Here is a 72,089-nt window from a genome sequence, read left to right on the forward strand (position 1 = left end):
AAATAAAATGCCAAAGAACGTTCAAATTACTGAACAATTGCACTCATTTCACATGCTAGCAAGATTATGCTCAAAACCCTCCAAGACAGGCTTCAGCAGTACATGAACTGAGAACTTCCAGATGTACAGCTGAATTTAGAAAAGGCAGAGGAAAAAGAGAACAAACTGCCAACATATACTGGATCATAGAAAAAGCAAGGGAATTCCAAAAAAAATCTACTTCTGCTTCATTGACTACAATGAAGCCTTTGACTGTGTGGATCACAACAAACTATGGAATATTCTTAAAGAGATGGAAATACCAGACCACCTTACTGGCCTCTTGAGAAACCTGTATGCAGGACAAGAAGCAACAGTTAGAACTGAACATAAAACAATGAACTGATTCAAAATCAGGAAAGAAGTACATCAAGGCTGTATATTGTCACCTGCTTATTTAACATATGCAGAGTGCATGATATGAAATGCCAGACTAGGACTAGAAGAAGCACAAGCTGGAATCAAGATTTCCAGGAGAAATATCAGCAACCTCAGATAGGCAAATGATACAACTTTGATGGCAGAAAGTGAAATGGAACTAAAGAACCTGTTGATGAAGGTGAAAGAGGAGAGTGAAAAACCTGCCTTAAAACTCAGCATTCAAAAAACAAAGATCATGGCATCTGGTCCCATCATTTCATGGCAAGTAGATGGGGAAAAGTGGAAACAGTGACAGATTTCATTTTCTTGGGCTCCAAAACCACTGCAGATGGTGACTGCAGCCAGTAAATTAAAAGATGCTTGCTCCTTGGAAGAAAAACTATGACAAAACTAGGCAGTGTGTTAAAAGCAGAGACATTACTTTGCCAACAGAGGTCTGTATAGTCAAATCTATGGCTTTTCCAGTAGTTATGTATGGATGTGAGATTTGGACCATAAAGAAGGCTGAGCACCAAAAATTGATGCTTTTGAACTGTGGTGCTGGAGAAGACTCTGAACGTCCCTTGGATAGCAAGATGGAACCAGTCAATCCTAAAGGAAATCAACCTTGAATATTCATTAGAAGGACTTATAATGAAGCACCAATACTTTGGGCACCTGATGTGAAGAGCTGACTCATTGGAAGAGACCCTGATGCTGGGAAAGATTGAGGGTAAGAGGAGAAGGGGGCAACAGAGGATGAGATTGTTGGATGGGATTATTGACCTAATGGACATGAGTTTAAATCAACATGAAGTTAGTGCAGGAAAGCCTGGCATGCTGCAGTCCATGAGGTTGCAAAGAGTGAATAAAAACAAAGAGCTTAATTATCCCATGTAAACATTAGCAGGGCTTACTCTAAAGGAAATTGCAGGGTCATCTGAGTTTAAAGTGAAGAGCTGACATGGTCAGTTTTAGAAAATTAAATGTGACCAGAGGGAATGGTGGATCATGGTGGAGCTCAGCCTCAGTACTGTTGTCTAGAAAACCAGTCTTCCAATGCAGTCAAGAGATGATAGTGGCAGGGGGAAAGGGGAAGCATTGAAATTATTACAAAATAATGAGGAAGTAGGAGGTGATATTCCCTAAGAGAAGGTGAAAAGGAAAACTTCAAAGAGGTAAATAAACCTTTCCCTTTGGAAAGAGTGAAGTTTTAGGGGACATCCAAGTAGAAATATCTGTTAGATATATGAATGCAGAGGCCTCATGCTGATGAGAAATGGCTGGAATAGAAATAAAGTCTTAGTAAATATCTGAACACATATGCTGATTAAAGCAAAGGGGATAATCATATGGTTTTTATTTTTCAATTTGTTAATGTGGTATATTATATTGATTGATTTGCAGATATTAAAGAATCCTTGCATTCCTGGGATAAAGCCCACTTGGTCATGGTGTATGATCTTTTTAATATGTTGTTGGATTCTGTTTGCTAGAATTTTGTTAAGAATTTTTGCATCTATGTTCATCAGTGATATTGGCCTGTAGTTTTCTTTTTTTGTGGCATCCTTATCTGGTTTTGGTATTAGGGTGATGGTGGCCTCATAGAATGGGTTTGGAAGTTTGCCTTCTTCTGCAATTTTCTGGAAGAGTTTGAGTAAGATAGGTGTTAGCTCTTCTCTAAATTTTTGGTAGAATTCAGCTGTGAAGCCATCTGGTCCTGGGCTTTTGTTTGCTGGAAGATTTCTGATTACAGTTTCGATTTCTGTGCTTGTGATGGGTCTGTTAAGATCTTCTATTTCTTCCTGGTTCAGTTTTGGAAAGTTATACTTTTCTAAGAATTTGTCCATTTCTTCCAAGTTGTCCATTTCATTGGCACAGAGCTGCTGGTAGTAGTCTCTTATGATCCTTTGTATTTCAGAGTTGTCTGTTGTGATCTCTCCATTTTCATTTCTAATTTTGTTGATTTGGTTCTTCTCCCTTTGTTCCTTGATGAGTCTGGCTAACGGCTTGTCAGTTTTATTTACCTTTTCAAAAAACCAACTTTTAGCTTTGTTGATTTTTGCTATGGTCTCTTTAGTTTCTTTTGCATTTATTTCTGCCCCAATTTTTAAGATTTCTTGCCTTATACTAACCCTGGGGTTCTTCATTTCTTCCTTCTCTAGTTGCTTTAGCTGTAGAGTTAGGTTATTTATTTGACTTTTTTCTTGTTTCTTGAGGTAAGCCTGTATTGCTATGAACCTTCCCCTTAGCACTGCTTTTACAGTGTCCCATAGGTTTGGGTTGTTGTGTTTTCATTTTCATTCATTTCTATGCATAGTTTGATTTCTTTTTTGATTTCTTCTATGATTTGTTGGTTATTCAGAAGCGTGTTATTTAACCTCCATATGTTGGTATTTTTAATAGTTTTTTTCCTGTAATTCAGATCTAATCTTACTGCATTGTGGTCAGAAAAGATAACTGGAATGATTTCAATTTTTTTTTAATTTACCAAGGCTAGATTTATGGCCCCGGATGAGATCTATTCTGGAGAAGGTTCCATGTGCATTTGAGAAAAAGGTGAAATTGATTGTTTTGGGGTGAAATGTCCTATAGATATCAATTAGGTCTAGCTGGACCATTGTGTCATTTAAAGTTTGTGTTTCCTTGTTAATTTTCTGTTTAGTTGATCTGTCCATAGGTGTGAGTGGCGTATTAAAGTCTCCCACTATTATTGTGTTATTGTTGATTTCCCCCTTCATTCTCGTTAGCATTTGCCTTACATATTGCGGTGCTCCTATGTCGGGTGCATATATATTTATAATTGTTATATCTTCTTCTTGGATTGATCCTTTGATCATTATGTAGTGTCCTTCTTTGTCTCTTTTCACAGCCTTTATTTTGAAGTCTATTTTATCTGATATAAGTATTGTGACTCCTGCTTTCTTTTGGTCTCCATTTGCCTGGAATATTTTTTTCCTGATTATCTCAATAGATGCAGAAAAAGCCTTTGACAAAATTCAACATCCATTTATGATAAAAACTCTCCAGAAAGCAGGCATGGAAGGAACATACCTCAACATAATAAAAGCTATATATGACAAACCCAGAGCAAACATTATCCTCAATGGTGAAAAATTGAAAGCATTTCCCTTAAAGTCAGGAACAAGACAAGGGTGTCCACTCTCACCACTACTATTCAACATAGTTTTGGAAGTGTTGGCCACAGCAATCAGAGCAGAAAAAGAAATAAGAGGAATCCAGATAGGAAAAGAAGAAGTAAAACTCTCACTGTTTGCCGACGACATGATCCTCTACATAGAAAACCCTAAAGACTACCAGAAAATTACTACAGCTAATCAATGAATACAGTAATGTTGCAGGATATAAAATTAACACACAGAAATCCCTTGCATTCCTATATACTAACAATGAGAAAACAGAAAGAGAAATTAGGAAACAATATCATTCACCATTGCAACAACAAAAAAAAATAAAATACTTAGGAGTATATCTACCTAAAGAAACGAAAGACCTATATATAGAAAACTATAAAGCACTGATGAAAGAAATCAAAGAGGGCACAAATAGATGGAGAAATATACCGTGTTCATGGATTGGAAGACTCAATATTGTGAAAATAACTATACTACCCAAAGCAATCTATAGATTCAATGCAATCCCTATCAAGCTACCAACGGTATTTTTCACAGAACTAGAACAAATAATTTCACAATTTGTATGGAAATACAAAAAAACCTCGAATAGCCAAAGTATTCTTGAGAAAGAAGAATGGAATGGGAGGAATCAACCTGCCTGACTTCAGGCTCTACTACAAAGCCACAGTCATCAAGACAGTATGGTACTGGCACAAAAACAGAAATATAGGTCAATGGAACAGAATTGAATGCCCAGAGATAAATCCATGAACCTATGGACACCTTATCTTTGACAAAGGAGGCAAGGATATACAATGGAAAAAAGACAACCTCTTTAACAAGTGGTGCTGGGAAAACTGGTCAATCACTTGTAAAAGAATGAAACTAGAACACTTTCTAACACCATACACAAAAATAAACTCAAAATGGATTAAAGATCTAAATGTAAGACCAGAAACTATAAAACTCCTAGAGGAGAACATAGGCAAAACACTCTCCGACATAAATCACAGCAAGATCCTCTATGACTCACCTCCCAGAATATTGGAAATAAAAGCAAAAATGCACAAATCGGACCTACTGAAACTTAAAAGCTTTTGCACAACAAAGGAAACTTTAAGTAAGGTGAAAAGACAGCCCTCAGAATGGGAGAAAATAATAGCAAACGAAGCAACAGACAAAGGATTAATCTCAAAAATATACAAGCAGCTCCTGCAGCTCAATTCCAGAAAAATAAATGACCTAATCAAAAAATAGGCCAAAGAACTAAACAGACATTTCTCCAAAGAAGACATACAGATGGCTAACAAACACATGAAAAGATGTTCAACATCACTCATCATCGGAGAAATGCAAATCAAAACCACAATGAGGTACCATTACACGCCAGTCAGGATGGCTGCTATCCAAAAGTCTACAAGCAATAAACGCTGGAGAGGGTGTGGAGAAAAGGGAACCCTCTTACACTGTTGGTGGGAATGCAAACTAGTACAGCCACTATGGAGAACAGTGTGGAGATTCCTTAAAAAACTGGAAATAGAACTGCCATATGACCCAGCAATCCCACTTCTGGGCATACACACCGAGGAAACCGGATCTGAGAGACACGTGCACCCCAATGTTCATCGCAGCACTGTTTATAATAGCCAGGACATGGAAGCAACCTAGATGCCCATCAGCAGATGAATGGATAAGGAAGCTGTGGTACATATACACCATGGAATATTACTCAGCCATTAAAAAGAATTCATTTGAATCAGTTCTAATGAGATGGATGAAACTGGACCCCGTTATACAGAGTGAAGTAAGCCAGAAAGATAAAGACCAATACAGTATACTAATGCATATATATGGAATTTTAAAAGATGGTAACGATAACCCAATATGCAAAACAGAAAAAGAGACACAGATGTACAGAATAGACTTTGGGACTCTGTGGGAGAAGGCGAGGGTGGGATGTTCTGAGAGAATAGCACTGAAACAAGTATACTATCAAGGGTGAAACAGACCACCAGCCCAGGTTGGATGCATGAGACAAGTGCTCAGGGCTGGTGCACTGGGAAGACCCAGAGGGATGGGATGGGGAAGGAGGCAGGAGGGGGTTCAGGATGGGGAACACATGTAAATCCATGGCTGATTCATGTCAATGTATGGCAAAAAGCACTACAATACTGTAAAGTAATTAGCCCTCAACTAAATTTAAAAAAAAAAGCAAAGGGGATCAAATTCCCTAAGGGGTATAGTGAAAAGAGAAGAGATGAGAGAGATGAACCAAGAAGTCAGCTAAGTATTTGAAACCTTATGAGTGATGAGGAGTGACAGAAGGTACGTGAAGGCACAACAAAGTATGCAGATGAGATGGGAAAACATTATATCAGTGTGTTGTCACAAAGACTCTAGCAGATTTGTGTATTTTTATTTCCAGCATCCATTCCCCCTTCTTATGGAAGGCTATCTTAACTTTGATTTGGGTCAACTCTTTATTCCATCTCAACCATGTTCTTCAGAGGAAAGACTTCATCCCTAGGATCCAGGAGGTGAATACATGAAATAGACAAAACTGGTTAGCCTATATAATTCTTTCCTATCTACAATGATTGTTTCATGGAAAGGGCAGGGCACACACCTCTAATCAAGTCAGTCAGTGTCAACAGATACCATGATTGCATTCTGAGTTACTTGGGGAAAATACTCTTCTATTTATGTGTATTGTGATTCTATGAAATTGAATCTATAACTTTTCTCCATAGAGTCTGAAAAGGGAGCCAACCAAAAGACAGGCAAGGAAGATGGATCCTACTAACATCACAGGAGCTCTTAGTCAGAAGCAGGTTATAGTTTGAAGTTCATCTTCCTACCAAAAGTCTCTATATCCCAAATAGTCCCATGTTTTCTCCTCTCTTGTACTTAAAATTACCTAGAAACTTCTGCCATGTTAACTTTCTTATTTTTGTTTTTTTAAAGCAATTTCTTCTGATTATAAAAGAAATTTAAAGTCATGAGAAAAGTGCATATGGAGAAATGTAGAAATTACAATGAAGATCATAAAAATTAGCCCTAATCACACTACTCAAGGGTACCAGCTGTTTAAATTTCAACAAAGAGATTGTATATAATTAAAGAAAAACTCTAAAAAAAAAAAAAAGAAAGAAAGAAAGAAATAGACTCTAAGGAAATGTGTTAAAATATCAATTCAGGCTATTTTGAATAGGCAAGAATGAAGAATTTCTTCTTCTCCCTGTGAGAATTAATATGACATCTCTGTTTACTATCTTTATGTGAAGGACCTTCGTAGATTTTTTTCCCCTTCTTCCCAGCCGACAATAGTTCACCTCTCCCTACCATGAACAGGAAGATCCAGAATTGAGACAGTCAGCATTTATAATTCTCCTTTTCTCCCTGAATAGGTAAAAATTCTGTGATTGATTACAAGCACTTCAAGAGGTTGGTGTCATAAAAATAAAACAAGTAAACTATATATATATAACTCAGATGACCATTACATCTACTACTGTGGGTAGGAATCCCTTAGAAGAACTAGAGAAGCCATCATAGTCAAAAAAAGAGTCCAAAATGTAGGATTTGAATGCAATCTCAAAAACGACAGAATGATCTCTGTTCACTTCCAAGGCAAACCATTCAATATCATGGTAATCCAAGTCTATGCTCCAACCAGTAACACCGAAGAAGCTGAAGTTGAACAGTTCTATGAATACCTACAAGACCTTTTAGAATTAACACCCGGATAAGATATCCTTTTCATTATAGGGGACTGGAATGCAAAAGTAGGAAGTCAAGAAACACCTGGAGTAACAGGCAAATTTGGCCTTGGAGTACAGAATGAAGCGTGGCAAACACTAATAAAGTTTTGCCAAGAGAACACACTGGTCATAGCAAGCACCCTCTTCCAACAACACAAGAGAAGACTCTGCACATGGACATCAACAGACGATCAATACCGAAATCAGATACTCTTTGCAGCCAAAGATGGAGAAGTCAGCAAAAACAAGACCAGGAGCTGACTGTGGCTCAGATCATGAACTCCTTATTGCTAATTTCAGACTTAAGTTGAAGAAAGTAGGGAAAACCACTAGACCATTCAGGTATGATCTAATCAAATCCCTTATGATTATACAGTGGAAGTGAAAAATAGATTTAAGGGACTAGACTGATAGACAGAGTGCCTGATGCACTATGGACAGAACTTCATGACATGGCACATAAGATAGGGAGAAAGGCCATCCCCAATAAAAAGAAATGAAAAAAAGCCAAATGGCTGTCTGAGGAGGCCTTACAAAGAGCTATGAGAAGAAGAGAAGTGAAAAGCAAAGGAGGAAAAGAAAGATATACCCATTTGAGTGCAGAGTTCCAAAGAATAGCAAGGAGAGATAAGAAAGCTTTCCTCAGTGATCAGTGCAAAGAAATAGAGGAAAATAATAGAATGGGAAAGTCTAGAGATCTCTTCAAGAAATTAGAGATACCAAGGGAAACTTTCATGCAAAGATGGGCACAAAAAAGGAGAGAAATAGTATGGACCTAACAGAAGCAGAAGATATTAAGAAGAAGTGGCAGGAATACACAGAAGAACTGTACAAAAGAAGATCTTCACAAGCCGGATAATCATGATGGTGTGATCACTCACCTAGGGCCAGACATCCTGGAATGTCAACTGGGCCTTAGGAAGCATCACTAAAAACAAAGTTAGCGGAGGTGATGGAATTCCAGTTGAGCTATTTCAAGTCCTAAAAGATGATGCTGTCAAAGTGCTACACTCAAAATGCAAGCAAATTTGGAAAACTGAGCAGTGGCCACAGGACTGGTAAAGGTCAGTTTTCACTCCAATCCCAAAGAAAGGCAATGCCAAAGAATGCTCTAACTATTGCATGATTGTGTTCATCTCACATGCTAGCAAAGCAATGCTCAAAATTCTCCAAGCCAGGCTTCAACAGAACATGAGCCATGAACGCCCAGATGTTCAAGCTGGATTTAGAAAAGGCAGAGGAACCAGAGATCAAATTGCCAACATCTGTTGCATCATCAAAAAAGCAAGAGAGTTCCAGAAAAACATCTATTTCTTCTTTACTGACTATGCCAAAGCCTTTGACTGTGTGGATCACAATAAACTGTGGAAAATTTTGAAAGAGATGGGAATACCAGACTACCTGACCTGCCTCCTGAGAAACATCTGTATGCAGGTCAAGAAGCAACAGTTAGAACTGGACATGTAACAACAGATTGGTTCCAAATCAGGAAAGGAGTATGTCAAGGCTGTATATTGTCACCCTGTTTATTTAACTTATATGCAGAGTACATCATGAGAAACCCTGTGCTGGCTGAAGCACAAGTTGGAATCAAGACTGCTGGGAGAAATATCAATAACCTCAGATATGCAGGTGACACTACCCTTATGGCAGAAAGTGAAGAAGAACTAAAGAGCCTCTTGATGGAAGTGAAAGAGGAGAGTGAAAAAGACAGCTTAAAGCTCAACATTCAGAAAGCTAAGATCATGGCATCCAGTCCCATGACTTTATGGCAAATAGATAGGGAAACAGTGGAAACAGTGACAGACTTTATTTTGGGAGGCTCCAAAATCACTGCAGATGGTGACTGCAGCCAGGAAATTAAAAGACACTTGCTCCTTGGAAGAAAAGCTATGACCAACCTAGACTGCTTATTAAAAAGCAGAGACATTACTTTGCCAACAAACGTCCATCTAGTCAAAGCTATGTTTTTTCCAGTAGTCATATATGGATGTGAGAGTTGGACTATAAAGAAAGCTGAGCACGGAAGAATTGATGCTTTTGAACTATGGTGTTGGAGAAGACTCTTCAGAGTCCCTTGGACAGCAAGGAGATCTAACCAGTCCATCCTAAAAGAAATCAGGCCTGAATATTTACTGGAAGGATTGATGTTGAAGCTGAAACTCCATATTTTGGCCAATGATGCAAAGACCTTACTTATTTGAAAAGTCCTTGATGCTGGGAAACATTGAAGGAGGGAGGAGAAATGGATGACAGAGGATGAGATGGTTGGATGGCATCACTGACTCTATGGACATGAGTTTGAGTAAATTCTGGGAGTTGGTGATGGACAGGGAGGCCTGGCATGTTGCTGTCCCTGGGGTCACAAAGGGTCAGACACGACTGAGTGACTGAACTGAACTGATGAAGGTTGTATATAATTCCAGAGCACATGTTTTAAAATGTTGTTTTAAACTAGTAAGTGTGATTATATTTATTGAAATTTGAATGTTAACATATAGAATTAACCATACAATCTTGACAAAATTATCCCGCGGCAGGAGTTTGCAGCTCTGGGTTTAACCAGCAATCTAACAGCAACCAACATGGGCAAGTAATTTTGTCCACTTTTGTAAAGTAACCAATTTTCTCTCTTGTCAAAATCAACTTAAAATGAGCTCAGTCTGTTTCAAGCACTCAATATATCCTGGGGGTGGGGGGTAAGTGTAGTTAGCAAATAACATTCTATAAAAATGATTTTAAAATTCATTTAAAAATTACATTTAGAAAACCCCAGTTTATTTACAAGTAAGAAATTGCACACTAAGAACTGGCATCTTAATTTACACATAACTCTCATGTAGTTCTCTGGAACTTAATAACAAAATAACATTTGAGCAATAAATAATATATCAAATGCTTTCTCTTCTGATAGGTCACGCTTTAATATAGATTCAATGTGTGCTACCTCTGAAAGCCCAAGTGAGATTTCAGATGACTCCCAGATATTTTAATTCCATGATATAAATTAATGGCTTCAGCAAATATTCTAATGTTACATTTCTCCTTACAAGAATTCTTTCAACAGTCGATGAGTCCCAACCATGGCTGATATTAAAATCACACTCTGGAGAAACATAATTTAAACCTGTCAAGTGGCTCAGATACTTACCAAGGTAGAACAAGGATTAATTTCATTTAAGGCAATAAAATTTATGGCATCAACCAAAACTTCACAGAAATTATATGAGATTTGCTCTCTTACTCGAGTCAGAGATGCCCTTATCATAAGGGTCTGTATAAACTTCCTTCTCTGTCTGCTCCAGTCCTTACCTACAACCTATGGATGGCCTTTTCACTCACTAGGTATTTTAATATTTCCTCTCTTTAATGTGATATGTGTGCTAGCTTCAACAGATAAAAGAAAGCATTTGAGAGTTTTGCTTTGCTTTTTTATGAAAAGATGACCTACAACCATTAACTATTAATTCAGCATGTATATTGTGATTTCAAAACTTCCCAATTTAAAAAAAATCACAGTATGTCTTATACTGCTGTGGATCAGTTCATTTACAAAATATATGCCTCCACTGCTTTAGATATTGTTGGCTGAAGTATACATGCAATGTTTTGGGGGGGTGGGGGAGGAGGTAAGAATGAGGGATCCTGGGAAAATGGCTGAGATTTCTTATTTTTAGGACCTCCTACCTCTTTAAGTCCTCAAGGTGTTTTGGTCACATCAGGACTCAAATCATGGTGGGGGTGGGGGGAGTGAAAGGGAAGGGGGATGCCCATGAGTTCCTTTAATCTTATGATAGCTATCCCATAATTCTCTCTGGAATTGGACTCCTGTTCGAACTTAGGGAGCAGTTAAAAGGCAGCCATGCCCAACTCTCAGCCTGAGTTAAATGCTTTACACTTTTCTATTAAAGGAATGTTTGTCTCTTAAGCCAAGATTCCAGCCTGTTTGTCCCTAGGCTGGAAAGGCTCTTCATTTACCCAGCTGTTTAGATTAAGCAGAGATAGGAAGCTGGAGGCCTGATCTCTCATTCACCCTCTACAGGAGCCCCTAAAGCACCTCTGTGAAACTTTGGGGCTACATGAAGCACAGAGTGAAAACCACTAGCGTAGGATTGTCTTTCAGAGTCCTTCCAGGTCCCAAATCTTTGGATTTGACATAACCTGAGATAGGCAGTTTCTTTGGGTAACATTTGTCCTTCTTTATTTAGGATTTCAATATGGCTCCTCATATTCAACAGTGAGTGGTTACATTGGGGACCAAGTGTCCAATACATCTACCATGATTTGGGGATACAGCTGTGGAGCAGACAGTGACACTGGCTCTCTCATCTGTCAAGAATGCTGAGGTTTGGGTTATCTCCCAAGGGAAGGGAGAAAAAACTACTATGCTAATGTTGGGGGAGTTTGTAATTTCCTCGGTTCTCTCTGGCCACAGCAATTATTTGAAGTGACGGATGGGCCAGTATTATATCTTGGTATTACAGCTCAGTTTTGTTTGGCAAGCTAAAGAATAGTACACCCTAAAGGCAGGAGAGGTCTCAATCTGTCTTGGCTTCCTCCTTTATATGTTAGTCTCCTCCCTCCCCTGCCCCCAAGCCTGCCCTATGTAAATTGGCCTAGCCAGGAGGACTGTTTGTTTCACTTGAGGTTCTCACTCTGGTCCTCAGATTTTCTTTTGTTCCATTTTTGTGGGCTTTTTCCTTTCTTTGTCTTTTAGCCACCGCCATTTTAGACTCCTTTTTCCTATTCTAACTACCTAACATTTCCCCCTCAAGAGATGGGAGGCACAATTCTTTGGGAATAGGGGCGTCAAGGTCTCCCAGGCTACTCCCTGCTGAACTGGGATGGTGAGGGGCATTGGGCCTCCCCCTTTTGCTAGTCTCAAGCCTCAGTCCTTATAGTGGTGTCTATCTAAGGGTGAATGATATTTTCCATGGTCCAGTGTGATTTTAAATATCTTTGTTGAACTGTCACTGCATGTTGTAGCTTGTTGACCTGGGCAGAGAAAAAATGCGTTAGGTAATTGATAATACATGGAGCAATCGTAAACAGCATCAATATGGTGATAACAGGGATTAGTAGGGGTATAAGCCAACTCCAAATCTCCCCTTGCCAGGAGAAGGAACCCCAAAGAGAGACTGTAGCCACTCCAAGAACTCTCCAGCTCATTCTTTGAAATCTGGTAGGATCTGAATGTTCTTCTTGAGGACTGTGAGATTTTTTTTTTTTTTTTTTTAACTTAGCTGGAGGTATTTACCCAGAAACAACACGTCTCATTCAAGATGGCTGAAGTCCCCACTTGCTCAGGGGTTTCGAGATTTATCTCCTGCCTATTTTGGAGTACAACTCCTGCTAAGCTGTGTCAGCTCTTTAGAGCTATCCTGAGAAATCTTATCCCTAGAAACTTGATTTTGGGAGTGTTCATTAGAGTGCACTCATTTGCAGTTCTGAATAGGTATCTGAGATCTCCCAGGGCTCAGAGGTGTATTGAGTGTCCTCTTCTGTTTTCTTCCATGGCTTGACTTGTGAGCAGTGAATCCAGGAGTCATGTCCTGGTACCTTGACTGCTGTGGGGATAGAAAGTATTACAGGTTAGGGGCCCTTCCATGTGGGCTGGAGTTGAGCCTTTGGGAACCCATCTTTCCAGACTTTAATTAGGACTTGAGTCCCTGGAGCATTTAGTGGTGGCTGTTTAGAATCTTTTGGGTCCTGGTTGACACTCCACAAGTGTATATCCTGATGGAATTGTCCAGTGGCCATGCTATAAGACTGGAGGGTCTAAGCTTCTGAATCTAGGAAGAGGTCATTGAGATAAACAAAAGGTCTCCCATATAGCATCTCATAAGGACTAAGACCAGCCTGTTCTCTAGAGGCAATATGGGTGTGGAGGAGAGCTATTGGTAAAGCCTCCTTCCATCCCAGATAGGTCTCCTGGCTTATCTTTTTTATCACTGATTTTAAGAATTGGTTGGCCCTTTCTACTTTTCCTGAAGACTGAGGCCTCCAGGCCTTACAATGGAGATAGTAAGTATCTCCTTACAATGGAGATAGTAAGTAATGCCCAAAGCTTTAGAGATCCCTTGGGTGGCCATAGAAGTAAATGATATCCCATTGTCATTTTGTAATGACCAGAGCAGACCAAATCTCAGAATGATTTCATGGAGCAATTTTTTTTTTTTTTACCACCTCCTCAGCCTTCTCAGTCTGGGTGGGAAAGCCTCCAATCCATCTGTGAATGTATTTATCATGATTAATAAGTATTGATACCCTTGAGAAACTGGTATCTGGGTGAAGTCCATCTGGCCAGTCCTCTCCTGGGTAGGTCTCACGTCATTGGATGGGCTGGGCCAGCTGAGGTCTTTGAGTTCCTTGGGGGTTATTTAATTGGTTGGAAGTCTGTTCCTCAGAAGGACCTTTCTAGTAATTTTTGGAGGGCCTTCTCCCCTAAATGAATGGTGGCATGTAAGAAGTTAACCAACTTCCATTTGAGGTTCCCAGGCAGAAAAAGGAGTCCCTCCTTTTGGAATCAAGTCATATGATCCTCTTGAAAGCCCTCACTTTTAGCTTTAAGAGTCTCACCTTCAGTATATGAAGGAGTTTCTGGCAAATTAGTCTGTGGAACTAAGGTGGCAACCCCTATTAGATCATGGTTCTGTAATGCTGCTCTCTTAGCTGCCTGATTGGCTGCTTGGTTCCCTTGTGACATGTCTGTGCTCCCTTTTTTGTGTCCTTTGCAATGGAAGACTGAAACCACAGTGGGCAGATGGACTGCCTCCAAGAGCCTAAGGATTTGATCACCATATTTGATTGGGGACCCTCGAGTGATCAAGTGGCCTCTTTTCAAATAGCAACATGTGCATGTAGCACCAGAAAGGCACGCTTGCAGTCAGTATAAGTGGCTACTGTTTTTCCTTTTCCCAGCTCTAAAGCTTGAGTCAGGGCTATAGCTCAGCCAAATGGGCTGAAGTACCTGGTGGCAAAAATTTAGCCTCTATGGTCTTGAAATTTAAGACTACTGCAAATCCGGCTCTTCTTTTTCCATCCAAGACAAAGTTGCTTCCATCAGTGTATCAGATTGCCTCAGGATTGGTCAGAGGCTCTTCTGACAATCCCTCTCGGGGATTGTTTCTAGGCAAGAGTGAAAGGGGAGAGAGCCCTCATGAGTAGGCAAGATGGTAGCTGGGTTAGGAGCCTCACAAGGGAACATAATCAGGCCTGAATTTTCCATCAGCGCTACTTGATATCTGAGGATCCTTTGATCAGACATCCATAAATGGCCTCTCCCATTCCGGAGTTGTTCCACATGGTGGGTGGTAAAAATAGCTAGTTTGCCCCCAAAAGAGAGTTTTAAAGCATCTTCTATCAGGACTGCAATAGCTACAAGATTTTGAACGCAGGGAAAGACCTCTTCCCAATAAGGGAGTAGAACACTCAGGGGCCACCAGAAACTGGTGGGAAAATATCTGTCCATCCCAGCAACAAAGTGCTCAGGTGAATCTTTTTGTAATGTTTTTCCTATAGCACCCAAAATGGTATAGGTCTGGGAGGAGAAGGCTCCAGAATAGGAGGTCAGGACAGAGTATGTAGCCCCTGTGTCAACCAGTAAGTTCTTGGACCTACCTGCCACATACAGTTGCACCCTTGGCTCCAGCCCCGTGATGGTTATCCATGACAGGTGGGCTGGCTGGAGCAGGTTGCTTCAGTCCTCTTGAACCATCATGAGAGAAGACTTGGCACTTGACCTTGAAGTTCTTGGGTCCTGAGGGCAGAGTGTTGCCCAATGTCCCAACTGATGGCATTTGTAGCAAGCCATTGTAGGAGACTTGTCACGGTTCAGACACTCTGTGGCCCAATGTCCTGCCTGACTACAGATTAGGCATTTGCCTTGTGCCTTGTCCTTTAAGGATTCGGGGTTTGCCATAGGGCTTCCCTAGAGGGTGGCCAGTATCTGGGCATGTCCTGTCTCTTTCCTTTTCTCCCTTTGCTGGGCCTTGGCTTCCCTCTCCTGTTCTCTGTTATAAAATGTATCAGTGGCTGTCTGGACAATCTCATCTAAAGAGGCAGCGGGGTCCTGCTGCTGTAGCTGTTGTAACTTTATCCTGATGTCTGATGCACACTGGGACAGGAATTTGCCCTTTAAAATCACCTGTCCCTTGAAAGAATCTAAAGTCCAGATTAGTAAACTTTTGGAGGGCCTCTTTTAGCCTTTCCAGAAAGGCAATGGGGTTTTCATTGGGCTCTTGGGTTACTGAGACTGGGCACAGTCCCACAATTAATAGGCTTCCTTCTAGTTCCATGGGTGGACTTCCTTAGGGGTGAGTCTTTCTGAAGCTTATCCTACCCAGTACTGTTGCAACCTGAGAGCCAGGTGTCCCTGGGTCAGGGTGCAGATCCCCTGGCAGATTGAAGCATGACAACCTCCTGGAGATCTAATTCCTGGGCAGGTTGAGACACGTCAGCCTCCCAAGAATTGGGTCCCTGGTTAGGTCGAGGCATGTTGACCTCCTGGGACCCCTGAACTGGCAGATTCCTGAGCAGGTTGAGGTATGACAACCTTCCAAGGACCAGATACCTAGGCAGGTCAAGGCAGGCTGACCTCCTGGGGCTCCAGGCTGGTGGATCCCTGAGCAAGCTGAGACATGACAACTGCCTTGGGACCAGATACCTAGGCAGGTTGATGCAGTGTGACCTCCTGAAATCTCCAAGCTGGAGTTGGGCATCCCAAGTTCTCCAACATGACTAGTGCTGGGAAGGATTAAGGGGTTGTAATCTTAACTCATTGCAAGTTTATCCACCACAGATGGACAAATAGAATAGATACCATGATGTAAAGCATTCCAAGTCTGTGCCCTGAGACTGGGAACTGTCATAAGCCTCATGAAACAGTCATAAGCCTTATCCTCTCATTGCTCTGAGGAAATGTAAATCACTGATTCCTCCCAGAGTCCTCCATAAGAACAGTTTAGGGTGTCTCCAATGGTAAACATTTCATTGTCACAGATCCACTCTAGGTTATAACAGAAGTAATGACAAAGGAGTGGGTTATCTGGTCCTGTTAGGGGCATTAAGAGTATTTTAATAATAAGTGGGGTGGAGTGATGTTGCCTACAAGAGGGCAGGGTCCTGGTTGTAGGAGTAAGTAAGTAGCTTAAGAACAAACTAATAAGAGGCAACAGATCAGATGTTTCATAAAAATAGAGTGGAGATTTGATCCAGGTGTATGTTTGTAACTTTAAGGGACGGGTGGTATGGGTTTGGGCCCAAACGGCCCATAGGGCTAATTCCCAAAGTGTCAAACACTGTACGTGGAAGTCCAGTTGACCTTGAAGGGATGCCACCAACAGATGGACTTCTAGCAGGCATTGTGTGCCTGCCACATCCACCCCCAACCCTGCCCCGCCCCATTGGTTCACTAAGAGATTCTGTTGCACATGTTGTGGAAAACATGGAAGATGAAAGCCTGAATATCTAGAGGGATTGGATATTATACAGTATTTCCCTCCCAAGGGCCAGCTATTCTCTGGTTGTCCTGTCAGAAGATTGTAAAGGCAACATTGCCGGCCTGGACAGGGCTCAAGAAAAGAGCATGAGACAGGATCTGAGGAGGCAGGGCACAGCTTTTGAAAGAATGACATAGCCCAAGGGCATAATATAAACCAATTAAAATCAAATGGGTCCAAGATGGCAGACAAGTCAAATTCAACTAAACCTTGATCCTCAATCTGCAAGCTAAAGACACAGTCAGAGACGCCATGACAGTTCCAAGACACTTTCAAAAGACCAAGGAGGGGGTGGTTCCCCCATTGTTGGAATGATCCTCCCACTCATTAGCATACAAAATCACCCAGCTTGCAAAAACTAACCACACCACTTTCCATGGCCTCTGCACTCACCATCTGTGATGGCCCACACTCTTTGAGTGTGCTTCTTTCTGAACCCTAAGAAATGTCAGGCTGGATGAAGCATAAGCTGGAATCAAAATTGCTGGGAGAAATATCAGTAACCTCAGATATGCAGATGGCACCACCCTTAAGGCAGGAAGTGAAGAGGAACTAAAGAGCCTCTTGATTAAAGTGAAGGAGGAGAGTGAAAAAGCTGGCTTAAAACTCAACATTCAAAAATCTAAGGTCATGGCATCCAGTCCCATCACTTCATGGCAAATAGATGGGGAAACAGTGGAATCAGTGACAAACTTTATTTTCTTGGGCTCCAAAATCACTGCAGATGGTGACTGCAGCCATGAAATTAAAAGATGCTTGCTCCTTGGAAGAAAAGATATGACCAATCTAGATAGTACATTAAAAAGTAGTGACAGTACTTTGCTGACAAAGGTCCATCTAGTCAAAACTATGGTTTTTCCAGTAGTCTTGTATGGATGTGAGAGTTGGACTATAAAAAAAGCGGAGGACCAATGAATTGATGCTTTTGAACTGTGGTGTTGGAGAAGACTCCTGAGAGTTCCCTGGACTTCAAGGAGATCCAACCAGTCCATCCTAAAGGAAATCAGTCCTGAATTCTCATTGGAAGGACTGATGCTGAAGCTGAAACTCCAATACTTGGGCCACCTAATGGGAAGAACTGACTTACTGGAAAAGACCCTGATGCTGGGAAAGATTGAGGGCAGGAGGAGAAGTGGACAACAGAGGATGAGATGGTTGGATGGCATCACCAACTTGCTGGACATGAGTTTGAGCAAGCTCCAGGAGTTGGTGACGGACAGGGAAGCCTGACGTGCTGCAGTCCATGGGGTCAAAAAGAGTCAGACAGGACTGAGTGACTGAACTGAACTGAGCTGTGAGGGTGGGCTGACCTCAAAGAAGAGGCCTCAATCCATCTTGGCTTCCTCCTTTTATACATTTGTCTCCTACCCGCCTAGCCTGCCCTATGTAAATTGGGCTAGCCAAGAGAGCTGTTTGTTTGTTTTTTCACCTGAGATTCTCACTCTGGCTCTCAGATTTTTGGGTTTGTTTTTTTTTTTTTTTTTTTTTTCATTTTTGTGGACTTTTTCCTTTCTTTTTCTTTTAGCCACAGCCATTTTGGACTCCTTTTTCCTATTCTAACCACCTAACACTAATACATGAATATAGGTAAATAGCAAGAAAGGAAGTTTAAAGGATTTGCTCTGTTGAATAAGCTAGAAATTTTGCATATTCTTTTACATTAAGATCAAGATGACCCCCCCCCCCATAGATACATTAATGGTGTCTTGTCCTGAATTTATGAATTCTTGTAATTAGACCCAACATATTTGGAGCCAATACTGCCCTCTGGCTGCCAATTTGAATTAAATCCTTATAGAACTAGATCTACAGTTCTTGAAGAAGCAGCTTCAGTTTCGGAACTGAAAATTTTTGACAGTATTTTCTGAGAGTTCCTTATCAGAGTCAGGAAGTCAATTCTCTCTTCATACTCTCATGACAGTAGAGCACTTTTAAAGGACTTCATCGTAATTCTCTATCTCAAGCACTTGATATTCCCAAAGAGAGGGAATTTTTGTCAAAGAATCACATTCCATAAAAATAAAAATAAACAAACTTCATAGAAAATAACAATGAGACAAATTCTCTAACCAGCATCTCTGGCTTTCACATGTTTTTGCATAATGAAAGGGCTAATATAACATAACAAATCTTAAACTGTTTTCACAGGGAGTGGAAAAAAGATGTGTAAAAGTATGCTCTGTCTTGCTTCCTTCTGTTCACAATGTATCTAAATAAAACAAATGGTGTTCTTGCTCTTTCTGTCTGTTTCCCAATCTGTTTGGATAGTAGCCACCATTCCGCAGCCAACCATAATATCTGACACTTCCTGACATCATGAAAGCCACCATCTGTCTATCACCAAAACCCTGTACTTTTTAAAGACTACTTGGCTTGATCCTTAATGAAGCTTCACGTTGAATGCACAGATCAGTTTAGAAGGGGTACAGGGAATAATTGACACAAGGAAAATACACAAAATCACGTTTTCATTAGATTCTGTCTGAAAAACACAAAATGAAATATTAAGGTCCCTTTGCAGGCAGAAAAGTTTGATTTAGTTTCAATTGTGTTTCATTTCCGATTTGCCTGTGAAAGTTTAGACAGGGCTGGACACCAAGAATAAACCTCAACTAAAACCTAAGCTTTAAATCCAATATTTTCAGTCTTGTAAAATTAAACAGTTAGACATGACTTTGCAGTGTGTATATTTGAGCTATGGAAAAAAGAAGAAGAAAATCCATCAATTACTTTTCCAAGGCTTGAGAATATCATGCCATTTAAAACTGAATCAACTTCTTATTTAACACCTGAGCGATTATCCAGGAAACAAAAGAAGGCTCTGTATGTCTTCACTTGTAAATGTCACAGGTGAACACAAACAACGGAGTGCTGCCAACATCAAGTCACTCTTTGTTTTATTAAACTATTGTACCTCTATGTGTGCAACAAGGGACTACATTAATAAGGGAGACTAAGGAAGAATATTTTCCTTGGTGAAAAAGTAAAGCTTTCCAGGAAGAAGACAGAATAACAAGTTTCATATACAAATTTCATTAGTGTACTCCATTGAGGAGTTGATTTTTGACCAATTCTTTTTTTTCTCTCATCATACCAGGATTGTTCCTATGTTTCCTTTAACAGTCTCATAAATTCAAGGTGTGTGAAGTCATAGAATTTCCTCTAGCAATCAAAAAGTATATATATATATATATATATATATATATATATACATAATATACACACAGCCTATACTTAAAGATATGTACAAGTGTGTATGGCCTATGTATATAAATATACAGAGAGAGAAAGACAAAATGAGAAAGATATTACATTTTTTATAGTCTCGAGCAGCACAGCATAAGTTTGAATCTTAACTGGGGGAAAAGCTACTTATGAAGGTGCATATTAAAAGTCTTTGTGGGAGTTGAAGTTGCATTCCTCCAGAAAATATCTTGGTAAAATAAGATGTATTAAGTGTTAATTCTAAGCCAGGTAAAAGGTCAAGCAATTCATTCTTGTTATTTTGTTTGACTCTGTAGTAGGTACTGATGTCATCCCTTTTCATTGAAGGGGAAACTGAGGTCTAGAGAAGGTAACTAACACACCCAAGAGCCCATAGCTGATAAGTGTTAGATCCTAGATTCAAATCAAGATCTTTTTATTCAAAGTCTAGTGTTCGATCCCACCATGAACCTCTGATATCTCTTGGCTAGACTGTATACCCTGATACATTCTAGCTATAACATTAACAAAACTTGGGGCAGTAGTGGGGGGAGGGTAGAAAAATCAGACATGAGAATATTTTCATCAGTATTTCATGAGTGACAGCCTTCAAAATCAGCACCAGGAAAGTCTACACTTATTCCTGCAAGGATGCTAATGCCCTGGAAGGGCAAATGACTCTATACTGGTGTATCCACCTTAAAAAATTAAAAAAAAAAAAAAGGATCTTACTGCATTCTGCCCATGTTGCATATACAGAAAGAGCCGTGAGTTCTTTAAAAAGCAGTCTTGGCTCTATTCTTTGCCTGTCTATCTCCACATCAGTGTTTTCAAATGGAAAGTAAAGAATGAATGATCCACTTGAAGTAATCATGAGGGAGGCAGAATGATTCACTTAAGTAGCTTGTCTATCATAACACTAGACTCTTACTCTACTCGAACAGAGACTGAAAACCAACAGATGCTCAGAGAGCTACATTCAACACGTTATCCCAGTCTTTCCTAAACTGTCATGGAAATAGCTCCGTATTTTTTTTTCTTCCCGAGCAAACAGCATAAAGCATGTATCCCCGTGTCCCTGAGTCTTCTACTTCTTGCTCATTCACTACAACCTATTGAAAAGAATTGAAAAGTAAAAATGTAAAGCCTGGAGCTGAAATATGCACAAAACCAGCAGTCAGTCCTTTGACTGTGTATGTTCTGAATAGTACAGTCCTGTTGGGATTCCTATGTTATTTAGTCACTAAGTTGTATCCAACTCTTTTATGACCCCATGGACGGTAGCCCACCAGGTTCCTCTGTCCGTGGGATTTTCCAGGCAAGAATATCTCAGTGGGTTGCCATTTCCTTCTCCTGGGGATCTTCCCAACCCAGGGGTGGAACTCATGTCTCCTATATTGAAGGCGGATTCTTTACCATTGAGCCACCTGGGAAGCTGGGATTCTCTATAGACACTTAATTTTACTCTTCAGTTTAATAATATTTACTATCTTCTCATTTACAACATACAAATACATATTTATTTCACCTGATGCTCCAGGGAAATCACGTTCATGTTCCTCAATCTAGAGATGGGGTATTGTAGTTTTTAGAACAGAAACAATACATGAGGGGAAAAAAACATGAAATATTATTTAAACTAAAACAGGAATAAATTATTCAGACAAGGTGTTTGGATTTGGAAAGAACTTCTCCATGTTGATTAAAACCTCTTAATTTGTTTTGTGAAAGGGCAGGGTGTAAATAGACCCATGCCTACCATTATTGTGTTTGCCTTTATTCTTAACTCTAATTATAAATCTGATTGTGATAAAATGACTTTTTCTTCCCAATGAGTCTCTAAGCATAACTATCTCTTCCATGGGACTACACTAAAAATCCCTTGTTAGCTTATCCCAATAATTCAATAACCCTCTAACACTGCAAAACAAATACATTATCAAATGTAGGTATGATGGCCATGATTTTTATGGAATAGGATCTGATAATTATAAAATATTATTTGAAACTTGTATTATACTTTAATACTTCAGAATTTAATATAGGAATTAGCGTACACACTGGCTTCTCCGGAGGCTCAATGGAAAGAATCTGCCTGCCAATGCAGGAGACTCAGGTTCAATCCCTGGGTTGGGAAGATCCTAGAGAAGGAAATGGCAACCCACTCCAGTATTCTTACCAGGGAAATCCCATGGAAAGAGAAGACTTCTGGGCTACAGTCCATGAGTTAAAGAGTTGGACGTGGCTTAGCAGCCAAAAGACAACAACAACAGTACACAAAGCTAAAAAATAATAAAGACTTTAACTCAAACATCATCAAAAATGGAAATTCACAAATATGTACATGAACATAAATAAAGTATCTGGAATTGATTTTTTTTAAACCATCCATTTAGTACACTGAATATCAATGATTTTCAATACATGTATATGCAACAGGTATTTATGTTTTCAATACATAGCCATTATTCTTAAAAACATAAAAGATTTTTTCTAGTGCTATAACTTAATGCTAAATCTTGTAAAATGTATACCAAAACTTTGTCTATAATATTTTATATTACTTGATTTAATCTTCTTAAACAGTGAAACACAAAGAGAAACTTCCTCTCAAAAGTTTATATCTCCCAGGGTTTTTTTTTTTTTTCCTCTAAAACTGGTTCATTTTACAAAACAAAACAACTGCAATGTGGACATCTGCCTGAACGTCCCTCATTTGCAAGGAGCTACATTTACAAAAACAAAACACCAGGAAATGTGATAGGAAAAAGAGCTGCCACCCAGAGTCCTGTAGCTAAGCAATAACAGGATGTCTTCTCTCTGGTAACCAAATTATCCCATGGTCCCCTGAGGGCTGCAGAGCTCTCTAGGATTTCCACCACCTGACTTTAAGTTAAGCCGTTTCTGGACTTTTTCACTTCAGGCAATCAATATTATCTTGTCAAGTTTATGGGGTATGGATTTCCATCTCAAAATTGGTCACAACAGTCCTCTCAGAGGTTCACTCTTTAACACACCATCTTATCGAATACTTGGTAGAACTGATAGAAATAACATGAATCACGGATACAGGTATCCATGAAAGAGATCAGCGCACTGAATAAGGATTGTTTATGTAGAAGATGAATTAATTGCTCTAAGTCTCAATGACATTTTTTCCACATGCAAATTCCCTGATATGAAACATAAGTATATTTATACCTAAAATTATATGAACATATATTACTGACAGAATTGCCTGTAGTGGCCTACCCATGAACTATTCTCTAGAAGAAAACACCCTAAGCTAAACTCTTCTTTTTTTTTTTTTTTTTTTTAATTCTGGAAAATACCTTTAGAAATGTATACATATGCCAGACACCTAGGACTTCTGGAACCTGGCAAACCACAGGTTTTTTTTTTTGTTGTTGTTAGGATCAATGCCATCTTAACAGATGGGTGATAGTGTAGGCATGCCAGGGAATCAAAATGTACATCACGTTCCACTACAAGGGGGCAGAGTCTCATCCAGAAATGCCCGTCTGTGCCACTGGCTAAAGGAATATTCCATTTCAGCCCCACCTCAGAGCCAGATCACTTAAAATAATAACTTCTAAAGCCATAAAACAATTTGTGTGTGTGTCTATTTTGTTTTCTTTTCTGTTTTTGGCTTTGCAGTGTAAGAATTCACATTCCACTGGGAAAAGTAGGACAGGAGCCATTGTAATGAAAATTTCAAACAGCAAAAATGCTATTATGGCCCATTTCACTTTTCAACTGAAAGGCTCACCTAAATACAAAAATCATTTTGTAGAAGCCAGAATGTATTTTTTTTTTGTTAAATAGAACCCCACAGATCTTTCTGACTTAATTATTCTGAAGTACTTTTTTCCCCTCCTTGGAACCTACAAAGACCCATCTTAAATAGGGAATGAAAAGTTTCACTAGAACTGCCCTGGTGAGCAGTCTTAGCCACAGCCATAATTGAACACGCTGTACAGACTCATCCCTATTTCAAGGATGTTCACCAACTGTAGTATTAAGGAGGCTCTTCACAGATTGTCTGGCTTTATCTAGAGTATAAGAGAGATGTTCCCTGAAAGAATGGAAATTTTGGGCCTTTGTATTTTACTGTCTTTATCGCTCTTGGGGCTTTCCTGATGACTCAGTAGTAAAGAATCCACCTCCCAGTGCAGGACAGGCAGGTTCAATCCCTGGGTCAGGAAGATCCCCAGGAGAAGGAAATGGCAGATTACTCCAGTATTATTGCCTGGAGAATTCCATGGACAGAAGAGCCTGGCGGGCTATAAGCCACGGGGTCACGAAGAGTCAGAGCAACTAAACAACAATAACAACAAATCTCTCTTGAGTTTATGACTTTGTAATACCTATCAAAGATAGGTGGGGTTCTATTAACAAATTCTAACCCTAGAATTTGGGAACATTGTAATCTATATCAGTCATCATAAGTCACATAATCTTAAATGTGACATTTTGCATTTGTGATTTTTTAAATTCAACTTCTACAGATTTTTTAATTGTTATTGTTGTTAATGAGTAAAAATGTTCCTCACTAAAAATAAAACAACAGAGTTCAGGTAAAACACTCATCAAATTGCAGTAAGTATTATAGTGCCCTAACCAATGAAATAGTTATTAGCAAACATACTTGGTGCATGTTGTATTATTACATTTATAAGCTCAATGAAATCTGATATTAAGATACACAGAGAGTCTCTGTTTTTTAAATTAAAAGCAAATAAATGATTATTGGTGAAACTCCCAAAACTATTAATAATACCCACTCATATAACAAATTAGTAATTCAAACTAATTACATAACTATGAAAAGTGTCATATTAAGTTATATGAACTATATAAAGGCATAACTCTACTTTTAAATGCAAACATCCCAACTAAATTTTTTTACAACATGAACAATAAAAATCACCTGGGGGTTAACAGTTATAAAACAGGAGATGATTTTTTTCATTTCCCAAATTGGTAAATTACTGTGGAGAGAAAAAAAAGCGCAGCTCAATCAAACACAAAGTTATCTTCCATTGGCCAAGAGAATTATCTAAATGTTACTTGCTTTCATTTGCTCTTCTCATCTGCAAATGTGCCAAGTTGACTAGCCTTTCTATTAAAATAAAGACTACCTTAGCCAAGGAAGAAATTGGACAGATTCTCAGCTTTGTCTGCAAACATGAAGAGGAAAAATACACTAATGGAAGCAGCATGATTCTTCATTATGGACCCCTCCAGGTCTTGAAAACCATCCAAGGAGCCATCTCATCAAAAGTTGAACATCTTCCAAGGATCCCTTCACACACACCCTTTTTAAGTAGTGAGTTCCTATCAAAGATTTCCTCCATTCAAAGAGTTGAGAGGGGATTTTGGAATGATTTCCATTTTTTTGAACCTTGTCCAAGTTCTATCCAAGCAGTGATAAAGGATTCAGTAGACCCTATTTGATTTTTAAGGATGGAGTACCTCCAAGGGAGAAGGAACCTATCACCATGATTTCCAAGGACACATCCTGCCTATCATTTGGTGGTAGAAATTTTCCAGCTGATTCTGTCTTTGCTTCTAAATATATATCTTCCTTCAGTCCCAAGGAATGAAAGTATTCCAAGGTCTCTTTCAATCAAGAATCTTCCCATACACATATATTACAGACATATCTCCTTTTTACTACTGAAATATTTTCAATTAAGAGCCTTAAAGTTGGGAAAAAGTTTTAACCGAAAAGTAATTCCAATCATATAGTTTTCCTTTTGAAATACCATTTATGTTTCTAATACTCTCAAGAATTTTAAAACACAGGGTAAAAATCATATAGCATTTCACTGTATACAGCAGAAGATTTGCAACAGTCCATGCAAATCTTTGTATTTGATGTTTGCTTCTAACAGTTTTTACATATTTCTTCCTATTCTAAATGAAATTAATCAAATAATATACAGGGTTCCCCAATATCCAAAAACAGAGCAGTCCTATGAAACCTTTCCTAAGCCAAAATGGTGTAAAGTAAAGCAGCAATTATCTTAGGACACATCTTGTTAATGGGTGCACGCTCAGAGATCCAGTAAAAGCTATGGTGGCTTGATGCCGAGGAGCTGAGTGTATTTCCCACGGAAGGAGCTTGGCGGCGCCACTCTACCTGCTCAAGAAACACATCGTGCTTCAAAACAAATGCTGACCACTATTTTCTTTCTTTGCCTATTTTTGTAAAAGTGAAAATCTTCTTTGGATTTCTTCCAGTTAATGCAAACAGGTACTAATGTAGCTATTTTGTAAATGAGAAGTGGAATAAGGCAAACTTCAAAAAGTAGGGGATACCTGTGCCCCCGAAGTAAGAAGTTGAACATGGAATGGAATCTCTGGATGAACAAAGTGGAAATTTACAAGTGTGGAGACAGAAGTCAGACTCCAGATGGACCCCAAAGTGTGACTGTTAATAATGCCAGAATGTGAAGGCTCAAGAAGAGAGCAAAGCTATGGATATTCTCTCAAGGTCACTTCCAGAACCACAGTGCGCTTTTTGATTTGCTTGCGCTTTGTTGGTAGCTGTATGTACTTCGGGTTCTTGAACTACAGTGGCACTTCGAATTCGCACCAGCAACTCCTGGCTCCACCTCTTTTCATGTGAATATATCCAGGTAACAAATTTTGAAGAGGGATTTTTAAAGTATTCAGCTGTGTACAGGTAAAATGGCAAAATAACAGGTCAGTTCTATAAGAGCGGACATTTGAAAGCTGAAAGTGTTTGCAATTGAAACAAATTCAGTATCCAACAATAAAGAATACATTATAGCCTCAAGATAAAATGCTCGCTAAAACTAGGTTTTTTTTATTGAGATATAAAGGAATGTATATCATACTAATTTCAGATATACAGTAATGACTATATGTATGTATGCTTGTGTGTGTGTGTATATATATATGGCAAAGTGACCACCACAATAAGTCTAGTTAACACTCATTACTACACAGTAATATATTGTTTTTCTTGAAATGAGAACTTTAAGGATACACTCTCTTAGCAAGTTTCAAATATGCAATATGGTATTGTTAATTATAGTCACCATGCTGCACATTACATCTTTAGGACTTATTTTATAATTGGAATTTTCTACTGTCTGTCTTCATCTATTTTGACCACTTCCCAAAATCAAATTTTTCAAAATGGTTTGATAAAAACTTTTTAATTAAAATTTGGGGAAGTCATGGTCAAATATACTGGGTTTTTTTTTTCTTCTTCTTCTTTTTTAACTCACCTTAATTCACATCCCTGATGAGTAAATTCAGTTCTTTAGAGCTGATCTTTTACCATCAATGATTATTTGGAGTAAAGCTATAGAAATTTGCAAAGCTATAGAAATTTAGAAAACTGTGACAAAAAGAGTCAGAATCTCCTGGTCCTAGGATGATAATTTTTATATGTCTACTTTTATTCATTTATTTTTATTGTTGTAATCAGACTGAACAAATAGTATTCTTGACATTTTATCTACTTAATATCAAAAGCATTTTTTACAATGAAACTTTTTAATGAGTGTACTATATGCCATTAAGTGAATATGTCATTGGAAATTTAATAATCATTTTCTCAAATTTTTAACATTTAGCTTGTTTCCAATTATTCACTTTTAATTTTATTTTTAAGTTATTTTTAAAATAATTTATAAATATGTTTAGGAGTAATTTATAAATTTGGGAATAATTTTAGATTTTTAGGAAAGTTACAAAGATGGTGCAGAGAGCTCTCACATACTCATCATATCTTTCCATTTCTTTTAATGTTATCACTACATCATCATTGTTTATTCATCAAAACTAAGAATACAGTATTTTGTTGTTTAGTCAGTAAGTCACGTTCAACTCTTTGAGATCCCACTGACTGTAGCTTGTCAGGCTCCTCTTTCCATGGGATTTCCCAGGCAAGAATATTAGAGTGTTTTGCCATTTCCTTCTCCAGGGATCTTCCTGACACAGGGATTGAACCCAGGTCTCCTGCATTGGCAATATTGCGACACTACTATCAACACCCTAGGCTTTTCTCCAAAGGTTTTAATGCTGTTACACGCTCATACTGAAGAATAAACAAGTAGACTATATTTACATAAAGCTGTGAGAAGGCCAAAAATGGTCTATCAGGTTCATCTATTCATTTTTATGTTGTTCAACATCAAATTAGTTACCACCATTAATTTTTAAAGACAGTGGATTTCTGCTTTAAAATCTAATAGTAAGAGAAAACAAACAATATTAATTAAACATTAAAAGTACAAACAGATATGTTACTGTTCAAATTAGAATATCTAAAATGTTATTAGGGAGAACATATTTTAGCAATGTGTACATACACTTTGGTTTGTGTTTGTGCAGATAGTCAATCTTTTTTGAACTCCAAGTACGCACTGAGCCCTCTCCCAAGTGCTACAAAAGAAAAGTAATATATCCATAAAACAGTTGCCTCTCCCTTCAGAAGCTTAAAAATCCCAAAGTCAAGTAAACAACTGTAAATTCATGCTTCATATGGAAGGATCATGGCAATGGAAAGCACAGAAATGACCACAGAAGTTTTCTGGACACATAAATCTAAGAGACATTGAAAAGAAAAATAAAGACTAACAAAGATGTAGGCAAAGTATCTTGTAGGGGGGAAAAAAAAACAGATTTTTACAGAGCTTCTGGCACTTTCTTTGGTGTTACAACAACAATTAATAGTGATCACCAGTGCTATTGAGGCTTTATTATGTGCCAAGAACTTCTGGGCAAGTCATTCATTCTCCAAACAAATGGAAGCATGTAGCTCTACAAAAGCAGGCAATTCAGATTCTCTAAGTTCAGAAACTGTAGGTCTCAATATAAACCTCTGGATCAGAATGAATCATTGTTTTTGCTGGGCATCAGAAACATGTATTTCCAAAACAATATAATAACTATCATACTAAGCACTTAACTGGGCTGTTGTTCTAGGCATACTTTTACATACTGTACATGGATTTACTCACATAACCTTGACAACTTGTGAAGCAAGATCTAGTGTTTGCTCCATTTGAAGTTGAAGAAACTGAATCCCAGAAAGTAACACAACCGGTGGTGGTGGTGGTGGTGATTTAGTTGCTAAGTTATGTCCAACTTGGGACCCCATGGACTATAGCCCCTCAGGCTCCTCCGTCCCTGGGATTTTCCAGGCAAGACTACTGGAATGGGTTGCCATTTCCCTCTCCAGGGGAACTTCTTGACCCAGGGATTGAACCTGGTCTCTTGCACTGCTGGCAGATTCTTTACTGACTGAGACCAGGGATGCAACACAACCCGTGAAAGGTTATTAAAATAGCAAGTAAAGAAGTGTGTATTCAAAAGTCTGTTCTATACATTGGACTCTATGGGAGAAGGCTAGGGTGGGATGATCTAAGAGAACAGCATTGAAACATGTATATTATCAAGGGTGAAACAAATCACCAGTCTAGGTTGGATGCATGAGACAAGTGCTCGGGGCTGGTGCATTGGGAAGACCCAGAGGGATGGGATGGGGAGGGAGGTGGGAGGGGGGTTCCGGATGGGGAACACATGTAAATCCATGGCTGATTCATGTCAACGTATGGCAAAAAACACTACAATATTGTAAAGTAATTAGCCTCAACTAATAAAAATAAATGGAAAATAAAAAAGAAATGTGTATTCATATCCAGGCTGCCTAATAATGAAGTAATGAAGCCTGGAGCCCATGACTGCACTCTGCCCATAGGAGAGGAGAAACTGGGGGTCAGGGGATTCTAGTGGGGAAGCCATACAGAGAAAGGAAAGACTAAGAAGTTCACTGGCTGAAATGAGGTAGATGCCTTAGTAGTAAGCTTATTAGTAAGGAGAAAAAATTAGATTTGAAAAACAGCAATATGCCAAATTACTATTTCATTTTCACACTAACATCATAGCCAATAGAAAAACAGAATGCTACCTGATAATACACAGCATTAGGTTCAAAGTTACATAGATTCTCTCAATCCACATAAATCTTTGTGGATTTAGCGTGTTTTTATTAGCATAGAGAAAATATACACTATTTTCACTAGTACCCAAACAATATAATAGCAACTACAGATGTTAATTTAACTAACCCTATGCCTTCTAATTTCAAGTGTTAGTGTTTCCTTTTGCTTCCAATGTGTCTTCTAGGATACTCTACAAGTGCTCGAGATATACATATATTTCAAACTGTGTCCATTTGGTCATAATCAAGTTAGTTGCCCCCCACCACACCCAAAACACACACACACTGTGGGACATGTTTCACCATTTCATTTTTCTGTGCCTAATACAGTGTAAGACATTGTGCTATGGATCCACAAAGCAGGTAGTTAAAAGCATGATTTTATCACTGGCCCAGGATCAGCATAATTTTCCCCCATCCAGAGCAGTTTGTAGGTTACCAAACACTTTCATGATCTAGAAACAAGAGAAACATTAATACAAGACTCTGTTATAAAGGCACTCAGTTCCTGCTCCTCTTCCTCCTCCTCTTCCTCATCTTTGCCCTCATTATGCTAACTTCCTATGATTTTGCCTGCGTGCTAAGTCACTTCAGTCACATCCAACTCTTTGCAACCCATGGAACATAGCCCACCAGGCTCCTCTGTCCATGGGATTCTCCAGGCAAGAATACTGGAGTGGGTTGCCAGGCCCTCCTCCAGGGAATCCCAGGGGTCAAACCTACATCTCTTAGGTCTCTGGCATTGCTGACGGGTTCTTTACCACTAGTGCCATGGGGGAAGCTCTTATGATTTTAAATTACACTTAATGTATCTTCTGGGCTTCCGAGGTGGTTTCCCTGGTGGTCCAGATGATAAAAATTTAGGAGACCCAGGTTCAATCCCTGGGTCAGGAAAGATCCCCTGGATAAAGTAATGGCAACCCACTCCAGTATTCTTGCCTGGAGAATCCCACGGACAGAGGAGCCTGGCCGGCTGCAGTCCATGGGGTTGCAAAGAGTCAGAAACAACTTAGCAACTAAACAACAAAAACTACAATGTATTTCCTATTAAGTATGATTAAGAAGTTGGATACAAGATATTTTTATAATATTTAATGTTCAAATTTGACCCCGTTTTTATTCTCCTGGCTCCACACCGTTCAGAAAATAGAACACATCATTTTTTATGCTATGTAATCATCATCATCATTACTAAAGTTCATAGAGAAGGCAATATATGTTTTATAAACACTAATGCAATCCTTACAACAACCCTTTTAGGTAACTACTATTATTCTATTCTACAGACTGGTCCACAAACTGAGGCACTGAAGCAAAATAAATTGCCCAAGGTTACATTATCTATTATGAATTTACTCTGGTACCAAGATTCATCACTGACATTGTGACTCTGGAGCTAAACACATTAATGATCATTTTACTCCATGTTCCCTAACTAATATATTATTAAAGAAATTTACAGAAATATAATATACAACAAAAAAGTTATACCCACATTCAAAGAGTGTGTGCTATGCTTAGTCACTCAGTCATGTCCGACTCTTTGCAACCTGCCAGGCTCCTCTGTCCATGGGGATTCTTCAGGCAAGAATACTGGGGTGAGTTGCCATGACCTCCTCCAGGGGAATCTTCCCAACCCAGGAATCGAACTGGGGTCTCCTGCATTGCAGGTGGATTCTTTACCAACTGAGCGATCAGGGAAGCCCCCCATTCAAAGTGAGAGAGAACAAATTTTAAAAATAGGGATGTTGAAATTAGTTTTGATTCAGAACCAATATTAAATTTTTTCAATTACCCCACTCTTTGTGCTTATCCAGAATCACCGTAATGTCACTACCACGGGTACCACTGAAAGATGCACATAATGTTCTCAGTGTTTAAGTATTTCCTTCCATAATTATCATCACCCCTGTTCATATTTCACCTTTAGTGTTCTTTATTGGGGCACATTTATTGCTTGAGTACTTCTAATGCTAGTTAGAAAAAGTATATATTCCCTGTAACCTAAAATGCCTTCCAATGTGCATATTGTTTCATAAGCATCAAAGGTCCATGTATGCTGGTGGGAAAAACACCAAAAACACCTGGGATTTAATGGCAGTTCATTATGTTCAGGTAACCAAAGTCCTATATGTGGTCATTTTGTTGTTAATATATACTGTAAGGCTAAAATAAAATATGCTTACTATTTACAACATGGTTAAATGAATATGATTGATTGTATTTTCTGACAGAATCAATCAAGCCATTAGAGTTTTTTTTTTAAAGCAAAGATAGCAAATATTTCTGTTTGTAATCAGATAATAAAATTCACCACTATTTCTGAAATAAAGTACAAAGATAATATGTTTTTGTCACCAATATTTGGATCGACTACTTACTCCATGACCAAACTAAAATTTCTGAATAATTCCAATCCATGTAAGAGGTGTTGGTTGTTGCCCTTTTCTTTGCAGTGTTTTGTTTCTAAACTTCCTAGTAATCTAGAGACAAAGCAATACATAGGTGACATTAAAAGATTTAATGATGAAAGATAATTGCCAGTTAGGCAAACTCTGAGAGATGGTGAATGACAGGGAGGCCCGGCATGCTACAGTCCATGGGGTCGCAAAGAGTCAGACACAACTGAGCAACTAACCAAAAACAATTGCCAGAGTTGAACTACCTAGAATATAGGAGTTGGGGTGATTTCCATACGGGAAATAGGGATTCCCATACTGAAGTTAGGATTTCTACGGAAAAGATTCTCTAAAATAAACATCTCTAAGAGCATTATTGCTGATGACAGTTTTAACAACATGGCTTTGATAAACCTTTGAAATTATATTTGTTTTTTTTTTTTTAACTTTGAAAATATACAGTTCTAACAAATTGCACAGCTTAACTAATTTGTTAAATCCTCAGGATTTTTAAAAATATTTAGTTTTCTCATATACACAATGGCAGTAAAACTGAAGGGCAAGTATAAGTATTAAATGAAATCAAACATGTTAAACACCTAGCACATACCCTAGAAATTGGTGGATGGGGCATTGCGGTGAAAAACTCATGCCTTGGCTTTCACTGTTGAGACTAAATTCTTGCTTCAGTCTTAACGAACTGTGACTTGAGGACTATATAGAATTTACAATGCTTAGTTGACAACAATATCATGACTTCTCCACATGCTACTCACGATCAACAACTTTATTCCACTTTTACTATTCTCTTTTCCCTGTCATCCCCCCAGTTCTTCCCCCGATCTGCCTTTCCCAAAGAGTAACAGAAATATACAGGCTAATGCCTGGGACACTGTCTTATTTCCCTTGAAACAGATCAGCCCTGGCAGTTGTGCCTTGTCAACAGGAGTTACGCAATTTTAATCTCCTCCAATGAGCTCTCCTCTAAATAGCCAGATGTTTTATCTGGCATCACCACTGGACAGATCAACTGAAAACAATAAATGTGATCCAAATTCATGGCCTAAGGAACATCATGTGACTTTCAATTAGGAAAATAGTGCTAACTTATAAAGAAATGGCTAATTACTGAATATTATTTCACAGTCCATTTTTTAAAACAAATGCTTTCCAAATCTACCCATTTTAGCTTCAGGCTATATTGTCAGAGACAATATTCTTATTGATAACCCTGAAAAAGATAAAAACTAGCTGTGGTAATTCTTTGCTCAGAGACGTGCAATGGTGCACGTTACATCTCTTTGGGCTCAGTGCTAAAGAATCTGCCTGCCAATGTAGGACACACAGGAGGTGCAGGTTCGATCCCTGGGTCAGGAAGATCCCCGGGAGGATAGAATGGTAACCCACTCCAGTATTCTTGCTTGTAGAACCCCATGGACAGAGAAGCCTGGTGGGCTACAGTCCATGCAGTTGCAAAGAGTTGGACACGTCTGAGCACGAGCGCCACATTTCTTTACACACCCAGCAGGGACTGACACTGGCCCTTACATGACAACTGCCATTCACTTTGCCTGCAAAGCCACCTATACTCATTTATGTTAGTTTATATCAAATAGCACCCTTTGGTTTCAACTAATACCAGAAAAATAAGCACATTCTCATTAAATAAGGAGAACCTCAATTTTCCAAATTAGCCAAACACCAAAGCAAGAGTTAGTCCACAAATGTCCATTTCATAAATCTATAGAGAACAAGATATCAAATGGCAACCTGTAAATTTTTCCATTACTTGTACACCCTTCCCTCATACTTAGTGGAGAAAGTGCAAGCTTTGATTCAATTCATATAAACACAAACCCCAGCTCTATTACTTAACACTCGCTTACTCTTTGGATAAATAGTTAATTTCTCTGAACCTTAAATTCTTCATCTATACAATGGAAATGGAAATTATAGATAATTTTTATTATAAAATAATTTTTGAGAGGATTAAATAAGATAATTCATGTAGCATTCCTTAAAGAATGGCTGGGATACAATAAATACTCTAGAAATGTTATTCATACTCTTAATAATTATAATAGCACTGTACAAACTTCATGCACTCTACTCATCACAGAAATATCCCTAGCTGATAAGAGAAACTTATTAAACCACTGGTGTATATCAATAATTTAATTATTAGTATCTGGGCTTCCCTGGTGGCTCAGATGGTAAAGAATATGCCTGAAATACAGGAGACCTGGGTTCGTTCCCTGGGTTGGGAAGATCCCCTGAAGGGGGGCATGGGAACCAACTCCAGTATTCTTAACTGGAGAATCGCTATGGACAGAGGAGCCTGGCGGGCTACACTCAATAGGATCACAAAGAGTAGACATGACTGAGTGATGACATATTTGTTTGTATCACCTAACCAAGAACCAGGTTTTGTGTCTGTATCCTAAAGGTGTAACCAAGAGTCAAGAATCAAATGTATGGCTCAGAAATATCCCTCTAGCAATATTTGAACACCAAACTGAAATCAATCCAAACATGGGATTATGCCAAGAGTCAAAAGGAAAGGTGTCAAGACCTAAATATAGGCAGTGATAGCTATTATATAAAGGATGTGACATATGACATGTGACATATGAAAAAGATGGAAACTATATAATGAGATCACTGATGTAACATATATGGTACAAAATAAATTAAACTCTGTCAAGTTCTTTTGTTTAAACTTCCTAGAGCATGGATCCATCTTAATTTTCTCTAGTATATACCTCATAAAACAAGTATTATTAACCCCAAATTAATCTCAACATTGTTTTAAATAATGATGTTTCATTGTAGAAGAAAGAAAATGCTTACATCTGGTAAATAAAATATGATTAGTTTCATTAATATGTCAGACTAAACTATACATATGTTAATCAATATATTTATGTTAATTGCTAATTTTCATGTCTCACAACAAAGGTGCAAATTGTGGCATCATCTGACCTTCAAAGAACACATGATACCAGGGATGTTTTTTTTTCCTTACTAAGTTGTGCAACTGCTAAAATTAATTGCACCCTAGGGCTATTATATTATGCATGAATTGTCACCCAAATGAATGACAATGTTTGGGAAGGAGTGAAAAAATAGGGATTTAGATGTGTTCTCAGTGAACGCTGCCAGCTACATGACAACTGACATGATACCCAATTACAAGATCACTAATTAAGGCTATCAAACAAACCCACATATTTGTGCCCATCACTAGGATATTTTGTCTCATCCTTTGAATTTTCTTTCAGTAAATGGGGAAAAAAACCTCCTCAGAGTAGCTTTTTCTGACTTTCAGAGAGTAGGATTTAACACTTGATATGTCATAAAATATGGTGATTTTGCTGTGCCCAATTCTATAATAACATGTAATAAAATAGCAACAAAATGCACTGATGTTTTTTACCTCAGCACTCAACAACAACAGTTAGTAATTGTCAGGTCAGGGGTTCTCCTCTTAAGACTGAGCAATGACAGTGAAATCTTAAAAAGTTTCATTTCATGGGAAAATGTAGAATGTGTCATGAAGAGAGCCTTAAAAATATATGATTCATTATTTTCTTTTTTGGAAAGGAATTTAGCCAGTTATAACTATAATTAGGGGCTTTCCTGGTGGCTCAGTGGTAAAGAATCTTCGCCTGCCAATGCAGGAGACATGGGTTTGATCCCTGATCTGGGAAAACCCCACATACCCTGGAGCAATTAAGACCAAGCACCACAACTACAGAGCCTGTGCTCTAGAGCCCAGGAGTTGCAAATACTAAGCCACGTGCTACAACTAGAGCCAACACGTGCTCCAGAGAAGCAGCCACTACAATGAGAAGCTCATGAATAGCAACTAGAGAGCAGTCCACTCTCACTGAGACGAGAGAAATCCTGGGCAGCAATGAGACCCAGCACAGCCAAATTTTAAAAAGCATAGCTTATATCACTTTATTCAAAAATGAGATGAAGACGCTGACTCAAATTTCTCCATATGCAAAGTAGATCCAGCTTTCATTTCAAAAGATAGTCAATGAATGTTTTGATACTTTCAATGAAATTCCTAGAAGTGTGTGTATATATAGACATATATGATATTGAACTCATTTTATCATATATTATTTTATTATGTATTGTAGAACCATCCCCATGAAAAAGAAATGCAAAAAGGCAAAATGGTTGTCTGAGGAGGACTTAAAACCAGCTGAGAAAAAAAGAGAAGTGAAAGACAAAGGAGAAAAGGAAAGATACACCCATCAGAATGCAGAGTTCCAAAGAAAAGCAAGGAGAGACATGAAACCCTTCTTAAGTGAACAATGCAAAGAAACAGAGGAAAACAATGGCATGGGAAAGACTAGAGACCTCGTCAAGAAAATCAGAAATACCAAGGGAATGTTTCATGCAACAGTGGGCACAATAAAGGACAGAAAAGGTATGGGCCTAACAGAAGCAGAAGCTACTAAGAAGAGGCAGCAAGAATACACAGAAGAACTATACAAAAAAGATCTTAGTGACCTGGATAACCACAATGGTGTGATCACTCACCTAGAGCCACACATCCTGGAGTATGAAGTCAGTGGGTCTTAGGAAGCATTATTACAAACAAAGCTAGTGGAAGTGATGGAATTTCAGCTGAGCTATTTCAAATCCTAAAAGATGCTGCTGCTAAAATGCTTCACTTCACATGTCAGCAAATTTGGAAAAGTCAGCAGTGGCCACAGGACTGGAAACGGTCAGATTTCACTCCAATCCCAAAGAAGGACAATGCCAAAGAATTTTCAAACTACTGCAGAATTGCACTAATTTCACATGATTGCAAGGTAATGCGGAGAAGGCAATGGTACCCCACTCCAGTACTCTTGCCTGGAAAATCCCATGGATGGAGGAGCCTGGTAGGCTGCAGTCCATGGGGTCGCTAAGAGTCAGGCATGACTGAATGACTTCACTTTCACTTTTCACTTTCATGCATTGGAGAAGGAAATGGCAACCCACTCCAGTGTTCTTGCCTGGAGAATCCCAGGGACAGGGGAGCCTGGTGGGCTGATGTCTATGGGGTTGCACAGAGTCAGATACGACTGAAGTGACTTAGCAGCAGCAGCAAGGTAATGCTAAAAACCCTTATGTCTATGTATCAACATTACAAGAACCAAGAACTTCCAGAAACACAAGCTGGATTTAGAAATGGAAGAAGAACCAGAGATCAAGCTGCCAACATTCATTGGATCATAGAAAGAGCAATAGAATTCCAGAAAAACACCTACTTCTGCTTCTTTGACAATGCTAAAGACTTTAACTGTGTGGATCACAACAAACTGTGGAAAATTCTTAAAGAGATGGAAATAACAGACCACCTTATGTGCCTCCTGAGAAGCCTGTATGCAGGTCAAGAAGCAACATCTAGAACTGGACATGGAACAATGAATTGGTTCAAAATTGGGAAAGGAGTATGTCAAGGCTGTATGTTGTCACCCTGCTTTTTTAACTTATAAGCAGGGTACCTCATATGAATTGCCAGGTTGAATGAAGTACAAGCTGGAATCAAGATTGCAGGGAGAAAGATCAATAACCTCAGATAGGCAGATGACCACTCTAATGGCAGAAACTGCAGAGGAACTAAAGGGCCTCTTGATAAAGGTGAAGAGGAAAGTGAAAAAGCTGGCTAATTCAACTTTCAGAAAACTAAGATCATGGCATCTGGACCTATCACGTCATGGCAAATAGATGGAGAAACAATGGAAACCATGACAGACTTTATTTTCTTGGGCTCCAAAGTCACTGCGGATGGTGACTGCAGCCATGAAATTAAATGACACTTGCTCCTTGGAAGAAAAGCAATGACAAACTTAGAGCGTGTTAAAAAGCAGAGACATTACTTTGCCAACAAAGGTCCATCTTAGTCAAAGCTATGATTCTTCCAAGTAGTCATGAATGGATGTGAAAGTTGGACCATAAAGAAAGCTGAGTGCCAAGGCACTGATGCTTTTAAATTTCAGTGTAGAAGACTCTTGAGAGTCCCTTGGACTGCAAGGAGATCCAACCAGTCAATCCTAAAGGAAATAAACCCTGAATATTCACTGGAAGGACTGACACTGAAGCTCCAATACTTTGGCCAGTTGATATGAAGATCTGACTCATTGGAAAAGACCTTGATTCTGGGAAAGACTGAAGGCAGGAGGAGGAGGAATGGTAGAGGATGAGATGGTTGGACAGCATCACCGATTCAATGGCCAGGAACTTGAGCAAACTCCGGGAGATTATGATGGACAGGGAAGCCTAGCATGCTTCAGTCTATGGGGTTGCAAAACGTCAAATACAACTGAGAGACTGAAAAACAACAACAATGTATTATTTAACACATGTAATAAAGATAAATGCAGATACATGCATATTGTTTTGTATATATTTAGTTTTTACATGTGTGTGTCTGTCTGTTCCACGTTTAACCAAAGGGATATAAATATGTGCTTAATATTACCTTGTTGAATAATATGTTAGGGCCTCCCTGGTGGCTCAGATGGTAAAGAATCTGCCTGCAGTGTAGGAGACCTGGGTTCGACCCCTGCATTGGGAAGATCTCCTGGAGAAGGGAATGGCAGTATTCTTTCCTGGAGCATCCATCAGAAAAGACCGGTGGACTGAGTCACCTATGAGCCACTGGGAGAACCTCACCTGCCACAAAGTTATCCCCAGTGCTCCAAGGGCCAAGCTCAAACTTCCCCACACTTTGCGTCTGTCGCCTGATGTTTAATTCAGAGCACAGCTGCCAAGGGCAAGGTCCAGTAAACAGGAAGTCCCCTCAAAAAGAAAAAAAAAAAGGCTGGGAATTATGGGCAAGAGATAAACTGCAACCGTTAGCTGTAGCACGACCTTCTGGGGAGGGAGGAAGAAGTTTCCAGTAGTAGGCTGGTGACTTGTAAGAACCAGAGAAGATATAGAAGACTAAGAATTCTGATACAAAAAGAAGTAAAAAGATAGAGCAAGTGCATCCATACAAGCTTGGAGAAAGCCCTAGATTTAAGTAGAACCAAAGAAGATTATGTCCCACCATAAAATGACAAAGATTTGAGCAGGTGTTGGTTCATATGTGAAAACAGCAATGCAAAGCTTCAAGGAACATAAAGTATCAAGTAAACACATCACCACCAAAATATAATAATAATCTTCTATAACTGAATTTAAAAGCACACAGTGCAGTATAGCTAATAAAGAATTCAAAATAGCTCTTCTGAAGAAACTCAGTGAGCTCCAAGTAAACACAGAAACACAGTTCAGTGAAATCAGGACAACTGAACAAAATGAGAAACTTAATAAAGAGATAAAAATCTTTAAAAAGAACCAACAAGAAGTCTGAATCTGAAGAATTCAGTAAACAAAATGAAAAATGCAGTAGAATACAACTATGGCAGATTAGACCAAATAGAAGATAGAATCAATGCTCAGAGAATACATAGATGCTTTGAAATAACTCAGTCAGAGACGAATAAAAAAAAAATGAAAAAGAGTCTGTCCTGTATGATCCAGGGGACATCATCAAATGTGCAAATATGAGATTAACTGGGATTCCAAAAGGAGAAGGGTTGGAGGAGAAGGAAGAAAGTTGAAAGAATTAATAGCTGAGAATGCACCAAATCTCAGGAGACTCTAGGACATCCGAGGATACAATACAAATTGACACATTATCTCAAAGGAAAGACCTTCTCCAAGACACTTAGAACAAATGTATTAAAAATCAAAGACAAATATGTAATCCTAAAAGCAGCAAAAGAAAAAATGTGGTAACCTACAAAGGAATCCTCATTAGTTTATGAGCAAATTTCTCAGCAGAAACACTATGGGCCAGGAAAGAGTAGAATGACATATTTAAAGTGTTGAAAAAAAAATTGCTCAACAAGAATACTCTACTTTGCAAAGTTATTCTTCATTTATATAGAAGAAAGAAAGGCTTTACAAACAAACAAAAACTGAGTGAGTTTATCACCAGTAAAGCTGCTTTGCAAGAAAACCTGAAAGGTGTTCCTCAAGCAGAAATGAAAGGATGCTAAGCAGCATCATGAAAATATACAAAAAGAAAAAAAATACAAAAGCTGTAAAAGCAAATACACAGTCATATTTAGAAAACTCTAATTCTGTAACATAAAGATGGATTAGCCAAGTAATTATTGTATAAAGGTTGGTGGAAAACAGCATTAAAAATAACTAAAGCCATAATAATTTCTTAATGAATACACAACACAAAGAGGTAAACTGTGACAACAAATACATTAAAATGGTAAAGTAAAAGGGTAGAATTTTCATATACAATCAAATTTAAGTTGCTACCAGCATAAAATGGACTGGTTTATCTGTAAGATGTTTCATGTAAGCCTTTAGACTTCCCTGGTGCCTCAGGTGGTAAAGAATCTGCCCATAATGCAGGAGACCCAGGTTCAAACCCTGGGTTGGGAAGATCCCCTGGAGAAAGGAATGGCTCCCTTCCGCAGTATTCTTGCCTGGAGAATTCCATAGACAGAGGAACATGGTGGGCTACAGTCCATGGGGTTGCAGAGAGTCAGACATGACTGAGCAACTAATACTTTCACTTTCTTTCACTTTATGGTAACTACAAAACAAAAACTTATACTGGATACCCAAAATATAAAACAGGAACATTAGAGCATATCACTATGAAAAATCTCCCACTTACAAAGATAGGAAGAAAGAGAGGAAAAAAAGAACAATGAAAATACAAAACAGAAAGTAATTTCTTATATATCAATAATTATCCCCAATATAAATGGATTGAATTCACCAATCAAAAGACACAGAACACCTAAATAGACAAAAAACACCAATTATATGCTGCCTACAAGAAGCTCACTTCAGCTTTAAGGACACACACAGACTTAAAGTGAAGGGATGGAAAAGATATTCCATGCATGTGTAAGTCAAAAAAGCAGGGCTAACTGTACAAAGACAAAATAAAGTTTAAGTCCCAAATATTAAAGAGATAAAGAAAATTATTATACAATGATTAAGGGGTCAATTCATCAAGAATATAAAACAATCATAAATATACATCAGACTCCTGAATATCTTAAGCAAATACTAACCAGTCTCAAAGGAGAAATAGATTACAGTACAACAATAGTAGGGGACCTCATTATAACTTTCCACAATGGACAGATGATGCAGACCAAAATTAGTAAGAAAACTTTGGGCTTAAGTTGCACACTAGGCCAGATATATTTTACAGACATTTACAGAAAATTCTATCCAAGAGCAGCAGAATACACATTCTTCTTCAGTTCCGTTCAGTTCAGTTCAGTCACTCAGTCATGTCCGACTCTTGCGACCCCATGAACCGCAGCACACCAGGCCTCCCTGTCCATCACCAACGCCCAGAGTTTACCCAAACCCATGTAAATTGAGTCAATGATGCCATCCAACCATCTCATCCTCTGTCATCCACTTCTCCTCCTGCCCTCAATCTTTCCCAGCATCAGGGTCTTTTCCAATGAGTCAGTTCTTTGCATCAGGTGGCCAAAGTACTAGAGTTTCAGCTTCAACATTAGTCCTTCCAATGAACACCCAGGACTGATCTCCTTTAGGATGGACTGGTTGGATATCCTTGCAGTCCAAGGGACTCTCAAGAGTCTTCTCCAATACCACAGTTCAAAAGCATCAATTCTTTGGTGCTCTGCTTTCTTTATAGTCCAACTCTCACATCCATACATGACCACTGGAAAAACCATAGCCTTGACTAGACAGACCTTTGATGGCAAAGTAATGTCTCTACTTTTTAATTTGCTGTCTAGGTTGGTCATAACTTTCCTTCAAAGAGTAAGCGTCTTTTAATTTCATGGCTGCAGTCACCATCTGCAGTGATTTTGGAGCCCAAAAAAATAAAATCTGACACTGTTTCCACTGTCTCCCCATCTATTGCCCACGAGGTGATGGAACCAGATGCCATGATCTTAGTTTTCTGAATGTTGAGCTGTAAGCCAACTTTTTCACTCTCCTCTTTCACTTTCATCAAGAGGCTCTTTAGTTCTTTACTTTCTGCCATAAAGGTGGTCTCATCTGCGTATCTGAGGTTATTGATATTTCTCCCTACAATCTTGATTTCAGCTTGTGCTTCTTCCAGCCCAGCGTTTCTCATGATGTACTCTGCTTATAAGTTAAATAAGCAGGGTGACAATATACCGCCTTGACGTACTCCTTTTTCTATTTGGAACCAGTCTGTTGTTACATGTCCAGTTCTAACTCTTGCTTCCTGACCTGCATACAGGTTTCACAAAGAGGCAGGACAGGTGGTCTGGTATTACCATCTCTCAGAATTTTCCACAGTTTATTGTGATCCACACAGTCAAAGGCTTTGGCATAGTCAATAAAGCAGAAATAGACATTTTTCTGGAACTCTTTTGCTTTTTTGATGATCCAGTGGATGTTGGCAATTTGATCTCTGGTTCTTCTGCCTTTTCGAAAACCAGTTGAACATCTAGAAGTTCAGGGTTCACGTATTGCTGAAGCCTGGTTTGGAGAATTTTAAGCATGTGAGATGAGTGTAATTGTGTGGCAGTTTGAGCATTCTTTGGCATTGCCTTTCTTTGGGACTGGAATGAAAACTGACCTTTTCCAGTCCTGTGTCCACTGCAAAGTTTTCCATATTTGCTACCATATTGAGTGCAGCACTATCACAGCATCATCTTTTAGGACTTGAAATAGCTCAACTGGAATTCCATCACCTCCACTAGCTTTGTTCATAGTGATGCTTCCTAAGGCGCTCTTGACTTCACATTCCAGGATGTCTGGCTCTAGGTGAGTGATCACACCATCACAATTATCTGGGTCATGATCTTTTTTGTACAGTTCTTCTATGTATTCTTGCCACCTCTTCTTAATATCTTCTGTTTCTGTTAGTTCCCTACCATTTTTGCCCTTTATTGAGCCCATCTTTGCATGAAATGTTCCCTTTGTATCTCTAATTTGGTATACATAAAACATTCTCCAGGAAAGTTCATAGGATAGGCCACAAAATAAGTCTTGGCGCTTTCAAATTTAAATCATGGCAAATATCATTTATGAACAAAATAGTATGAAACTAGATTTCAACAAGACGAAGTTGGAAATTTATAAAACCATGTAGAAACTAAACAACACTCCTGAGAAACACATGAGTCAAAGAAGAAATCAAAAAGGAAATTTAAAAATCTCAAAATGAATAAAAATGGAAACAAACACAAAAAATCTATGGGAGATTGACAAGAAGTTCTGAGAGAGAAGTTCACAGCAATAAATACATAAAGAAACAAGAAAGGTCTCAAATAAATTATCTAACTTTACATCTCAAATAACTAGGGAAAAAATAGAAAGCAAACCTAACAGACAGAAAGAAGGAGATAAACATTAAAATGGAACTATATAATACTGAGACCAAATAAACAGTAAGACTGAAAAACTGAATTAGTTTTTTGAAAAAATAAACAAAATTGACAAACCTTTAGCTTTTTTTTTTCTTTTTTCTTTTAAGAAAAAAAGAAACTGAGTCAAACAAATCAGAAATGAAATAGGAGACATTATAACAGATACCACAGAAGTACAAAGGGCCATAAGAAACTACTACAAATAATCATATGCCAACAAATTAAACAACTTCATAAGATACAGGAAAAGGACAAAAAACATATAAACTACCAAGACTGAATCATTAAGAAATAGAAAATTAAAGCAAACCAACGAATAAAGAGATTTAATCAGCAATACAAACCTACTAACATCAAAAAGCCCAGTTCCAAGTGGGTTTTTCACTAGTGAATTCCACCAAACTTTAAAGAATAATTAATGCCAATCCTTCTCAAACTCTTCCAAAAATTGAAGAGGAGGGAATACTCCCAAACTCATTTTACAAGGCCAATGATACACTGATACAAAATCAAGATAATGAATACTACAAGAAAATGACAGACCAGTATCCCTGATGAATATAGATGCAAAATATCAACAAAATGCTACAAACCAAATTCAGCAGCACATTAAAAGGATCATATACCATAATCAAGTGAAATTTACCCCAGGAATGCAAAAGTGTTATCATACGCAAATAAACAAATGTGATATACGCATTAATGGAATGAAAGATAAAAAGTCATGTGATCATCTCAATAGATGCAGGAAAATAATTTGACAGAAATACAATATCCTTTCACAATGAAAAGCCCTCAACAATTGGGTACAGAAGGAATATATAATAAAGGTGATATATTACGACAAAGCCACGACTAATATCACACTCAATATCAATGATGAAATGTTGAAAAAAATTATCCTGTAACATCAGGGAGAAGACAAGGGTACTCATTCTCAGCATTCTTATACAACATGGTACTATAAGTTCTAACTAGAGCAATCAAGCAAGCAAAGGAAATAACATGCATCCAAGTTGTAAAAGATGTAAAACTGTCATTATTTGTAAGTGATGTGATATTACTTAGAGAAAACCAGAAACGCTTAACCAAAAAATTGTTGGAACTCATCAACAAATTCAGTTAAGTCACAGAAGTTAAATTCAACATACAAAACTCAGTTGTGCCTCTGTACACTGACAGAGAAATATCTGAAAGAGGAAAAAGGTATATTCCATCTATGATAGTAACAAAATCAGTAAGATACTTAAGAATAAATTTAATCAAGAATGTGAGAGAAATGAGAACTAAAACTCTTTGATGAAATAAATTAAGGAAGGTACAATTAGAAAGATGTCTCATATTCATGGATTAGAAGGATGAATATTATGAAAATGGACATAATACCTAAAGCCATCTATAGAGTCAATGTAACTCCTATCAAGATTTCCATGGTGTTTTTTACAGAAATAGAAAACAAAATTGTAACACTTGTATGGAACCACAAAAGACCCTAAAGAGCCAAAACAATCCTAAGAACAAAGCCAGAGGTGCCACATTTCCCAATTTCAAACTATATTCCCAAGCTACAGTAATTAAAGCAGTTTAGTATTAGCATTTAAAAAAGATACATATACCAATGAAACAGAGTCCAGAGGGAAATGCCTGAATATATGTTCAACTAGTTTTTGACAGGGAACAAAGAGTACACAATAAGGAGAGTCTCTTCAATAAACAGTGTTAGGAAAACCAGATAACCACAAGCATCAAAGTAAAATTGGACCATTATCTTACACCGCTCACAAAAACTAATTCAAAATGGACCTAAACATAAGACCTGCTACCATGTCCATGTCTGTTCTCTATGCCTGCATCGCCATCGCTACCCAGCAAATAGGTTCATCAGTAGCATGAAAACATATATGCTAATGTATGTAAAATAGATAGCCAATGGGAATTTGCTATATGACTCAGGGAATTCAACCCGGGGCTCTGAAACAACCTAGAGGGGTGGGATGGAGTGAGAGGAAGGAAGGAGGCTGAAAATGAAAAAACCATGCATACCAGTGGTTAATCCATGTTGATGTATGGCAGAAACTGATACAATATTGTAAATACCCTTCAATTAAAAGTAAATGTAAAAAAACATGTACCTGCATATCCTTGTTTATTGCAGCATTATTCACAATAGTCAAAATATGGGAAAAACTTAAGTGTCCATAAACTGATGAATGGAAAAACCATGAGAAAGAACAACCTATCATTTGGAGCAACATGGATGGATCCTGAGGCCTTTCTGTTAAGGGAGATAAGTTAGAAAAAACAAATACTGAGTGCTATCACGTACATGTGGAACTTTAAAACATCAGATGCATAGAAGAAGCAGGGTAGAAGAGTGGTTACTAAAGGCTGGAGAATGGAAGAATTGGGAGATGTTGTTTAAAGTTACAACTTGCAGCTTCAATATGCATAAGTTCCGGAGATCTAATGCACAGTACAGTGAGCCTGGCATGCTGCAGTCCTTGGGTTGCAAAGAGTCAGACCCAACTGAGCAACTGAACAACAGTGAGTACAGTCAACAGTACTGTATTACAAACTTCTAAGTTGCTAAGAGATTAGATCTAAACTATTCTTATCACAAAAAAATGATAATTATGTGATATGATAGAGGTGCTACCTAACACTATAGTGGTAATCATATTACAACAGATAAATGTACCAAATCATTGTGTACAATGTACCAAATGTACCAAATCATTGTATACAATGAGCTCCTTACATTTGTACAATACTGTATGTCAATTACATCTCAAAAAGAATTATATTGCTATATAGAAGTTTTCCAAATTTCATTAGAAAACGATAATCATATTTACCTCTAGGATTAGATCTCATGGTCAAATTGGATTTGTACTTTGTTTCTCTAATTTAAAAATTGTTTCAGTTTTTCTTACATTAATTCCATACATCTTAAACTAAAGCCCAGTGATTATTCAAAATCATGTATTAATAATTGACACCTAGTAGTGGAGTGCTAGGACATTTCTTGCCCAAACTCCTTAAAATATGATGAAAGGAAAAGGAAAGTGGGTATGGATGAGACCAGAAGCTGAAAGGTATAGAAAGGAGATGGCCCACTAGGGAAGCCCTGAACACCTGCATTACAACAGAGAATGGATCAGCAGTTGTCTACCAATGACTTGGAAATGATGCTGCTATTACTAGTTAGACTCTTTTTTTCTGCATGCAGCTGACCTTGTTTTTGACTTTGGCACCCACCTCATGACAGAAATCAGCCACATTGCTCCAGCTAGACTAACTGCCTAGCAGACCCACAAAATCATGAGAAATAACAAATCTCTATTATAAGCCATTGAGTTTGGGGTAGCTGGATAAACAACCGGTGAGAACTGACACAGTGTCTTAATCTACTGAGATTGTGAGTTGGTTCAACAACTAGGTTTTCTCTTGCTGACAAATATGACCAGTAACACAACTGGTCACACAGCAGAATGTCACATTCCATGGTTGAGAATTAACGGCCTAGGTGACAGTCAATAAAAGCCTATAACTGAAAACACTGTCAGTATATCTTAATTTCAATGGTTTAAAAACTGTTTTGTGGATGTCCTGGTTTTCAGGACAAGCTTCAAAGGCTGTCTTGAAAGAAAGGCCAGTATTTCACTCTGATTCTAATGAACCACAGGTATTAAATATAGGGCTTTCATTTTAGAAAAACTTTTCATTTCATGAAAAGGCCTACCTGAAAATAAACTTTCATAAAAATGTGAAAGTCTCTAAAATCATCCAACTGCACCAGAATTATTTAGCCAAGACCCAGAGAAGTAAGGTGGTTTAAGTTCATGAACCTGAACATGGGTATGATAGTATCCAAACTCTTCTGTATTCACCTAACTAGGATTTTCATCTCCCACAACTTCCTGATATTTTCAATTTGGAGGACGAGGTCTTGGCGACCACAGGTGGTTAGCAGCCTACAGGCCAAGAGATGTCTTAGAATCTGTGATTTTTTTTTTTTTAATTCAGTCAAATATTTACTAAACAACAGTCACTGTCACCTACATATAGGCCCTACCTTAGGCGTGTTTCCCTTTGAAGAAGGAAGTCAACCTAGAGTTATAAAATAGCAGGAGGACTAGGGTAGAATTTCTACAAAGCTCTAAGTCTCATTAGCTACTGGGAAAGTTTATTAAGGTAAGTAAAACTTGATTCTCCTTCCCCCTTTTTTGTCCCAAAATATGCAATCCTATTGGCCTTACAGTCTATATATACACAGCTTTACTATTGCATGTTTGCTTTTATGTAATCCAATAGAAAGATAAGGAAATTTAGCTCTAATCTTTAACCCAACATAAGCCGTCATTATGTTGGGTTGCCAACCATTAAGTTTGGGCTTAAATATTGTAAACAAGCTCCATTCATTTTGCAAATCAAGAACAAATCAAAGGTGTTGCTTACGAGGTCAAGACTAATGAGTATACTGCATTCCCTCTTTCTTCCACTCTGCACCAAGTAATGAGCTCTCAGATGGAATATGTCCAAGCAAATAACTCTTTAGTGTATAGTAAAAACCATATACACAAATTAAAAAAAAGAAAAACCTTATTCTTGCATAAGGATACTTTAGTCTTATCATAAATCCCACATCTGGTTTACCCCAGGTACATCTTTATCAAGAGTTCTTTAGTAAAACTTACCATACCCATTTCCCAAAGCAGAATAAATAAAGATGCTTATGAATAGCAACTATTTACAAACAAGTTATCACATTTATCAAGTCAAAAGAAGCATAATAAAAAGTTACCAGAAACCATCATGCACAGAAGCGAGCCAACTTTTAAGTGTCATACAGTAAGTCTCTAAGCTACACAAACTTATTAATGAGGAGTTTGCTATTTTTCAGATACATTTTGGACAGTACACTCTTCTCTAGTACTAATGGGGACTTCTCACATTTCATACTTAGTACGATTGATGTAAAATTAGCTAAGTTTATCTTACCACAAAGAAGAATAATCACATCCCTGTCTTAGAGGAAGAAATTGTAAAAAGAAGGTGTTATTCTTTTACTTCAGGTTCAACTAACATCATGAGGACTCTGTGCTGGACACTTTCACTACCTTTGATCATTTAATTCTCTGAGTAGTCTGACAATGCAAACATACTTCCTTTTCACAGAAGAAGAAATAGAGTCAAAAGTATGTATGAAAAAATAGTAACTTTTTAGTAGCAAAGATATTTGCAGATACAATCTATGGTTAGCAGACTAGTGATCCTCACTACTCACCAAAAAGGTATCTACATCCTAATCATTAGAACCTGTTAATATGCAATGTTATCTAGCAAAGGTGAATTAAGGTTGCTAATCAACTGACCTTAAAATAAGTAGATTATCTTAGATTTACCAGTGGACCTGATGTATCATAAGAGTCCTTAAAAGAGGAAAGGAAGGTCGAAGATGTTGACCCAAGGTATAGATGCTGAGATGATAACTTTGAAGATGGAGGAAGACAAACCAAGAAGTGCAGCAGCCTCTAGAAAGTAGAAAAGGAACAGGAAGCAAGCTGTTTCCTAAAGCCTCCAGAAAGAAATGCAGCCTGCAAAGAGGTTAATTTTAGCTGACATGGCAACCCACTCCAGTATTCTTGCCTGGAGAATCCCATGGACGAAGGAGCCTGGCAGGCTAGAGTCCATGGGGACGCAAAGAGTCGGACTCAACTGAGCGACTTGACTCACTCACTCACTCACTCATGTTGTACTTCTAACCTACAGAACTGTCAAAAAATAAGTCTGTGTTGTTTTAGGACACTAGTTTAGTTGCTAAGTCATTTTTGACTTTTCTGTTACCCCATGGACTGTAGCCGGCCAGGCTCCTTGGTCCATGGGATTTCCTAAGCAAGAATACTGGATTGGGTTGCCATTTCCTCCTCCAGGAGATCTTCCCGACCCAAGGATCAAACCTTCATCTCTTGGGTCTCCTGCATTGGCAGGCAGGTTCTTTATCACTGAGCCAACAGTGAAGCTTTAAGACACGAAGTTTGTGCTAATTTGTTACAGCCGCTATAGGCAACTAATATACCACCATAACCAAGCGACACGTTTCACATCACCAGCAGTGTCATATGTTCTAATGTGATGAGTAGGACATCTCATCACTGTGAAATCCTTTCCCTAAACTCATCACCCTAGTCAAATCATGAAAAGACATCAAACCCAAATGGGGACTTCTCAGAAAGAACTTCAAGTATACTCTTCAAAACATTCAAGGTCATGAAAAACCAGAGAGATTGAAAAGCTACCACAGACTTGAGGAGCCGCAGAAGACAAGATGACTAAATGCAACATTGCATCCTTGACTGGATCTTGGAGCAGAGAAAGGATATTTGTGGAAAAGTTAGTGAAATGTGAATAAAGTCTCTAATTAATAGTAGTGTTAATTTCTTAGTTTTGACAATTTACCATGATTAGGTTATCATTAGGAAAATGGGGAAAGAGAGATGGTAAGTAACTCTACCTTGCAAAATTTTGTAAACTAAAAATTATCCCCAACTAAAGATAATTAGAAATATATATATATATAATTATATTTTATGCATGCATGTGTTTTAGGTATTTATACATTCTTTATATGTGATTATTTATATGTAAACCATATATTTGGAGTAGGAAATGGCAATCCACTCCAATATTCTTGCCTGGAGAATTCCATGGACAGAGGAGCAGAGTAGAATACAGTCCATAGGGTCACAAAGAGTCAGACACCAATGAGCAACTGAGCGAAGCATATATTACAAACAATGTGTATGTTAATTCAAACACACCAAAGCCACAGAATCAACTTCAGAATCCATGTCTTCTAAGTTCTATTTCCTCATTTCCTCCCCACTACCCTGTTCTCTCTTTAGTCTCATCACCCACTCAGAGTGAACTTGCCTGACCTATCTATACCATTAATTCAATTAAAGTCAGAATTATCTAGAATAAAGAACAAGGTTCAATTACTTGCTTAAAATTAGGAAGTGAAAGGTTAAAAAAAAAACTTAGCTGTTTGTGGGTAAGGAACATCCCTACAACTAAATTTTTCTCAGTTTCCCACTTCTTTCCTGCATAGTTACAACTCTTTTTGTGGGATTTTACTTTCAATAGGGAATAATCTATCTAGGGTAGTTCTGTTATTGATGTTGGCTTCAAACTCTGGGTGGCCTGAAGCAAGTGCTATGATGAAGACATCACATCATTGAGATTAAGTGGGGAATGTTGTACATATGAGTTATAACCATATGAATATTTAGCATTCACTGAGCTTACTATGACCCAGCCACTGTTGTCAGTCCTTTAAATGGGTTTATCTCGTTCAATCCACAAAACCTTACAATGTGGAACTATCATTACTCATTTCCAAACGAAGAAACTGAGAGAAAGACCAGTTAAGTGACTTGCGACATGTAGAGGCAGATTGCAAACCTCACCAGTCTGATTCCAGAATTCAGTATCTGACTATAACAAACCACACAAATCTGGGGCTAAGAGTATGGTTCAGTACATCCTGATGTTATTTTATTTCATTTTTTTTAGAGGGATGAGATATTAGTTCAAAGCTCCATTTTACATGGAAGTCTCATTTCCTTTTTAGATCTTTTGGGATCATTATTAATTCCATTGATCTTAATTTTTTTTTAAGCTCCATATTGGGGTATAGCTGATTAACAGACAATACTGTGACTGTTTTAGGTGAACAGCGAAGGGAGTCAGTTATATCCACACACATATCCTTCCTCCCCCAAACTCCCCTCCCATACAGGCTGCCATACAAAGCTGAGCAGAGTTCCATGTGGTATACACTAGGTCTTGCTGGCTATCCATTTTAAGTATAGCACTGTAGTACATCCTCTATATAAATGATGATATTAAGAGCTAACACTTAATAAAGGTGACTGAAGCCATGAAATTAAAAGATGCTTGCTCCTTGGAAGGAAAGTTATGACCAACCTAGACAGCATATTAAAAAAGCAGAGACATTACTTTGTCAACAAAGGTCTAGTCAAGGCTATGGTTTTTCCAGTGGTCATGTATGGATGTGAGGGTTGGCCTATAAAGAAAGCTGAGTGCTGAAGAATTGATGCTTTTGAACTGTGGTGTTGGAGAAGACTCTTGAGAGTCCCTTGGACTGCAAGGAGATCCAACCAGTCCATCCTAAAGGAGATCAGTCCTGGGTGTTCACTGGAAGGACTGATGCTGAAGCTGAAACTCCAATACTTTGGCCACCTGATGGGAAGAGCTGACTCATTGGAAAAGACCTTGATGCTGGGAAAGAGTGAAGGTGGGAGGAGAAGGGGACGACAGAGAATGAGATGGTTGGATGGCATCACCGATTCAGTGGACATGAGTTTGGGTGGATTCCGGGAGTTGGTGATGGACAGGGAGGCCTGGCGTGCTGCAGTTCATGGGATCACAAAGAGTCAGACACGACTGAGCGACTGAACTGAACTGAACTGAACCTCGTTTAAACCTCACAACTGAGGCCATGATGGAGGTACTATCACTGTGACTGAGCAGGTTCCCCAGGCAGTAGACTCAAGAGATTAGAGTGCAGGAGGTTCATGGGCAAGCGGGCCTCAACAATGACACCTGAAGGGAAGGGAAGGAGACTGCACAGAAGAGAGGCTGGACTGTGGTGAAGCCCCAGCACAGTTCTCAGCCATTCCCTGGGGAGCTCTGGAGCTGACGGCGCCCTGCAGAGATGTACCAAATGGGATAAGGGGTCACGGACACCTGCTCCGTGACCAGCCGCTGGGTACGGGCTGCCCAGGAAATGTTGAGTTCTTGAGTGAGGGCAGAGGGCAAGCTCTAGAGAGTACTCAGCTGTGAGTCATCAGCTCCAACACTCTCCGCAGCTGGAAAATCAGCACTTCAGTCATGGAATATAGGTGGAGTGCTAAGCAGGGTGCCAGATATTCACAGGTGAAAACACTGAGGAAGAAAGAATAAATTACATGTCCCAGGTCAAATAAATGGAAAGCAAGAGATGAGGCATGACCCCAGCTCTGCTGGACTTGGCTTCCATGGTGGCTCAGTGGTAAAGAATCCACCTGCCAATGCAGGAGACACAGATTTGGTCCCTGGGCTAGGAAGATCCGCTAGAGTAAAAAATAGCAATCCACTCCAATATTCTTGCCTGGGCAATCCCACGGACAGAGGAGCCTGGCAGGCTATAGTTCACAGGGCTCCAAAAGAGTTGGACACAACTTAATGACTAAACAACACCAACAACAAGATAGATGAGGCATAAACTCCAGCTCTGCTAACTTTAGGACGAGTCCTTACCAGTGTGCTATGCCGCCTCAAGGAACATAAGAATGATCAAGAACCAAAAATGGGCTAGCTGAGTATGGTAGGAACAAATACTCTTAAGTCAACACAACTATAACAGAAGCTACCTCATTCAGTCCAGGGTGTCAGAGGGCAAGGTCAAATGATCCCTGAAGCATGACTGAAGAAGGCAAGAATGAATTCCGTGTACATTTTTATTTTAGTTACAGTGATTGTTAGCTATCTTTTTTAAAGGAGGATATCAAATTTATTTCCTAAAAAGGGCAAAAAATTAAATTTTCTTAAAGTTTACATGCCCAAACCATGAAAGATTAAAAAATAGAATTTCAGAAGTGTTAGTAGTAAGTATAAGAATAGAACTCCCATATCAGCAACCTCCAACTTTCTTGGAAATTAGGCTTTCTTCAGCTAGAATTCATATATGTATAATTAACTCTGCTCATAGAGGGCAAGGGAATAAAATTCTCTGTATAAACATATTTTTGAAAATTGATATGATGATACATTTTAATGTATTTACTCTAGGTCAAATTATTAAATGATTAATGGTCATGAATAACCCTCAGAAACATTTCACTTTTTTGGCTAATTGAACAGGAATTGAATGGGCTGTTCGATTAAACTTGTTTTCAAAAGTACAGACCTTGTCTTATAATGCCTTTGAAAGGCTCTAACTTTCAATGTATCAAAGAGAGAATCTTATTCTTTCTATTCCACATTCAACAGATGTGAGCAAATTGAGACGATCTGAAGAGAAGTAACTCCAAATATACATAGGAGGGTAACTAGAAGAATCAGAAGGAACAAAATAAGGGGATGAAGAAGGAGGTGGAAAAGGAAGAGGCAAAGATGGAGGAGTTTGTTTAAGGTTTGACTGTAGAAAGAGTAACCATGAGATCATTAGAATGGAAAAGATATTAGAAATTTTGTATTTTAGGTTCTTTCTGGTTTATCTCCACAAAACTACCAATAAATCCCACTCTTCCCATAATTCTACTTTCATATTTTCTTTAAACATAAAGCTGAGAAACTGTCAAATTCCTTTCCAAAAATCAAGCTATAATATGTCTATAAGGGCATTCCTCCAGATTTTCTCCTGTAATAAACACTGCCTCATAAGGAAATGACTCTGATCTGGCATTAGTTTCTAAAAATGTATTCTATGATCACTGCATTCTTTTCTAAGCTATTCATGAAGTGAGTGTTTATTAATCCATTTGAGAGCTTGACCAGGGCTGATGTCATGCTCTCACATCAAATCTATACTTCAGAATTATCCTGCTCTTTTACACTTGCAAGAGTTCTGGTGTCTTTGGCACCGACCGGGTTGTCAGTGGTTAACAGTGGTAAACAGTGCTAATGATAAACAATCATAGAAGCTATTTTTGAATGAAATTTTCACTGTATTATACAATAACATGAAGATTATTCTCTCTAGTTGAAAAAGACATTCACGAACAAAACTTCCATCACAGAAGTACTCAAGCAAACACAGGACAACTCCATGTTGGAGAGTTAAGTGCTACTGCTTTCTTTTCTGTCATCTGTGGTGGCTCAGACGGCAAAGCATCTGCCAACAATGCGGGAGACCTGGGTTCAGGGTTGGGAAGATCTTCTGGAGAAGGAAATAGCAACCCACTCCAGTGTTCCTGCCTGGAAAAGGCACTAAAATAGAGTTCAACCTCTTCATGCTCACATTCCCTAATTTTTAGAAACAGTACATAGTTTTTACTCTCTAGGTCAGTAGGGTTAAGGGTCCCTATAGGGAACAGGAATGCACACATGAATAAGAAGGACTGTTGCATCAAGTGTGGCAACCTTATTAAAATCCAAACCTTTAATGGAGAAAAAACAAGAAAAAATAAATACGGCTATTTGAGATTAATTTCCATCTCACTGAATATTGGAAAAGCTAAGAAGTCAGAGGAAGGCAAGTAATAAGCTTAAAGACAATGAGGTAATACATTTCTAAGCATCTATAATAAATATTTATTTCTTAAGTTAAAATAAGTATCTGGAAGAGAAAGAAGATTCTGGGAAAATGGCTGCCTGAGCTTACATTCCTGGCCCCTTTGTCTTCTCCTCAGCTTCCCGTCCAAAGATTTAGTCAATAAATTAACAATGATGATAAAAATTCCAGAGAAAAGCACAGCCCTTGTTGTGGGCCTGCGACATAATCAATAGAACAAGAGAGCTTAAGAGTAAGGCTACTGACCTCGGCTTTTGGTGTCAGACACTGGGAGACACTGGATTTGGGTAAGGTGTTTCTGCTATTTCCTTTCTTATGAAGATGGCCTGTGTAGCTAGTAAAAGCAATCAGAAGAAACTATACTCATAAACTGAATCATATGCGGCCCATTGGTTAAGAGATGCCATTTCTCTTCTGCTTTGTCCTTAAGACTCTAAAACTGAGAAGCCCTTCTCCTTATTCCCCAGTAGATTAGTCACAGTTTTTCCTGCCTGATCCTCTCAGAGGTTCTCCAGGATTGTTGTAGGCTGAGGTCTGAAAATCTGTCTATGCTGTACTGGAGTTACTTATACCTATAGGCAGACAAGGAAAAATGAACACATCTTCATGTAGACACCATAAAGAGATCAACTGGGACAAAATATTTATATCCCATGTATAACAAATATCCATAAATATTTATATAAATAAATAATATCATATATTAATTCCATAAATAACAAAGGTCTAGTATCTAAAATATATACAAATTATAACAAATCATAAAGAAAAAGTTAAATGACCCTAAAGAAAATATGGCCAAAGAATATGAAAGAACAGTACAGAAACACTCACCCTGGAAAAACTCTTGCACATATATACAAGGTATCATGTACAGATATATAGATTTCAAAATTATAGAAAAGTGGGAATAACCCATATTTTAAATTATTGTTTATTCATGTATTTGAATACTAAATTAAGGTGAATTGAATATAAACACATGAATCAATATGGATAAATCTCAAAAACTTAATAATGAGAAAAAAAAACACATGGATTAAAATACATTGATATTATGTGTGTATATTTTATATATGTATATATACACATATGGAGGAGACTTAAAAATCTGCCCAGGAATGAAAATCAACAAAATGGGGATTATGATTACTTTGGAAAAGAAAATATGATGAGAGACCTTAGTGAATTCAGATATTGCTTTCAAATCTCTAATATTTCATTTGTAAAATAAACAAAAAAGTAGAAAATAAGGCAAAAATAATGATTTAAGTTATATGTTCACAGATGATTCTACTATTTGTTTCTTTTGTTCTATATACTGAAAATACATTATTTAAAGCAAGGATATAAAACATCTTGGCCTAGATGAGTAACAATTCAACTTTTCTATTGGGAACAAAATCATTGAATCCCTGTTATGACAATAAAAGTGTTAAGTGTTAGTCACTCAGTCGTGCCTGACCCTTTGGGACCACATGGACTGTAGCCAACCAGGCTCCTCTGTCCATGGGATTCTCCAGGCAAGAATACGGGAGCGGGTTGCCATTTCCTTCACCAGGGGATCTTCCCAACCCAGGGATTAAACCCAGGTCTTCTGATTTGCAGGCAGATTCTTTACCATCTAAGCCACCAGAAAAAAAGAGACACATAAATAAAATTGCTGAAATAGCTAAACTCTAAGAATAAAGACAAAATTTTACAAACTTTCAAAGAATAAATGAAAACAAGAGTCAGACTAGAAACATATTTCTAATCTTCAACTCTAGGTGGCAAAAAAAAATGTATATATATATAGATAGATACATAATCTGTTTTGAGGAAAGAACTATGATTTCAAAATATTATTAGCAAAGATGTAGTTTTTAGTTTTTATATGACAACAAAAGAACTTCCGGTTTCCTGATCCACAAATAAGGAGTTTGTAAGATACCATTCCATCCCAACAAGTGAAAAGCTGAAGAGACTTAAAAACAACAGTTCTTCTTGGACCCATAACAGAGAGGAGATCACAGGGCAAACCGCAGAGAAACAGGGGGATGGAGGGAGTCAGGCTCACAGGCAGAGACTCATTGGTGGAAACCACCCCAGGAATGAGTGCTGGGTGGGAAAACCTGAACTGTAACTGATGAATTGCTGGCGGTTCAATCTGGACAACTCTGAAAATACCAGGGGCACCCAAGTATAAGAGGCCCCACAATCCTGTGAGATTTACCTCCAGGAGTTCCACCAGTTTCCCACAGTAATTAGAGGAGAAAACTCCGCTCACCCATACGGAAGGGGGCTGGGGAAAGGTACCATGTTTAAATAGGTCAAAACACACCCTTCTTAAAGAGGCCTGCAATCATGGGAAACTAGTTACCCAGAGCCCAAGCTGATGGGGTTTAATTAGAGCCTAAGTGACCTGGGAGAAGAGAATATGCAACACTAGCTCTCTTTAGCCTTCTGGCAGGGGATGGGGAGAGAGATACCCAACTACCTACTCTAGCCATCCTGTCCCACTCAAAGAAGCTGAGAAGCACTGGTGACGTCCATAGGTGAAAGGCACAGGCTCACTAAAAGAGTGACATCTGATCATAGGACTAGAGCACACTTCCCCTCCTCACACTCCACCATCACATTACTAACACCTTACTTACAGCAGTTCCTTTTATCCAAAACGTCAGGTGCATCAATCCAGAAAGCAAAAGAAAGACATGCAGCAAAGGTTTTCTGACATGCAGCAATATTTACCTTTTCTATAATCATCCATGACACGTGCCTCTATCAAATGACAACTTATAAGGACACCATCCTGGGTGAAGCACAAGCTGGAATCAAGATTTCTGGGAGAAATATCAATAACCTCAGATATGCAGATGACACCACCTTTATGGCAGCAAGTGAAGAAAAACTAAGGAGCCTCTTGATGAAAGTGAAAGAGGAGAGTGAAAAATTTGGCTTAAAACCCAACATTCAGAAAACTAAGATCATGGCATCTGGTCCCATTACTTAACGGCAAATAGATAGGGAAACAATGGAAACAGTGACAGATTTTATTTTCTTGGGCTCCAAATTCACTGCAGATGATGACTGAAGCCATGAAATTAAAAGACGCTTACTCCTTGGAAGAAAAGCTATGACCAACCTAGATTGCATGTTAAAAAGCAGAGATATTACTTTGCCAACAAAGTTCTGTCTAGTCAAAGCTATGGTTTTTCCAATAGTCATATATGGAGTGAGAGTTGGACTATAAAGAAAACTGAGTGCTGAAGAATTGATGCTTTTGAACTGTGGTGTTGGAGAAGACTCTTGAGAGTTCTTTCGACTGCAAGAAGATCCAACCAGTCCATCCTAAAGGAGATCAGTCCTGGGTGTTCATTGGAAGGACTGATGCTGAAGCTGAAGCTCCAACACTTTGACCACCTAATGCGAAGATCTGACTCATTTGAACAGACCCTGATGCTGGAAAAGATTGAAGGCGGGAGGAGAAGTGGATGACAGAGGATGAGATGGTTGGATGGCATTACTGACTCAATGGAACATGAGTTTTAGTAAGCTCTGGGAGCTGGTGATGGACAGGGAAGCCTGGTGTGCTGCAGTCCATGGGATCACAGAGTCAGACATGACTGAGTGACTGAACTGAGCTGAACTATACTCAAAGTTACCTAACTAGGTATTATAATTAAAATATTAATCAATGATTTTTAAAATATAGATCTTACTATAGTTCATATACCAAAATTCCAAACTACGTAAATCCAGGAGTTGGGGAAGTAAATGCATACAAAACATTTTCCTCAGTAAAGATTTTGGAAAACCAGTCATAGGAAATTTCCTGTGCAGGTTCAGAAATTATTTAATTAACTCTGATGTAGACATATCTTTACATAGATGGTTACAAGAATGTAAGCAGTACTAGAATAAGAAATGCAATGGTCTTGTATTTCCAATTTAAAGTAGACAGTAAAAGCAGAACAGAAAGACATTTAATCAAGCCAGCATAGGAAAAACAAGTTAGAAACAGGGCGAAAGGAAATAAATGTACTCAATAATTAACATGAAGTATGGTGAAATATTTTAAAATATCATTAATCACAATAAATATGAAGGACTGAATTTATTTATTCAAAGGCAAATAATATCAGATTGAATGAAATAAGAAACTCCAGTGACATGCCATTTACAAATGATACATATAAAACAAAATATCAAAGACAAATTGAAAACAAAGGAATGAGCAAATCATAGAACTACAAACAAAAGGAAAGTAGCATGGCTCTATTAATATCAGACAGAGGGCAATTCAAGGTCATAGGCAGGAGAAAAGACTAATTGAATCTGATGATTACTGCATACTTGCTATTTAGAGTAAACCACCAAAAAAACCTGTCACTTTTAGGTCACAAATAGTCAAATATTGGCAATTTCAAAAGTGTCAGCATATACCTGTTAAAAGTATTTTTAAAATAAGTCAAAACTTTACTTTATTGTAAGTCTAGTAAAGTAAAGATCATTCACCATTGAGAAATGTTTAACATGCTTTAAAAAAGAAAATTCATAGATTATATTAATAATGCCAACATATTTGCTAAAACATTTACAAAAGTTCACTTTTTCTAACAAAGTTTCTGAGAAAAACTGGATTAGGAAAAAAGACACTAAGGTACAAAAAAAAATAAAAATTAATATAAAATATTTATTAAACAATGAAATGATACAGCTCAAATAAAATCAGAAATACATGAAGATGACCACCATAACTATATTTATTCAACTTGCTTTTAATAATAAAGGGAAAACTGTTTTTTCAAGTAGTTTAGAAATTGAGAAAAATGAGTTTTTTTCTGATTATATGATTGGTTTTAGAAACTCCAAAAAATTCTTCTGATAAATTTTGTATTTAATAAGAGATATTTGCACTGTCGGCTTCCCAAATGGTTCAGTGGTAAAGAATCTGCCTGTGAATGCAAGAGACACGGGAGAAGCAGGTTCAGTCCCTGGGTTGGGAAGATCCTTTGGAGTAAAAAATGGCAACCCACTCCAGTATTCTTACCTGAAAAAATCCCATGGACAGAGCCTGGTGAGCTACAGTCCATGCTGTTACAAAAAGTCAGAACCAACTGAGCATATGCACATGAATTTGCACTGTAGCTGGATAAATTTGCAAATGCAGTAGTATTTCTTTATAATTTGACCATGCAGTTAAAACAGAAAGAAAGAGAAAAGTCATAATAACTGTTGACTATCAACTCACTGAAGAGACCATCAAAGTAATCTTTTCATCAAGCGAAGCCAAATTAATTGTTCTGTATTAAGGGAGACCACCTCCATACACTCTCTGTAGAAAGTTGGCAGGAGAAAGACAAAGGAGGGATATGTTTAAAGTTTGGGGGGTTTGATTTAAGGTTGATTTTCCCACACAGAGTGGAAGTCTTGATTGGTATAGAACAAAGCTCATGTTATAAGAGTTTGTGATTGATGGACATAAGGAAATAAGAATTTTGAAGCAAATCCTAAAGAGTAAAGCCCGAATAACCAAACTAATTTTTATGAGAAATCTGTTTATCCTGATGAGAGCAAGTTAAAAATGTTTTCTTTGAATAAATGAAAAGTCTTAAAATTCTTGAAACAATATAATTATATCCTGAACAAAAATTCAGTGTTATTATCCTGAACAAAAATTCACTGGGATAATAATATTCTGTTAATGAAGATAATCAAATAGTAAAGTCACCCTGATGTAGAGTTTTATACTTAATCTTATTAATTTATTACTATTAATGGTTTTATATCTCATGGCCAAAATTGTAAAATGCCAAGGACTAAATTCAATAAGATAGGTACAATACAAACAGAAATTTATAAAATATGGTATAATAAAGACTTGGGTGGGAATGCTTAAAATAGTTAAACAGTATTCTTTTCTAATTATTAAATAAATTTAATGTCTTTCCAATCAAATTTTTAGAAAATGTGGTGGGCAGAAAGGTCACAAAATTAATTTTAAGTTTCTTATAAATAGGTATCTTGTAAAAGCTGCTTTAAAAGTTTGGGGGAGAAACATGAAGAGTGTGGTAAAGTTTACTGTAACTCTTTATTCAAAACTGTACAAAACTGACCCAAAAATAAGTAGCTAAATTGTAAGCAAATGAGAGCATTTAGAATTAGATTTAAGTGTATTAGAGAGGATAATATATTATAAAACTGGCATTTTAATTGAATAAGAAAAAGATCTTTAATCTGGTATACTGTTCTTGCAGAGTAACTATGTGTGCATGTCAGTCACTCAGTTGTGTCCAACTCTTTGCAACCCCATGAACTGTAGATCACCAGGCTTCTCTGTCCATGGAATTCTCCAGGCAAGAATACTAGAGTAGGTTGCCATGCCCTTCTCCACTATTCACCGCAAAGTAAAGCATATAGATCACTTTCTCACAATCTGCATTAACAATGTAGATGAAACAAAGTTCTAACTCTTCAAGAAAAAAGTTAATTTAAAAGTGAAGAAAAATTTGGAAAATATTCCTGTAACTTTTAGGTGATAAACTTTCATCAGAAAAGAAAAACCCAAAAAAGAAAAAATATATACATTTGACTATTTATATATATATCTATTTAACAGGCACAATTATTAATGTTAAAAGACAAGAGAGAGACTGGAGGAAAGTTTTTCTATAACATAAGAAAAAAAAGATTAATATTCATAATAAGATTAGGAAAAGACAAACCACTCAGCAGAAAACAAGCACAGGACATGAGCAGGCATTTCACAAAACAAGATTGGCAAATGACCAATAAACAAGAAAGTGTGCTTACTGTAACTAGTGGTCAGGAAAAGTGAGATACCATTTTGCACACATCAAATTCACAGAGACAGAAAGAAAACACTCAAGAGCCTACATGTGGATATAGGCTCTCATATTCTAGGTATAAGATTATAAATCTTCAGAACTTTTTGGAAGCTTACAAAGTTAAAAACCTGCACCTTGAACAAGTAAATCTCCTTTGGGGTATTTATCACACAGTTAGTATTTACCAGTTCATAAATGACTTTTATTTGTGTTTTAGTAATAACATACAAAAACAAAAAACAAAACAAAAAAAACAAAAAAAGATGATGCTGTGAAAGTGCTGCACTCAGTATACCAGCAAATTTGGAAAATTCAGCAGTGGCCACAGGACTGGAAAAGGTCAGTTTTCATTCCAATCCCAAAGAAAGGCAATGCCAAAGAATGTTCAACCTACTGCACAATTGCACTCATCTCACACGCTAATAAAGTAATGCTCAAAATTCTCCAAGCCAGGCTTCAGCAACACGTGAACCATGAACTTCCAGATGTTCAAGCTGGATTTAGAAAAGGCAGAGGAACCAGAGATCAAATTGCCAACATCTGTTGGATCATCGAAAAAGTAACAGTTCCAGAAAAACATCTACGTCTGCTTTATTGATTATGCCAAAGATTTTGACTGTGTGAATCACAACAAACTGTGGAAAATTTTTAAAGAGATGGGGAAACAAGACCACCTGACCTGCCTCCTGAAAAGTTTGTATGCAGGCTAAGGGGCAACATTTAGAACTGGACACGGAACAACGGACTGGTTCCAAATCGGGAAAGGAGTACGTACGTCAAGGCTATATATTGTCACCCTGCTTATTTAACTTATATGGAGAGTTCAGTTCAGTTCAGTTCAATTGCTCAATAGTGTCCAACTCTTTGCAACCCCATGGACTGTAGCATGCCAGGCCTCCCTGTCCATCACCAACTCCCAAAGTTTACCCAAACTCATATCCATTGAGTCGGTGATGCCATCCAGCCATCTCATCCACTGTCATACCCTTCTCCTCCCGCCTTCAAACTTTCCCAGCATCAGGGTCTTTTCAAATGAATCAGTTCTTTGCATCAAGTGGCCAAAGTATTGGAGTTTCAGCTTCAGCGTCAGTCCTTCCAATGAACACCCAGGACTGATCTCCTTTACAATGGACTGGGTGGATCTCCTTGCAGTCCAAGGGACTCTCAAGAGTGTTCTCCAACGCTACAGTTCAAAAGCATCAATTCTTCAGCACTCAGCTTTTTTTTACAGTCCAACTCTCACATCCATACATGACTACTGGAAAAACCATAGCCTTGACGAGATGGACCTTTGTTGGCAAAGTAATGTCTCTGCTTTTTAATATGCTGTCTACATTGATCATAACTTTCCTTCCAAGGAGTAAGCATCTTTTAATTTCATGACTACAGTAACCATCTGCAGTGATTTTGGAGCCACCAAAAATAGTCAGCCACTATTTCCCTATCTATTTTCCATGAAGTGATGGGACCGGATGCCATGAACTTAGTTTTCTGAATGTTGAGCTTTAAGCCAACTTTTTCACTCTCCTCTTTCACTTTCATCAAGAGGCTTTTTAGTTCTTCTTCACTCTCTGCCATAAGGGTGGAGTCATCTGCATATCTGAGGTTACTGATATTTCTCCCAGAAATCTTGATTCCAGCTTGTGCTTAATCCAGCCCAACATCTCTCATTATGTACTCTGCATATAAGTTAAATAAGCAGGGTCACAGTATACAGCCTTGATGTACTCCTTTTCCTATTTGGAACCAGTCTGTTGTTCCATGTCCAGTTCTAACTGTTGCTTCCTGACCTGCACACAGATTTCTCAGGTGGTCTGGTATTCCAATCTTCAGAATTTTCCATAGTTTATTGTGATCCAAAACAGTCAAAGGCTTTGGCATAGTCAATAAAGCAGAAATAGATATTTTTCTGGAACTTTCTTGCTTTTTTGATGATTCAGCAGATGTTGGCAATGTGATCTCTGGTTCCTCTGCCTTTATACGTACTGAGAAATACTGGACTGGATGTAACAACGCTGTATTGGTTTCTGTCATATATCAGCATGAATCAGCCATAGTTATACATATGCCCCCTCCCTCTTGAACTTCCCTCCCACTTCCCACCCCATCCTACCCCTCTAGATTATCACAGAGCACTGGGTTGAGCTCCCTGTGTTACACAGGAAATTCCCACTGGTATCTATTATACATACGGTAATGTATATGTTTCCATAGTACTTCCTCAATTTGTCCCACCCTCTCCTTCCCCTACTGTATCTACATGTCTTGTTTTCTGTGTCTGCATCTCTATTGCTCCTCTACAAATAGGTTCATCAGTACCATCTTTCTAGATTCCATATATACACATTAATGTATGATATTTATTTTTTTGCTGATTTACTTCACTCTCTATAACATCTAAGCTTCATTACTTTTTCATTTGAAAACTTTCTTGCTTCTCTCTTACATTTCACACTGATAGTCATTACTCTTTTCAACATATTGATCACCTTACACCTAAATTACTTACATACTTTATACCCAATCTCATGATAGCTATTCTCTGTCTTGGCATTTCCTCTCCTCAACTTCTTTTTCAAACCACACATCTACTGTCCTTTTCAAGTGCCTACCCTCACCACTTAACAGAATAAATCCCAACAATTCATTCTGTCTGGCTTGAGTTCTACTGTACATACGTACTGTCTCTTATTAGGCTTGCATGCATGCTTGCTTAGTCACTCAGTCATGTCCAACTCTTTGTGAATCTTTGGACTGTAGCCCACCAGGCTCCTCTGTCCATGGGATTTTTCAGGCAAGAAAACTGGATCAGGTTGCCATTTCCCTCTCCAAGGGATCTTCCTGGGATTGAATCGAGTCTCCTGTGTCTTCTGCATTGGTAGGCAGATTCTTTACCACTGAGCTACCTGGGAAGCCCTTAATATTAATATTAGTCTTGGTCTTTTGCAATAGCAGCCTTACACTTCCATCCAGAAAAATATCAAGAGCAAAATCTGAGCAGCAATATTATGGTTGCCCCAATCATTCTAGCAATTTAGTAATCTTTTAAAATAATAAATTTTGACTTTCATTTAGAACAGAGCCATGTACAATTTGAGGAAAGGCAAGAAAAAGACTCTCCTCTATCATTGCAAGCAACTTAGCTGTATCAAATTTATAGTATCACCTCTCACAAACAAGCCTTGATGCTTGCCAAATCTGTCCACTGCAGAAAACTGTCCATATTAACTATAGCCTTTTTCAAACTATTCATCCAAGTATATATTCATTCTCTCTGAAAGAAATTCTAGGAAACATAATTTTCTCTACCATGTTATATTTCAACGATGTTTTTTCTCTTCATTGTTTTTTTCAGTTCCATTTGTAGTTAGGAACCAGAAAGACTGACTGTCTACAAGTTAATCTACCTTCATGCACAATTCTTTTTGACTCCATACTTCTGCTCTTTCATACATGAAATGCTTCCTTCGTTTCTGTCCACCTGCGAAAATGCAATGTACTCACAAGGACTAACAAGAATTTCACTCTTACTTAAATTCTTTTCTGATTAATCAGAATATATTTATCCCCCTTTTGGCAAATTGTTGTCCTGTTGCTGTCTCAACTATGTTAGTTTTATCTCCTGAAGGTAATTGCAAGTTATGAGTGATTAAGCATCCTACCTTTTCTTTCTTTTGTGTCTCTCTAATCACAGAGCTAGTGTCCTTCTAATCACACAGCTAATAACCACAATGGTGTGATCACTCACCTAGAGCCAGACATCCTGGATATGAAGTCAAGTGTGCCTTAGGAAGCATCACTATGAACAAAGCTAGTGGAGGTGATGGAATTCCATCACCTATTTCAAATCCTAAAAGATGATGCTGTTACAGTGCTGCACTCAATATGCCAGCAGATTTGGGAAACTCAGCAGTGGCCACAGGACTGGGGAAGGTCAGTTTTCATTCCAATCCCAAAGAAGGGCAGTGCCAAAGAATGCTCAGAATACTGCACAAGTGCACTCATCTCACACACTAGCAAAGTAATGCTCAAAACTCTCCCAGCCAGGCTTCAGCAGTACGTGAACCGTGAACTTCCAGATGTTCAAGCTGGATTTAGAAAAGGCAGAGGAAGCAGAGATCAAATTGCCAACGTGCGATGGATCATAGAAAAAGCAAGAGAATTCCAGAAAAACATCAGTGACAGACTTTATTTACTTGGGCTTCAAAGTCACTGCGGATGGTGACTGCAGCCATGAAATTAAAACACACTTGCTCCTTGGAAGAAAAGCTATGGCCAACCTAGACAGCATATTAAAAAGCAGAGACATTACTTTGTCAACAAAGGTCCATCCACTAAAGCTATGCTTTTTCCAGAGGTCATGTATGGACGTGAGAATTGGACTATAAAGAAAGCTGAGCACCAAAAGCTGATGCTTTCGAAATGTGGTGTTGGAGAAGACTCTTGAGAGTCCCATGGACTGCAAGGAGATTAAAGCAGTCCATCCTAAAGGAGATCAGTCCTGAATATTCATTGAATCCAGGACTGATGCTGAAACTGAAACTCCAATACTTTGACCACCTGATGCGAAAAACTGACTCATTGGAAAAGACCCTGATACTGGAAAGAGTGAAGCCAGAAGGAGAAGGGGATGACAGAGGATGAGATGGTTGGATGGCATCATCGACTCGATGGACATGAATTTGAACAAGCTCCGGGAGCTGGTGATGGACAGGGAAGCCTGGCGTGCTGCAGTCCATGGGGTCACAAACACGACTGAATGACTAAACTGAACTGAATCACACAGCACATACTCAGTCATCAATGTGTATTTGTTAATCAATTAAAAACTGTAAGCCATAACAGCTTATTTGACAGATCACTGTAGAAATAAATTTATGACCAAAACTAAACTTAATTACCGATCATTTTTTATCTTCAGTAATCTGTTACAATGGCAAAAAAGCCTTCACCAACCAATGTATAAGCCAAGACACACAGACTGTTCATTATTTACTCAATATATTTGACAATATCAATGTAAAGTGGAATACTGTATATTGGAACAATTTCTGCCCGGAGATATTAATTCAAACTGTCTAAAACCCTATTTTTTTTCCCAAAAAGACAACTCTTCCTTTGTACCTGACGATATCCAACAGTCACTGTGTTCCAGTTAAAATAAAATAATAGAGCATGAGGAAATGCATGAGTCTGAAAAACGCCATAAAGGAGAGGGAACAAGGAAAAGTTTCCATTTAGATACTCCATTGGAAGTATTTCTTATATTTTAGATATTCTTAGGATGCTAGAAAAGAGGAATTAGCTATCCAGTGACATTCGTGAACACAACCACCTGGGGAACTGACTTCAGAGCACAGTGACATGCATGTTACATAACAGTTCTGAAAATCCTTCCAGATCTATTCATGTTTTTGAGAACAGATGTATCTTCTAGATTTCTCTTTTCTTTCAACATTGAAAGGCTGAATTTGAAGTTTGGGATCAATTTATAGATTTCCCATACTGTGAAGTCATTTTCTATAATGTTCTGTTTGGAGTAAAAAATAATGTTTATTTTTATAGCAATGAAAAAAATCTTCATTTGGAGTATAAAATGGGACAGTCAGTATGATTAGGAAATCAGTTAAATAATATATTTTTCTTGAAGACAATCTGTTTTGTTTTGAATTCTTAGAGGAAAAAAGTCAATTATTAAAAATAGCTGTTAAAGTAGCACTAATTAAAAGTTAATTAGGTCTTTATTTAAAAGTTTGTTTTCATCAATTTCCCACAACTCATCTAATTTAGCTATGAGTGAGTTATTTTTAGAATCATGTTTTGTGATTCAGCCTTAATGGTTCAAAACTGGTGAATGTTGACTCTACTAGTTTATAAAAATAGTGAAATCAAAATATTTTATGACACCAATACAAAAAAGTAGGAAACAAATGGAGAAAAGTAATGCAAATGAAATTTTAGTACAACCCAAAAAAGCCCACAATGAGTTACAAAATACAGATAGAACATGTCAGTGATTTCACTGACTCACAGGAAAGAGTTTACATGTTTACCAACACAAGTCAGCATTTTATTAAAGATTTTCCTAATAAATAGATGTAACAACACAAGCAGCACCACCTGTATTAAACAAGTTTTGTTTCTTTTATGCAGCAGACTACCTCCTCCCTTCCCTAGCACTTTGTTAATTAAAACTTAAATTTAAAACTTCCAGAGCTTTTGTTTTACATATAACTGCCATGACTATATATTTATATACTCCTCACTTTACATGAGACAATTATCTATTATAGCCATCAACTACTTAAGATGTATTTTTATGATTTCGTTCATTTAATGACCACTCAATCACACTTTAGTTAAGAATTGTCCAAAGATGAAGCTGAATCAAATGGAGTTTTAGATTTTTTTATAATAAATGTCACTAATTTTCCTTAATTTTTTTTCTTTTCTCTTTTACCAATATATAATTTTGAAAAAAACAGTTCTAAAGGATACCCGGAAGTTGGAAATTTAAGTCAGTCCTAACCAACTTTTAATAATTAAAATCCAAGAATTTGTTAGACATTTTTTGTGTGAAATTAAGCAACAACTTCTACCTTTGGCTGATAATTGATCACAATCTGAGTGAGGGCAGAGTAAAGATCAATCATCACACAGTGGTACCCATCATATAAAGATAACTGCAAGCATGAGCCTTAAAAAAAAATAGATTTAGTCAGTGTGTTTCTTCTCTCTTTTCAATAACTGAGAATAAAATCTTCGTTCTCAAACCAAGTCTAATTAGTCTTAAAAAGTGATGTAAGTGAGGTGAGGCATTGTTTGAGTTTAATACATTTGTTTCAGAACCTAAAATCTGCTTCATTTTATTGCTAAGTTTGCTAGTCCTTTGGAAATTCTATTTCTCTTTTCTATCATATAATCAAACTCACAATCAAACTTGAAGGCAGATTTACGAGATGATATTTCTCACATAATCTTTACACACATTTTCTCATATGAATTTTTCTATGTACAAGATTCTGACCCTGATAACTATTCACTGATCAAAGTTCAATCATTCATTCAGTCAGTAATTATACTGTTAAAAGATATATTTTTTGCAGGAAGTATAAATTATGACACAGGAACTCTAATTTACCACCACCTCCAAAAAATAAAATACATAACACTCCTCTCACAGTTTTTCACTTATTACTTCAGGAAAAGTACTTACTGAAAGGAATTTGTTTATATTAACCAAGGGCTAATTTAGTGTTCTCACCTTTATATATAAGATGAACATATACAAAATCAAATACAATGATATTCAAAGAAGATGATTTAAGGGAAACACAGAATTTTATTTTCAAATGCTGAGTGTCAAATCTGAGAAACTGTAATAATCAGTATTATAGAAAGTAATCTTGAGTAGCAATTATTTAGTATTTTTATGAAAAGTTTAATTAAAAGATATGCTCACATTTTTTTTTAATTGAGTAAGAAATGAAATGCAAAAGTTAGAAACAAACAAAAAAAATCTAGAAAAAACAAGGCAAGATAAACCTTTGGTAGCAATAAACATGTTTTGGGTGATATAAGTTATAGGCATATAAAACATCCCATGTGCTTTCAAATCTGGAGAAGATGTTGGGTTATGGATTGACAATGAGAATGAGCAAATGCATTGGGTTTAGCCAAGACACGAGAATTGGGCATAGGGTTTGGCAATGCACTCCAGTATTCTTGCCTAGAGAATCCCCATGGACAGAGGAGCCTTGCAGGCTACAGTCCATGGGGTCACCAAGAGCTGTTCACGACTGAACGACTAAGCACAGCACAAAGATAGAGTTAGACGAGGGTTACAGAGGTCAAAAGATCAGAGAGTTCAACCTGTGACCTCTATTTCCCCTTCACAGAGTGCGCATTCTTGTGCCCAAAAGAAATTGGCCAGAAGGCTACAGTTCAACACTGCCCATCCATGAGGCAGGATAATGACACTTAGATTCACTTAACATTCATTCAACAATTATTTATTGAATGTCCGTTAACTATATTTCTGGTACTCTGTGGGTATGCTGTGTATACAATGAAGGGCAAAACATAAATATCCCTGCCCTAAAGAGCTTATGATCTAGTGGCAAAACAAGCAATAATAATCAAGACACAAGTATACAAATGAAGGCTTGAATAGTGTAGTAGAGGAAAAATACAGAGTTCTGTCCCATGCTGGTTTCCTAGAAATAGAGCCTGAGATCAGGATTCTTGTTTAAGTGACTTATTCACAGCGTGTTCTCAGGAAGACTGAAGTAAGAGAAGCAGGATCAATAGGGAAGACATTTAAGCAAGAATGGGTACTCGGCTGGAGATTAGTTTGAGCTTGACCCCACAGGGATCTCTGCATTGTGAACTGCACCACCGAGTTGGTCTCACATTGAGGCAAGGAGGCATACTTTTTTCAGTTCTGATCAGTCATTGGGTGAGGGTAGGGTAGGGGTGGTTGGAGGAGCACATTTCTTTTGTAAAGATATCTGAGTTGAGATCAAAAGCTTGAATAATGTTTACCTTAGAAAATAAAAGGACCTAGAATATGCAATGAAAGAGGTCAGTGGTAACCTGGTATCACAAGAAGATGATACAGTACAGTGCAGAGAGGCAGACAGGAAATAGACTATGAAGAATCATACAGAACATGTTAAAAATGTTGGTTTTTATTCTAATACCAATGAACAACTTCCAAGGTGGGGCACTTGACCAGATATGTGTTTTTGAAAGATTTTTGGAAGAAAAAAAATCAGAGATAGTCAAGCATAGATCCTGGAATATCAATCAGGTGGCACTTGTAGGAGTCCAGGGAGAAAGTAATGGTGGTTTAAACTATAATGATAGTGCACATGGATATGCATAATTGGATTAAAGAGTTAATTACCATGTTATACTGACAGGACATGTTTATGAATGGGTACCACCAAGAATGCAGTGAAGTAAAACAATACCATACCAGTTCTCTAGCTTTTATTATTTTCTTTAGCTATGCTGTATTACCCAGCTACTACCACAGATAAAGAGGTCAATAAAGTTTAACCAGATTTGATTATTTGCCTGGATATAATGAAAAGGCAAAGGGGTAAAAGAGGCTAGGTCATGGGTGAGAGAGTTACCGAAACAATGGATCATAGAATTCAAATTGGATAGTGAAAAAGAGACAGTGAAAAAGCAAAGGGTTTACAGGCATGGAGAGATGAGGCATGAACAAGCTGAAGCTATGAACTGAGTAGCATAGCGATTTGTCCTGCCTACTATGTAGTGAAAGTGAAGTGAAAGTGAAAAGTCGCTCAGTCACGTCCAACTCTTTGCAACCCCATGGACTGTAGCCCACCAGGGTCCTCCATCCATGGAATTTTCTAGGTAAGAGTACTGGAGTGGGTTGCCATTTCCTTCTCCAGGGCATCTTCCCAACCCGGGGAGAGTTACTCCAATTGTGCTAATTGCAAACTGATCCAAGTTAAATATATTAAATAGCAATAAGCCCCTGAAAGAATGCATAAAGGAAGTTAAAAAAATTTTACCAAGAGAAAAAAATTCTGTTTATACGTTACCATTGTAGAGATGCTTCAACAATGTAATTCAATGGTACTCAAAGCAAATCCATCACTGATTAGATGGACTTCAAAGTATTGTGGGCTATTACAAATTTGGTAACAATTAGACAATATATTCATCACATTATTTATAAAGACTGTACAGTGAATTCTTCATTGCAACAGTAAAGCAGATTAAGAGAATTTTGGAAAACGAGTGGAACCATACAAAAAGCAAAGCAAAAATAATCTTCAAATGAGCCAGGGAATAAATTCTGAGGTCACAGTGATCTTCCTGTTTGATCTGCTTGGATAATTTCTTCAGTTCTTCATTTTTGAATCCATACACACAATTTTGTGAGTTTTCAGTAAATTTTGGAGTCCTTGAATTCCATTACTGTAAAGTAAATGGAAACCGGAGTGAAATCAGAAAGAGAAATCAGCAGTGTGTTCTCTGGAATGGTCTGGAACTGCCTGACAGACTGCCCCAACTGCCAGTGTGGATGTTGGATCCCTGAAAAACACAGCTGTGTAGACCAGGGTGTAGATCAAAGGTTAGAATGCCTATTTTTATTTTAATGTTGTGAAAAACTCCCTG

Source organism: Dama dama, chromosome 18 (genome assembly GCF_033118175.1).
Source record: "Dama dama isolate Ldn47 chromosome 18, ASM3311817v1, whole genome shotgun sequence".
NCBI classification, from domain to species: Eukaryota; Metazoa; Chordata; class Mammalia; order Artiodactyla; family Cervidae; genus Dama; species Dama dama.